Source organism: Mercenaria mercenaria, unplaced genomic scaffold, assembly GCF_021730395.1.
Source record: "Mercenaria mercenaria strain notata unplaced genomic scaffold, MADL_Memer_1 contig_4325, whole genome shotgun sequence".
In the NCBI taxonomy this organism is placed as follows: domain Eukaryota; kingdom Metazoa; phylum Mollusca; class Bivalvia; order Venerida; family Veneridae; genus Mercenaria; species Mercenaria mercenaria.
Genome location: NW_026462546.1, coordinates 6,558 through 78,646, shown reverse-complemented (window position 1 = coordinate 78,646; position 72,089 = coordinate 6,558). Strand labels below are relative to the sequence as shown.

General features: G+C 34.2%; 1 protein-coding gene across 1 annotated transcript; it reads right to left on the bottom strand.

Moving 5' to 3' along the window:
• Positions 1-30,986: 30,986 nt before the first annotated feature.
• On the bottom strand, positions 30,987-52,138 carry LOC128553788 (heat shock 70 kDa protein 12A-like; the record flags this gene model as incomplete). The annotated part of the gene is made up of 5 exons (XM_053534970.1): positions 30,987-32,053; positions 34,809-34,962; positions 35,541-35,768; positions 40,261-40,426; positions 51,990-52,138. Coding segments are annotated over 5 exons (1,758 nt in total), but the record flags the coding sequence as incomplete, so codon positions are not given.
• Positions 52,139-72,089: the final 19,951 nt, after the last annotated feature.

The window sequence follows — 72,089 nt, the reverse complement described above, 5'->3', positions numbered from 1 at the left end:
TCATGAAGATCTCATGAAATATATGGCCTCTAGAGAGGTCACAAGGTTTTTCTATTTTTAGATCTACTGACCTAGTTTTTGACCGCACGTGACCCAGTTTCGAACTTGACCTAGATATTATCAAGATGAACATTCTGACCAACTTTCATAAAGATCCCATGAAAAATGTGACCTCTAGAGTGGTCACAAGCAAAAGTTTACGGACGGACGCACGCAAGCACGGACGACGGACACCGCGCGATCACAAAAGTTCACCTTGTCACTTTGTGAAAGGTGAGCTAAAAAGTAGGTCAGTAGGTTATATTCATGTTCACTGAAAGTCAGTTTTAAGATAAGTGTGCAAAATTATACATGTCATCCAAATTTTAAGTCTGTATCTTTAACAAGAGGGTCATGATGACCCTGGATCGCTCACCTGAGTAATATGAGCTACATGTTTCAAATGTCAAACTGATGATTTTTATAATTTTTTTGGAAGATTTTCCGATGTACAATCAAGTAACCCCTGGGCGGGACCAACTTTACCCAGGGGGTCATGATTTGAACAAAGTTTGTAGAAGTCTACTAGGCAATGTTACATATCAAGTATCTAAGCCTTCTGGTTTATTTTTAGCAAATTTATGAAGATTTCCCTATGTACAATCAAGTAACCCATGGGGCTGGGTCAATTTGACCCTAAGGGGTCAAGATTTGAACAACTTTTGTAGAGGTCCACTAGGCAATGCTACATGTCAAATATCTAAGCTCTAGCCCTTCTGGTTTATTTTTAGAAAATTCTGAAGATTTTTCTATGTACAATCAAGTAACCCAATGGGACGGGGTCAATTTGACCCTGGGGGTCATGATTTGAACAAATTTTGTAGAAGTCTACTAGGCAATGCTACATGTCAAATATCTAAGATCTAGGCTTCTGGCTTATTTTTAGAAAAAATATGAAGATTTTCCTATGTACAATCAAGTAACCCCTGGGGTGGGGTCAATTTTGACCCCGGGGTCATGATTTGAACAAAGTTTATAGAGGTCCACTAGGCAATGCTACATGTGAAATATGTGGGGTCAATTTGATCCCAAAGGTCATGATTTGAACAAATTTTGTAGAAATCTACTAGGCAATTCTACATGTCAAATATCTAAGATCTAGGCCTTCTGCTTTATTTTTAGAAAATTTTTGAAGATTTTTCTATGTAAAATCAAGTGAACCTGGGGCAGGGTCAATTTTGACCCCGGGGATCATGATTTGAATAAATTTTGTAGAGGTCCACTAGGCAATGCTACACGTGAAATATCTAAGCTCTAGATCTTCTGGTTTATTTCTAGAAAATTTTTGAAAATTTTCCTATGTAAAATCAAGTGACCCCTGGGGCGGTGTCAATTTTAACCCCAGGGTCATGATTTGAACAACTTTAGTAGAGGTCCACTAGGCAATGCTACATGTCAAATGTGTAAGCTCTAGGCCTTCTGGTTTTTGAGAAGAAGATTTTTTAAGATTTTCCTATGTAAAATCAAGTGACCCCTGGGGCGGGGTCAATTTTGAACCCGGGGTCATAATTTGAATAAACTTGGTAGAGGTCCACTAGGCAATGCTTCACACCAAATATCTAAGCTCTAGGGCTTCTAGTTTTTGAGAAGAAGATTTTTAAAGTTTTTCCTTTCGGTTGCCATGGCAACCAGAGTTCTGCATGGAATTCAATTCTTTGAACAATTTTTAAGAAGACCATCCAAGGAACATCCCTGTGAAGTTTCATCAAAATTGGCCTGTTGGTTTAGGAGGAGATGTTTAAAGGAAAGTGTGGATGGACGGACGCCGGACGGTGAGCGATCACAATAGCTCACCCCGAGCACTTTGTGCTCAGGTGAGCTAAAAACAAGTGTAGGTCAGTAGGTCAAGGTTACAGTCGGGTGTTATCAGTTGGGGTCATCTGGTAAATATAATCAAACAGTCTAGGAAATATAATCTGATAATTTTTGAAGTATTTTTTCCTATATAACTCATATATCAATAGACCCCTGGGGCGGGGCCTCTTTTCACCCATGGGGCATATTTCAAACAATCTTGTTAGAGATCAACTTGGTAATGATACAAACAAAATATCAAAGGCATAGGCCTTGAACTTTCAGACAAGTAGATTAAACAAGAAATATCTTTAAAAAATGATGGTCGGCGAATTGTAATAAGGAAAGAAGTTTATGAATTTTTCATCTAACATTCATCTTTCATCTAACATTTTTCAAATTGCAAAACTAAACACCGCACTTTAACAATTTAAATGGTTCTCTTTTAATTTTACGCAAAGGTTTCGTAGGGTTGCAATTTTGTTTCGTTTATCCTTAGACAAATAATTACAGCAGTAGTTTGATGAAGATTCATGAAGCGGTTCATGAGAAGAGGTCATTAAACGTGTTTATATATTTAGCTAAATTGGTCCCTATCCCCATTTGTAACAAAATAGCAGGAGACCTTACGATATTGTTACACATCGAGTTTGATAAAAATCCATTACATTTTAGTGGTTAATGCGAAGAAAGGCATATCTACTTTTAGCTATAGTGGTCCCTAATAGGGCCCAAGTTCCTATATAAAATTTGGAAGAGGACCTTATAATGATGCTCCAGACCAAGTATGACAAAGATCCACCAAGCTGTTCATGAGACGCTGTATAAAGGCATTTAAATTTTTAGCTCTAGCAGCCCCTAAAGGGGGTTCAAATGCCCACCCTGAACAAATTTGGGGGTTGCGGGCCTAAAAAAAAAATGCAAACAAACAATTTTGATTAAAAAACAAAAAAAAACAATTAAAGGATTTTTTTTTTTTTTATTTTTAATTTTTTTTAAAAAAAGGGCCAAACTGACCCCCGAAAAAACAAATGCATTTTCGCTATTCATAAATTTCTTTGGAAAATGACTCACCCCTTTATAAAAAATTTGAAGGCAACAAAACAAAAAATTTGAAAATTATTCAAAAATTTCAGTTTCAAAAAACAAATTTTAAACCGTGCTTTACACATAAAATAAACGGGAAGGGCAGCGTCCCCTTCATTTCGTGTAAGGGAAAATTAAAAACATTATATAGCATATATAAAATAAAAACAGAATTCAACTGGTTTCAATATTTGCATACCAACAAAAAAAAAAATTTTAAAAAATAAAAAAACATTTAAAAAAAATTTATAACAATATATCAAAGCAAACAAGTACTCATTTTTAATATGCAATCTGAATAAGCCCAAAAAAGGGCCAAAAAAACCCTTTTTCTTTTTACGAACCAAAAATTGAAACCAAGGAAAAATTTTTTAAAAAAAGCACTTCTTACAAAAAAAGACCCCTTAGCAAAACCCTTTTTTCTTAATACCCCAGCCCCGAATTCAGCTCTTTTTTTAATTTGATATATGTTGAAATTTGAACGGTTTTAAAACATATTTTTTAAAATTATTTAAACTTTTTTGGAGATATATCAATATTCTTGCTAAATATACTGAGCCAAATTTAAGCAAAAAAAACTTTGAACAGCGTCTTTTAAAAAAACGCTTTGTCTACTTTTTTCCCCTCAGCGTACCCACAATCAACAGAGTGAAAAAAATTTTAAACACCCGTCCAATCAAAAGGTGTTCAAAAAAATTTTCCCTTTTTTGATCAAATTTTTATAATGCGTTATCAAAAATTTTAAATTTGCAAACTGAAGCACGTCATAGGTAACGAAAACGAATTTTGACGGCGTCCCCCCGAAAAAAAAAATTCCTAATAAACTAGGGAAAATAGGAAATCCCCGTGGCGGGGGCCCTTTTTTTTTCCACCCCAGGGAATAATTTGAATAATCTTTTTAAGGGGAAACCAAAAGGGGCAATTTTTCTTACTAAGTATCTAAAGCCTGGTTGTTGGGTTTCAGACAAAAATTTTTTTCCCCTATAAAAAGCAAATTAAAAAACCCCATTGACCCCCCCGGGCGGGGCCATATTTCATCCAAGGGGAATTTTTTAAACAATTTTTTTAAAGGGGCCAACAAATGATCTACATACAAAAATATCAAAGGCCTGGGCCCCTTTTGTTTTTTGACGAAAGATTTTCAAATTTTTCTCTATATAAGTCAAGAAAAAATGGGGACCCCCCCCCCCCCACCCCAAGGCGAGGCAATTTTATACCCTTTAGGTGAAAAATTAAACCCAATTTTGGGAAAAGAGGGCCACTAGAAAAAAAAGATGTTTAAAATACTAAAAAATAAAAAGCCCTAGTCTTGGTTTAAAAACCAAGATGATTTTCACATTTTTCCCCCATAAAAGGTTCAAATAAACCATTGCCCCCCCGGGGGGGGCCATTTTTTGGCCCTTAGGGGGGGGGGGGGGGAAATTTTTGAACAATTTTGGAAGAGCCACAAGTGAGGGCTACAAAACCAAAAACAAACCCCTGGGGCCTTTGTGGTTTGGGACAAAAAATTTTTTTAAAAATTTTTTTTTCCTTTCGGTTCCCCAGGGAAAAACCAGATTTTCAACAAATTTAAAAATTTCTTTAAAAATTTTTTTGGAAAAATCACCCCAAGGATCATCCCTTTTAATTTTCTTCAAATTACATGGTGGTTTGGGAGATGTTGTTTAAGGGAAAAGGGTGGGGACTAAACCCGGACATTTGAGAAAACACAAAGCTCCCCTCTGAGCCTTTGGCTCAAATAGCTAAAAAAAAGAAATGCATGACTTTTAACATGCAACTAAAAAACTTTTTTTTTAAAAATAACACACCAGAAAAAAATTTTAATTCAACTATTTTTCAATCCCGAGCTGCACTACATATCAACCTTTTATAAAATGAAATTGCAACTAAAGTAATTTTTCTATTTCCCTTTAAAAAAACCAAAAAGGGTTCTATCCCTGTTTTTGGGGTTTTTTGCATTCTGGATTTCTAAAATTTAATCAATATTTTTTTTATATCTACATGTACATTACAATCACCTTATTTAATAATTAAAACAAAAATTTAATTTTTAAATTAGGGGAAAAAACGACATAAAGCACATGTTTTGAATTTTTTAATCAAAAAAAGAAGAAATTTCATGTACAAAAAAAAGGTTTTCTTAAGGGGTCTGTGACCTTTGAAACATGATAAAATGCTTGAAAAAGGGGTTTATTATTTTAATGCAAAGTTTTTAGTTATACACCAATCCCAAAAAAAGAAAACGACCAATAAAAAAATACCAAATTTTTAAATCTCTAAAGGTGCCCTTTAAAAACCTTTTATTAGGGGTCTGAATTTTAAACTCAACAAATTAATTTGTTTTGGTGACTGTGGCAATTTAATTTGAATAAGTAAATTTTCTGAAAAGGGACCAACTAAACTGTGGATGAATTTTGGGCACAATAGCTTTAGCCCTGTGTTAAAAAATAAAAAAAAACAAAAGGGGAAACGGGAAAAAAATTTTTAAAGAATAAAGGAAACAAAAAGGGGGTAAAAAATCCCAAACCCAAGATTTCGGGGATTTTTTACCACACTTTGAAAGATGATGTTTAATTAAAAATTTAAACAGTTTTTAAATTTCAAGTCATTTTTTAAAAGGGAACCAAAAAAAAGTCTATAAACGAAGTTTTCCCGGAAAAAAAATTTTAACTTAAAAAAAAACCCAATTTAAAACAACTTTGTGACCTTGCCCTTTTGGGAAAAAAGGGGCCCAGTCCTTGCACATTTTTTTGTTTGTATGCTGACAATGCTTTATTGTGAACTTACAGAAGATAAACAAAAAAAACAAAGAAAAGACAGAAAAACAAAGGGTTGCAAAAAACTTTAAAAATTTAAAAAAACCCCTAAATATAACACCTTGATACCTTGCCCTTTGGGGATATAAGGGGCCCCAGCCCCTGAAACTTACTTTGTTTGTATGTTGGATTTTTTTTTAAAGCAAAGTTACAGTAAGTTTAAAAGAACAGCAACAAAGATATGAAGAAAAACAAATGTTCCCAAAAAAAATTTTTAAACCCTTTAAAAAACCCCCTTTAAGTAAAACACTTTGGGACCTTGAATTTTGGGTTTAAAAAAGGGACCCCCAGCCCCTACAAAATACTTTGTTTTTAAACGGGAAAAATTTGTTTTGTAAGTAACATAAGATAAAAAGCAATATTAAAAAAAGAAATGAGAAAACCAAACTCGTAAAACCCCGGAAATCCCCCCCCGGATGCATTCATTTTTTTCCCCACAAGGCCAAAAATTTTTAAACACTGAACAAAAAATTTAAAAACTGTTTTTTGGCAAGGTCCCCGGGCCCCCTTTGACCTAAAAAACAATAAGGGCCCACGCGGGCCCCAAGACAAACTCCCTTTTAAATTTTTCGTGATCTTTGGGCCCCAAAGCATTCTCAAGTTTTTACCCAAATACCCCATTTTAACGTTCCTTCACGTGACCTTGACCATTGCCTAATGACCTCAAAAACTATGGGGCCCAACCCTGCGGGCATAAATAAAACCCCCCCTACCCAATTTTCCCCATGATCCCTAGGAAAAAAATTGGCCCTCAAGTTATAAACCTTGGAAACCCTTTTTAAAACTGTTCGGGGTCACTCTGCCCTTTGGGCCTTTTGACCTTTTTAAACTCAAAACTTTAGGGGTCATATGCGGGGTTTATGATCAACCCCCCCTATAAACCCTTTATAAACCTACCCAAAAGCATTCTTGAGTTATCCCCAGAAAACACTGAACTTTTTCCCTGGCCAAGTGACCTTGCCCTTTTGGACCTACAAAACTCAAAACAAAAGGGCCCATCTGCGGGTTATACCAACCACAATCAATTTTCATGATCCTACCCCCCGGGGGCCCTTTCCTTGATTTAAACACCCCGGAAAGGGAAATTGGTCTACATACCGACCGACCGACATCGGGCAAAACAATAACCCTTCCTTCTTCCTCCCCAAAAAATTTTTAACCTTAAAAATAACCCTTTAAAAAAAACCCCTTTGGGTAAACTTTGCCCTTTGGGGTATGGGGGTCTCGGGCCCCTAAACATACTTTGATTGTAAAAGGGGAAAAAATTTTTATGTGAATTTTAAAAGTAAATAAAAGCAATATAACAAAGATAGACCAAAAAAAAAACGGGGGGTTTGAAAAAAAATTTTTAAACCCAAAGAAAGGTAACCCGCACCAACCCCCGGGGCGGTAAATTTTCCCCCCTATTCCCCCGAATAGGGAGCAAAAAAATGACTTTTCTTTTCCCTGTACGTCAAATTAAAGGTTTTAAATTTTATCAAACATGCAAAAACTATCTTAAGTCAAATAACACTACCAAACATTCTGAACAGTCAAGCTAAAAAAGAGGGCCAAAAACCCCCCTTTAAAATGCTCACCTTTTAAATCATTGAAAACTTGGGGAAAACGAAGGTCCCAAAAAAATATCTAAGCCCAAAAAGGACAGGAACAACAAAGGGAAGAAATTTAACCAAAAAAAAAAAAAAAAAATTTAAACAAGGTATAGATATGTTAAAAAAAAACCCTAAAAATTGGAGGTATCATCCATGTTTTACCACAGAAAACGGGTCCGTTTTTTTTCCCCCTACGGCCAATAATAAAAAGTTCCTAAAAATAACCTATTTATATAACGAAAAAGGGGGAAGTAATTAAAAAAAAAATATTGTAAGGGGACAAAAGAATCTTTTAAATAAATCTTTGACATAAATAAAATTTTTCGGGATCATACTTCTTAGTTATGGAAAATTAAAAATTTTTTAAATGTGAAAAAAAGGGAGGAAATTTTGACAAAAAAACAGTCCATATTTTTATCAACCCTGATTGTCCCCCCTCCAACTAAAAAAACAAAATGAAATTTAAAATAAGTCCTGTAAGAATTTAAAACTGCTAAAAAACCTTTTTGGGATTACAAACGGGGGAAGGAAAACCCAGAAAATAAAATAACTCTGGAACCTAAAAATTGGATCTGTTTTTGTCATGGAACCCAAAGATTTATTTTGTTTTTTAAAGTTGTATCAAATAAACCATAAAAGAATTCCTATATGGCTAAAAAACCCAAAAATACCCAAATTTTTGGCCCTTTTAAAAGGGGGCCATAACTCTGGAACCCATGAGGGAATCGGGCCCCAGTTAAAAAAAAAGGAAGAAAGATCTTGTGGTGAAACAAGTTTGTGCAATTTTTTGGTTTAAAACCCCAAAATTTCATAAAGGGAACCCGCTATTGTGCAGACGGGGCCCAAAATAGCAAATTTTTGGCCCCTTTTTCAGGGCCCATAACTCTGGACCCATTATGGGATCTGGGGGTTCAAAAAAGGGAAACCGAAAATCTTTGGGCCCCTTTTTTTGGGTGCAAGTCTGATAAAATTTTTAAACAAAATAAAGCTGCAAATTGTGCAACAAGGCCCAAAAATAGCTAATTTTTTGGCCCTTTCAGGGCCATAAATCGGGAACCCATATTGGAATCTTTCCATTTTCCAAAAAAGGAAAACCAGATCTTATGGTGATACAATTTGGTTGCCATTTGGGGTTAAAAATAAAATCAAAAATAAAGTTTGCAAATGTGCAACAAGGGGAAAAATAGCAAAATTCGGCCTTTTTCGGGGCCAAACTTTTGGAACCCAAAACGGAACCCCTGGCCAATTTTCAAAAAAGGAACCAAAAATCTTATGGTGATACAATTTTGGGGTGTGCCATTTGGAAAAAAACAAATCATAAATAAAGCTGCCTTTTTGGCAGACAAGGTCAAAAAAAGCAATTTTGGCCCTTTCGGGGCCAAAACCCTCTGGAACCCATAAGGGATCGGCCCAGTTAAAGGGAAGGGAAAACCGGATTTTTATGGTGATACTGGCCATTTCAAAAAAAGGAAAACCCCGTAAATTTTAAAGTGATAAAAGGTTTGCCGGGTTTTGGGTTAAAAAAAAAATCATAAATAAAAACCCACAATCTTGCGCCCAACAAATTTTTAACAGACAAAGGGACTGACGACGGACAAAGGGAAAGCACAAAAAGCTCCCCTTTGTCCAATGGCCAGGTGAGCTAAAAATGGACAGGTCAATCAAAAAAAAAAGGATGCAAAAAGGCTAAAGTATAAGGGAAAAATTTTTAAAAAGGGTTCCTGCCGGGAAAAGGATTTTTTCCTGTAATTTTGGGTGAAAAATCCCCCAAACTGGTTTTTCCCAAAAGTTTTTTTTAAAAATTGTTGACACACAACGCACAACAGGCATTGAGGGGGTCAAAAAAGGTCACCCTGACCATTGGTTTCAGGGGGAGCTAAAAGAAAATAATCCAGGAACATTTTTTTCCCCCTATTTTTTTAAACCCAAATGAATTTCAAAATGGAGCAAATCTTTTTTAAATTAACAATTTTTAAACCTGAAAAAAGGGGAAAACCCGGCAACTCCCTTTTTTACTGCAAAAGAAAAAACTAATTTTTTAAAACAGACAGAAAAACGTTTTCAATCAGAAAGACGGTTGTTCTAAGGATAAAATGTTTTTGTTTAACGGGAAATAGAAATTTTGTAAACTTTTAAAACCATTTAAAAAAAGTTAACAGGGGAACCTTAGAAAATTAGAAGAAACAATCAAAAAAAATTTCTCAAAAACTTTTTAAATTCCAACAAAAATACTTTCTTTTGAAATATTATTAAAAACGCCAATCTGATATGAATATTTTTTGGACAATACTTTAAATTTAAAAAACCCTTCCGGGTGAAATGTAATACATCAGACTGAAAGATTTTATGTTACTATTCCACTATAAACAATTGCCCTCAAATTTTCTTTAAAAATAAATTCTTAAAATAAAAGTGTTTTTAAATAGTGACATAAAAATATAAAAAAGGGTTTAAAGGGCATTTTAAAGCTATTTTCAAAAACAAAATGCAATTTTTTTTTGGGTTGAAGAAAAATTTTAAACTAAAACAAAAAAATAAACATAGCCCCTGTTTTTAAGGCCCGATATTAACTCCAAAGGGCTTTTAAAAATTTTGTGTAATTTTATCTATTTCTTCTCAAAACACTTTTAAATGATTAATCAACCCCAAGGACTGATAAGGTCAAAAAAAATGTGACTTTTTTTAAGATTTTCAATTGGTACCCCTCCCAAAAAGGAAAATACAAACTTTATCTTTCAATTTTTAAGACCCAAAGTTTTCTTTTCAAAAAAAATTTTAGAAAACGGGCGGATTTCCTTGTTTCAAAATGCAATAAACGTTTACTAAGTGAATTGCGTTAAATTCATGGCATTAAAGGAATCGGGAAATTAAACATACATAAAGTAACATCTGCAAAATTTATCATTTTTAACAAATTTATACATGAAAAAATCCCCACCAAAAAAACAGCCACAGCTAAAAATGGTACTATAAATGTATAAAAAATTGGGATGTCAGGGTTAGAATTCAAATTTCTTTTTTAGTGAGAAAAAAAAAATTCCAAAAACTTTAAAATTTTAAAACAAATCTAATGTTTTGATACACAAAAAAAAATTGGGACAAAAATTCATACTTAAAAACCCTTTTAAACATAAAACAACTTTTAAAAAATTCTTTTTAACTTTTCATACTTTATCAAAAAATTAAACTGGAAAGCCCTAAACCCAAATCCAGGCACTGTTTTGTTTTTACTTTATACTTACCAATGACCAAAAAGCTGGGGGGGGGGGGGGGGGGGCATATTTACCTTTCCCGACACAGCTGGAAATTTTCTTCATACATACTCAAGTATAAAAAAATGGATGTAAATTTTTAAAACTTACCCAAAAACAAAGCCTTTTGGTTAAAAACCTCATGCATACTCAACTAAAATTAGCTACAAAACATATTTCACACTTTCCACTTTCCCCCATGACCCAAAGACTGTTTTTTCCCAAAAATTTTTAAATACACACAAAAAACGACTAATTTCAAAACCCTTTATTAAATTAAAAACCCCCATACAATTTTGTAGACATACTTCAAACTTTCTTCCCCGATAAAAATCTGTAAAACATACCTCCAAATTAAACCCCAAAGATACATATGTAAAATTTTACTTCATATTTAAAAACCAAAACACATCTGTAACATTTCTTCCTTTCTTTTCTCCATGATACATTCAATTTTGTAACAAAATTTTATACCCTTTTCCCACCATACCTTTTAAAACATAAATTCATAAATTTTCCCCCATGAAACATTTTGTAGACATCCCCATACTTTTTCCACCATACATCTGTAAACAACTTCTTTCTTACTCCATGATAAAATCTGTAGACATCCCTTTTATACGTATTTTACCCCTACATCTATAGATAAAAATTTATACCTTTCTCCACCAAACTCTGTAGCCTTTCTTTATACATCAAAAAAAACAACATACTTATATACTATTTTATACTTAATTTTTACGATATAAAAAAGGTTGTACTTCAAAAAATACTCCATGAAAACAATTTTGAACGCCCCTTTTTATACTTACTTTTATGACAATGAAATTTATAATAATTTTCCATAGACTACTTTAATATATTTTTTAATATACTTACCCCAAAATACAACTGCAGTCACACTTCAACTTACTTTTCTCCACAAAAAAAAAGTAGAAAATACTTTATTCTAACCCCCTTACGCCACAAAACACAAAGAAAAACAAATAAAATTTTCAAGTTTTAACCAGGCAAGGGGGGGGCAAATTTCCCAAATTTTCCGAAATTTCCCTGGGGTTTTCCCCCAAAACTTTTACGGACAAATGAAATTTGACCAGAAATTTTTCTATATTTTTTAACCAAAAAATACGGACAAGTAAACAAAAGCTGTCAGTGGAAAAGCCCCGCCACAAATTTTCAGTAAATTTTGATAGTATAATATAACAATGATTAAAAAACCCTTTTTTTAAAATTACAAAAAAAGCATTTTCAAAACGAAAAGGGGGGCCCAAACCCCTGTCAAAAAAAGCCCTTTATAGAGGGTTTCCCCCCTCCTTTTTTACAGACTGGGGGCAAAGAGGTAAAAGGACCCTTTGAAAATATTTGGGGGGTACCTAACTTAAAAATTGTGTGAAGCCCCACACCGGGGGAGTAGGGGAAAACTCCCCTTTTTCCTTCGTTGTCCCAGCTAAAAAATAAACAAAAGGGAAAAAAGGACCCAAGGGAAGTCAAAAACACATTCGCCCCCCCTGCCAGGGGCCGCACCCTAAAAAAAAAACATCATCAAACGTGCGTATCATGGGAAAGCACCATGAATGAATACATATTTTTCAGCAAAATCGAAACAGGAAAAACAAAAAAATGATTAAAAGGGTGTGAATTTTTCCCTTTAAGTTACACAAGCAAAATTTTGTGATACGAGTTTTGGGCAAAAGACACAAACACACAAGTATGCGAGCTTTAAATTTTTCCCCCAAACCCCGCTGTAAAACGATTCATTATCACACAAAAAATTGGGGGCCAAAAAAACCAATTTTTTGGGATTTGTTTTCAAAAACCCGAATACTGATATAGGCCTTTAAAAAGGGGGAAAAAAAATTTTTTTTGTTTCCGACAATTTCCAAAACCCCGCTTTCTAAATTTTTGGCCCCCAAACCCCTTTTTGTTTTTTTTACCTTGGGAAATATTTTTTTCAACTTTTTAATTTAAAAAATTTGCTAAAGCGGAAAATTTAAAAAAATGAAAAAATTTTTTTGTATTCATTTTTTTTACACAAAAAAAGATTTCCCCCAAAAGTTTTCCCCTTTAATTTTTAAATTTTTTTTAAAATTTTTTTTTTTCCCTCCAAGGGCCCACCCAAATTTTTTTTTGCAAAATTTCCGGGAAACAAAAAATTTTTTTTTGGGCTTTGCCCAAAAACAAAAAAAATTTTAAATCCAAAATTTTTTATTAGGCCAGATTTCATACCTCTTATTTTTCCATAGATATCAACATTTCGACATCCAAGTTTTAAATTTAAAGCTGAAAATGTATGCTAATCCAGTTAATTTTCAGTATCTCATTCTGCCCCTAAATTTTAACAATCAAAACTTTTCAGACCTTTTTTTCCTGGGCCCATGTTTAATTTTTGAATCCCTGTACGTAAATTTTTGCTTAAAAATTTCGCTTTTTTTCCCCTTGCCCCCCAAAAAAATGTCAAGCAAGCACTTAAAATTTAAATTTAAATACCCAATTTTTATTTTAGTTGTTTTTTAAAATGTGAAACCAAAAAAATTTTGGTAACAGAAACCTTTTTTAAAAGGGAAAACCTTCAGCTTTCCAAATTCCCCTGAAAAATTTTTTGTGATTAATTTAAACATTTTGGGTTTTTTATACATGTTTTAAAAGAGGGGCCCAAAAATATAACAAAATTAAAAAATTTTGAGGGGAAAAATTAAAACATAATTAAAAATTTAATGAGACTGTTTTGTATTTTTTTTACTAAATTTAGTAAATTCCCAAAGTCATTGGCTAAAAAGAAAAGAATCACCCCCTGAAAACACTGAAAAAATTTTAATAAAATCTTTTTTTTTATTCAAAAAAATAAATTTTTTCCCAAAAGGGGGCATAATATAATTTTCCCTGTAAAGATCAATAGAAAAGAAAAGGGTACATGCATAGTACATACTTTACTTATGGCAGAAAAGATTCCTATTAATAATTTTTTAAAAAAAAGGAAGGTTTTCTAAATAAAAAATATATAAGTCTAAACCATTTTTTTTATAAAAACCCCCACACAAGTTTTTAAAACCTCAAAAACCCCTTTAAAACCAGGGGTCGTGAGTTTTTTAGCCCCCAGACTGTAGGGGTTTACGACCATGCCTTCCCCATACAAAAACCACTGGGGACCATATGGGTTTTTTTCCCTGAAGTGGGCACGTTGGGGTGATTCAAAAAAAAGGGTTTTTAAATTTTTTTCATCACAATAGAGGCTCACATATCCTCGGGAGCCCAAGACCGTCCCTTTTAAAGATTTCCAGCAAAAAAAGCATTTAAAATCTTTAAAAAAATTTTTAGAAAATTTAATCTTACCCTTTAATTTAAAAGTTCCTATTCCTTTCAATCGAGCAATTTTTTCAGAATAGTTTTCCAAGTTAAAAAAAAGAATCCCAACAGAAAAACAGCACTTTTCATTTTTGAAACGGCCATTTTTTGGGAAAAAAGCCCTTTTGGGCGTCACAAACCCAATTAAATTTTTCACAACACGTGACTTTTCCCTCGAGGGAAATGTAAACAAGGCCCAAAGTTAAAAAAAAGAAATTAAAACTGAAAAATTTTGTTTTCCCCTGCAAAATCCCTCATCTTCTTTCCCAAAAAAAATTTTTAAAAAGAAAAATAAAAAGTTTTTTCCAAAAGTTTTTTCACATGTGTGATGGGGAAAATCCGCGAGATAGAAGTCAAAAAAATCAACAAGGGGAACGGGTTTAAGGGAAGGGAAAGGGTCAAGGGCTTTCCGACATATCAAATAAAATGGGAAACTTACTTTTTTTTTCATCCATATGACAGGCTTATTCTGCTAGGTTTCACTGCACCATGATAATTAAGTTTTTTCCTATCTTTCCCTTGATGTCAAACCCCTTGCGGGAACGTTTGACATTTTATAATTTCAAGAACGGGGAATTTTGGGGGGTCACCCCGGTTTTAAAACCCCAGGCGTGGAACCTCCGGCCCAAACAAAAACCGCTAATGGCGCTAAACCCGATTCTTGAACAAAAGTGGGGTAAAGGGAAAATTTCCCGGTTTGCCCTGCAAGGGTAGGCAGTGACGGCCCCAAAAGCTTTAAATTTTCCCTTAGATTAGTTCAACTTTACTGTTTCCCCAAAAACGTAAAAAACCCCCATGTGTAAAAACCCCTCGAACACAGGCTGCCGGACCAAGGCTTTAATTTGGACCAAGTTTAAATTGGCTTTTTTTTGGCCCAAATTGTTTGTTTTCCTGACCATAATGCATGAGAAAATAAAAATTTTTTAGTATTAAAATTAAAATCTGATGCAAAGAATAAAAAAGTCCTTTTTTAAAAGCATTAAAAGATGCAAATTTTTTTTTGTCAAAAATTTTTACCTTCTTGTAAAGGTGTAAAATTTTTTTGTCCTTACTTTAAGTTAAACCCAATATAAGCTATAATCAACATTATTTTCCCGAAAATTTGGGTGAAAACCCTCCAAAAATTTTTGGTCATTATTACCTTTTAAAAAGAAGTTTGTGGGGCCCGAATCAGGGCAAAATAAATGGTCATTATCACTTTTATTTTAAAGAAAAAGGCCGAAACAGCCAAAATAATTTGGGCCCGAATACCCTGGTCCGAATCCCCCACGGGCCGAATCAGCCGTTTCCCAAAACCGTCATTTTCCCTTTGGGGTAGCAACTAAAAAATTCACCTGGATACCCACAACTTTTAAAAATTTGTTAAAACCCCCAAAGACTCAATTTCCACCAGCACCTAACTTTATCTTGACATTTCATTGTTAGATTTTAAAATAAAAGAAAAAATCTTTTTCTAAAAAACATAACAAATTCAACTGCGGCCTTCCTTCTCGCTTTTTCCCGGGAAACAGTAAGGTGTCGCAAAAATCTAAAATGATTCCCTTGAATTTATTTAGTCGTAGCCTTTTTTAGCTGACCTGCCATTTGTCTTTCTTGTCCCTTTTTTTTCAGTGCGCTGCTTATTTTTGTGGATGTAATTTTTGCGTGTTTTGCCAAACCATTTGTAAAAAAAAAGCTCAAAACGGGAAAAACTCGGTTTTCCCTCCCATTTTTTAGTTTCAGTGGGGCCCTTTCCTGTACCGGAAACGGGGTCGGGAAAAAGTATAAATTTTTTGTAGATCATACTTGGTAAAAAAAGGTTTTTTTGGTCCCCAAATTTTATTTTAAAAACCCTATATATACACCCCAAACCGCTGTATAGCTTATACCCAAAAGGGAAAATTTTTAAATTTGCCTATTTAACAAAAACGTGTTTTATTTTTTTCTTTTTTAAAATTAAAGTTTTTTTCCGGGCGTCAATGATAAATATTTTGACATTTGGAAATTTTTTATTGCAATTAGTGCGTATTTTCAAACAACCATATCCGTTTTTGTTGTTTTTTTCCCCAAAAGGGGGCAGTATAGGGAAAACTTTCCTTTTAAAAAACAACCCAACAGATAAAAGTTAATTTCTTTAAGTTTTAAAGCGGGGAAAGTTTTTTTTTTTTTTTGTTTTTTGTTTTGTTTGTTTTTTTTAAAGTGGGTTTTTTTTAAAGAATAAAAAATCATAATTTTTTAAAATTTTAAAAAAAAAATTTAATATAATTACATGGAAATCTGATAGCCTATGTTTTTTAAAAATCTAATTTCCCATTCCCTTTACCTTTTTCTTTAAAATTTACCAGATTTTTTGTCCTATGCCTACTTAAGATTGAAAATTAAAACATTCAGCATGGTAATGGAAAAAAGGGAAATTAACCCGTTGGGCTGCCTTTAAGGTCGTTCATTTTTCCCCGTGGGTTAGGGGCCCCAATGCTTTTTCAAATTCATGATTTTAAAATGGATGTTTTTCAATTGCGAAAAAAAAACCAAATTTTCACAAAGTTGGATGAAATTTTCCGGGTTTTTTAAGGGTTCCCCTTTTAATTTTCGGTTTCCCGTGTAATTTTTTTGTCTCAATTCTTTTTTTTACAAATTTTAGATCTAGATATGGGTGACAAAATAGAAAAAAATTTAACTGGGTTTAATTTTGGCACGGCAAAGTACAACGAAACTCGTATTTATCATGTCGGGAATTGTCGACTGCTTTAAAAAAATGCTTTAAACCCCGATACAAAACATTTAAAGCGAAAACACGACAACGAGCAACGCACACGACAGTCTAAACGCCAAATATCGCAAATTATCGCATGTCGAGTTTTTTTAGATCAAATGTTTTTTAAAATTTTGCTTTAAAAAATTAGTCATTTTTAAACAGATATTACGACAAAAATACAAAGATGTATTAAAAAAAAAATTACAAATTTTTTTGTAGAACTATTTTTAAAAACTATTTTATAAAGGGTCAAAAAACCCCACCATAAGAGTCGTAGGCCCTTTCAGCCGAACATGGGGACCATGTCAAAAAGCAAAGAAAAGGCCCCGAAAAACCCCCTTATTTTTCTAAAAAAAAATACATCAACTAAGGGTCAAGTAACCCCCTTGGTTTACAATTATTGCTACGAAATAAATAAATTCGTAAGTTTTGCTGGGCTGTACGATCTGTAAAACTGGGGGGATAGGGGCCAATTTTTTAACGCTAAATTTTCGTCGCATTTTTTCGAAAAATTTATCCAAAATTTATTTTTTTAAGAAAAAACGTTTGGGAAAACGGGTTTTAAAATGGAAAAATTTTTTTTTTAATAAGAATTGGGAAAAATTGTTTAAAAAAAAAAAAACCAAAAATTTTTTCCTCGACGGACACCCCCGGGAACTTTCCTTTCCTGAACTTTTAAACCCTTTTTGACTTAAAATATTAGCCGTAAAATAAATGAAAACGCGAAAAAAAATTAAATTTAAAAAGGGTAAATAAGCAAGTTTAAAAACCTTTTTTTGATAGAAATGACAAAATCGTAAGTTTGTGACAAGAAACAAAACAACATAAGCGTCCGTCTGGGGTTTTAAAAAAAAGGGTAAAAAAAGGGGTAATTTTCCGTCCCTTTTTCTGTACGGAAAAAAGCCCGTGTTTTTTATTCCAAATAAATTTTAAATTTCCCCAATTTTCAAAATATGTTTTTTTTAAAAAAACTTTTAAAGATTAAATCTAATACAATTTTGTAAAGAGAAAAATAAATTGTATTTTTAACAGCCGACAGTTTCGGCGTGGACCGTCTTAAAAAAGGGTCATTTTTTTTGTAAAAAATGCAAACTTAAAAATTAAAATTTTTAAAAGAACAGAGAGGCCTTTCCTTGTCAGAAAGGAAATCCCTAACTTTATAACCTGGGTGTCCCATTTTAATAAATGAAACATTGGGTTTCAAAACAAAAATGTCCCAAAGAAAAAAGGTCGAAATCCCCGGGTTTGAACCCCCGGGCCCTTTAGGGGGCCAAGGGCCTAGATCAAAGTCCGTAATTTCCTCAAAAGGAACTAATTTTTTAAACGATTTTTAAAATTTAAAAGGGGGTAAAAACGCAACTTAAAAATCTTTTCATTTAATTAAAATTACAAAATCTTTAATTTTGGAGATCGGGGCCCCCCAAATCCACCCTCATGATTTAGACCCCCCCTGCATAAATTTTTTACCCTTTATTTAGGGGCCCCACATCTTTCTATCCCTTTGGGGTAAAGGCCCTTTTCCCCTAAAAAAGACCGAAACGGGGCAAAAAACACATGGAGGGTCTAAATTTTGAACCCGTTCCCGGGGGAGAAAGTTTTTACAGACCCTCCCTTGACCCCCGCCATTTTTTTTTTCATAATGCATTGAGATATGTATATGGTTTTCATATCAAAAACATATGGGTCTCATATGGACAATATTTCATATGATTTTCATATGTTAATTGTTTCATATGAGTAGCATATGAAAACCTTCATATGAAAATCATATGAAATAGTACATATGAAAAGCATATGATCGTATTATGATATGATTATCATAAGAAATTAATATGAATTTCATATGGTAATCGTTTCATATGAGAATCATATATGGCGAAATTGGCTATGTAAAACATGCATATCTATCACCCAAAATGCATCATTCCAAAACGTTTTAGCCAGAAATCATGGATTAGAATTATAATTTATGAAATTAGTATTCAAACAATTGGGAGACCACTTTACATAGAAATATACACCCCAAAATTCCCTATACATTTTGAAACGATCAGAAAAAAAACAAAGACAAATATCAAACAGGGAATGCCACGTACCAAAAAACGCAGCCTCCCCAAAACGAAACCTACAGCATGCAGACGTGCACACCACAAACACACATGCACATACACGTGCACACCACATAGCCAACACATGAGGACAAAACGAACAAACAAAGGAACACAGTGGGGCACCGCCTTGGAACGGTCAGTGGCAAAAACACTACTGGGGAGCTTAAACCGGTTTATGGTGCGCACCCAACCTCACTCTTACCCCACCATGATCCAACGACACGGGACAGTGTAAATAAAAGTAATCCCCATCCAGATGAATCTCTAACACACGTAATGGAAACAAAAAGGCATGACATGTAAAACACAAAAATGCTCGTGTATAAATATATAAAAAGCAAACCTTTAGAACCAAAAACGTATGTACTCAATGCCTTTTTAGAAGACAGAGCAACAAGAGAAACACCCTTAAGGGCCCGACGAAATAGGCCAGAAGACAGATATCAAAACAGTTCAGTCCTGGTAGGATTTAAAAACTGCTTATCATAGAGTCCCCCCCCCCCACCCTCTCTTCCGTCAGACACAATCAAAGAGGGAAGCGTAGTGTCCAACTGTAAACGGGTTGAACACTAAACATGCGGTATGTCTCAAAACAGTTGGGTCGTAACCTCTTTTAATAAAACGTTTTATAATTTTACCAAATACATTTTGAAAATTACCATGACCCAAGATCTTACGAAGTTTGTAAACCACATCCCCATAAAAAACGGGTTTAGAAATACCTTCTCGCAGAAGTGTCTTTAAATTACTATTGAATTTTAAAACTAAATCAGAATTACGAAAGTAAAATTTAGCAAAATATTTACGCAATTTGTAATAACGGTAGCCTTGCTGAAGAAGTTTACTTGTAATATATTGATTACGTTCATTGAAATGCTTGACATGACTACACGCTCTGGCAAACCGAATTAATTGAGAAATATAAACCCCATAAGATGTAGCCTGAGGTACATCCCCATTCAAATGGGGAAAATTTACAATACTAAAATTAAAATCATCCCTCTTGTCATAAATTTTGATATGTATAATATTGTCATAAATAGAGAGATGTAAATCTAAAAATGAAGCATCAGTATCCGAATTGTTAGTTTTAATTAACTGAAGCTCCCTAGAATAAATAGTACCAACCAACTGACCAAAAAAACCGATTATCCATATTAAGAATATCATCCAGATAGCGTGATGTATTATTAAATGCAGTTATAATATCTGCCTGCGTATCTGGAGAAAGGCTCAACATAAAGTTTCTTTCATAACAATATAAAAACAAATCTGCGACAAGGGGTGCACAATTTGTTCCCATGGGAATACCAACTACTTGTCTAAAAACTACATTCTCAAACCTGATGTAAATGTTGTTCAATAAAATAGAAAGGGCTTTACAAACTTCGTCACAGGTCCACATTGTATAATGTTTAATAATATTGCTAATAAAGAAAGCTTTATCAAAATTGCAAGCGAGAAATGTAGCATTGTTTGTCATTTATTAAGTTATGTGATAAAGTGGTATACAAAGTAGAAAAATCGTATGTACTGACTGTAGATACCTTGTAATTATAAATTTTAAACTTGTCCAGGATTTCGCCAGAATTTTTAATCGACCAAAATAAGTGTTTACCAGAGTTTTCGTAAACATTATCACAGTATCTTTCCACGTGGGCTTTCACAGCTGTTAGACATGATGTTAATAGTTTTGAAATATTTGTAGTTGTACAAGAGCTTGAATTAGCGATGAAACGAGCTTTATAGGCATTTGCTTGGTATATTCATAATGTTTACCGTGTTTCGCACTATGTTGCAATTTTTAAACAACTTTTACCGTGCCGTTTTTTTTAAATATAAATTTTGTATAATTTATGGTATTTCCTCAAGCTCAAGTAGAGACAAATTTCAAAGTGATGGCCTTTATCCAAAATGTCTATGATTGTAGAGAATTCATTGTACCATCAAATTTGATAAAAGAAACATCAAACTATTGGTAAACAATTATAAAACACAAAATAAAACTGTCAATATAATTTGTTTCTAGGGTGCCTCAAGCAAACGGACTTAATGAGACAGACATAATTCTAACTCCAAACATTGAAATATTGAGGTCGTGTGGGTCTGTTTTGAATTTTGCTCACTTCATTCAAATATAACATTGGGGCAGAAGTAAAACCTACCTACATTTCTTCCACAACAGGTAGTCTAAAGAGTGAAGGCAAAATAGAGAACTTTTACCGCATGTACTTTTAAAGATGTTTAACTCTATCTCATCTGTTTCAGAGGTGAATTAACTTTGAACAGCAAGAAATTGCTTATCAAATGAAAAGTTTCCACTTTTACAATAAATCAATTATATGTCTTACTAGAAAAAAGGAAAATAAGGAAAAACAATTTTGGTCCCAGTGGGGCTTGAACATGCGCCCCCTGAAAATTTCAGTCAAAGTAGGTATATGGTAGGAATTGAATACACTTCATAAAGGAGGACTCTATTACATGTACGGATCTAAAACCTTATAGAATAGGGATAGCAACGGTTAATCGCTCGATTACTAAATTTTGAAATCGAGTACTCGGAAAAAAAGAAGAAAGACTAAAAAACGTCATTTTAACGCGGCCGTTTAAACGACACCAAAGTGTCTACCTGACATCTTTCCGATCAATTACCTAGATTAATATGCAAACACAAAGATGTGAACTGACGCACAATGGTCAATTGCGGTAGACTGTAATTATGCCGCTTACTGCAGTACCGCTTATATCATAAAGAATTAAAAGATCACACCACACCTATGTGCAAACGTTACAATTAACAGTACATCATAAAAACCACATTCCTTATAATTCAAAAGGTAAACCAATCCAATTTTATGCCGACATCTATGGCACGCCAATTGTCCAATAATTAAGTGAACCCAGGTTAATGGTCGAAAAACTAAGAATTTACGATCGATAAACCTATATTTTCGAGCGAAGACATACCAGGATAACGGCATAAACCATAGTTAACACTCGTTAATGTAGGTTCACGCTTGTAAACCCAAGTTTACGGTCGTATACAAAGGTTTGCGTTCGTAACTAATAGTTTACGGATGTGAACCTATGTTTACGAATGTGAACCTATGTTTACGAGCGTGAAGCTATCTTTACGTTCGATAAACTATGTTTCTCGAACAAACTTATGATTTTCGGTCGTAAACATAGGGCCACTTTCGTAAAGTATGTTTCACGCTCGTAAACTCAGCTTCACGCCCGTAAACATAGGTTCTTGCTCAATCGAAAAGCCTAGTTTTTCGAACGTAAACATGGGTTTAAGTGTGTAAACTAAAGTTTACACCCGTTATCTTATGTTTCCGCTCGAAAATATAGGTTAGTATTGGATAATCCTAGTTTTTAGACCAAGAACGTAATTATAGGATAATTTGCTGGCCGAAACCCATAGTTTACGGACGTGGACCTATGTGTACGAGCGAGAACCTATGTTTACGAAAGTTAACTTGGGTTTACGAGCGTGAACCATAGTCTATAAACGTGAACATAGGTTCACGTTCGATACACTAGGTTTCTCGAACAAAAGTATGACTTTCGGTCGTTATCCTATGTTCACGAGCGTGAACCTATGTTTACCAAAACCCATGTTCACGATCCTAAACCCAAGTTCACGGGCGTTAACATAGGTTCATGTTCGTGAACTATGGTTCATGATTGTGAACCCAGGTTTACGTCCTTAGATATAGGTTCACACTCGTGAATTAAGGATAACGACCGAAATTCATCGTTTAATCGAGAAACCTAGTTTTTAAAACGTAAACTTAGGTTCGAGAGCGTAAACTACGCCAACTATCTTGTGTTTTCTCTCGAAAATATAGGTTTGTATTCGAAATACCTGGTTTTACGTTCGTCGGCGGAAAAACTAGTTTTACTCCTTTTGATAGTAGACAAATGCTAAATACAGTTGATTCTCGCCTATTTCGGTTACGGAAACCACTTTTAACGAGGAATCGGCGAATACTCGAATACTCGTTATACAGCAAAAACCGTTTCAAGTCCCTGTGACATTGACCTTTTATCCAGGGACCTAAAAATCAATATGGTCCATCTACACATCAATACCAATAAATATGTAAATAATCAAGGTCCGAGGTTATTGACCTTGACCTTTGACCCAGTAACCCTTAAATTAATAGAGATCATTGAAACTTCAAGACCAATATGGCTGTTTCACGATCCCAGGTGGAATCATTCCTCAGTAATTTAGAGAAAACCATTCTAAATGTTCAGGTCCCTGTGACCTTGACCTTTGACCTAAGGACCCAAAAGCAAATACAGTTTATGTACAATAAACCTGTGAAGTTTCAAGGTCCTAGGTGAAATTCTTTACCAGTTTTTGAATGGAAACCATTTTCAATGTTTAAGTCTCAGTGACCTTGACCTTTGACCCAGTGACTCCAAAATCAAAATTAATAGAGATCATTGAAACATTAAGACCAATATGTCTGTGAAGTTTCACGATCCAAGGTGGAATAATTCCTCAGTAATTTAGAGAAGACCATTCGAAATGTTCAGGTCCTTGTGACCTTGACCTTTGACCTAAGGACCCAAAAGCAAATACAGTTTATATACAATAAACCTGTGAAGTTTCAAGGTCCTAGGTGAAATTCTTTACCAGTTTTTGAATGGAAACCATTTTCAATGTTCAAGTTTCAGTGACCTTGACCTTTGACCCAGTGACTCCAAAATCAACATGGGTCATTGGCACATCATGTCCAATAACCCTGTCAAACTTCAAGGCCATCAAAGAAACCCTTCTCCAGTTATTGAGTGGAAACCATTTTCAATGTTCAGGTGATCAGTGACTTTGCCCTTTGACCCAGTGACCCCAAAAGCAATAGGGGTCATCTACAGATCAAATGTACCTTTGAAGTCAGTTATGTTGTTGATGGTAAGATAAACACTGTGTCATCAGCAAGTAGCCGGGCCTTGAATTTAACAGAATCAGGTAAATTATTTATATATACATGTAGTAGAAAGAGAAGAGGATACGGGACAAACCCTTATGGCACACTAGATATCACAGGAACATTAAAGAGATTTTACTTCCTCAAGAACTACAACTTGAGGAGTTCTGCCTAATAAGAAGTAAAGCAGTTAAGGCATTTAGCAGATAAGAAACAAAATCTAGTTTCAATAGCGACCTTTAACTACAAGCACAGGTCATGTACGCGGCACATTGTCTCATCATGGGGAACATTTGTGTGCAGAACTATGATAATCCATCAATGCACATAAACGTTAAGCAGCAGAAACACTTTTACTTGACCTTTAATAGTGACCTTGACCTTAGACCGACAACCCTGGGTCATGTGCGCGACGCATAGTTTAATCATGGGGAACATTTCTTGTAGTATTAAAAATCCTTCAATGCATTATAAAAAATACAAATTGACACATGATAGGTCATATGGCGACTTTCCTGCTTTAATGGTAGAGGAAGACACCAGGAGCCCCTTCGTGCATTATTTCATCACGAGCGGGCACCTGGGTAGAACCACCGACCTTCCGTAAGCTAGCTGGATGGTTTCTTCACATGAAGAATTCAACGCTCCAAGTGAGGCTCGAACCCACATCGATGAGGGGCAAGTGATTTGAAATCAGCGACCTTAACCACGGAGGCCCCTTAAAAGTTATGGAGTGGAAAAATATACTTGACCTTAAACAGTGACCTTGATCTTTAACCGACAAGTAGGGGTTATGTGTTGATACGTTGTCTCATCATGGGGAACGTTTGTGTGTAGCACTAATATTGTCCATCAATGCATACAAGTCATGGAACAGAAAAAAACCCTTTAACTTCAGTAGTGACTAGACCTATGACTAAAACCCATGGGTCATGTGCACGACACAATAGTCATATCATGGTGAACATTTCTGTATAGTAATAAGTAAATCCTTCAATGCATTTAAAAGTTAAGGAGTGGAAACATATTTTTACCTGACCATAAACAGTGACTTTAACATTTAACCGACATACATAGATTATGTGTTACGACAGTTATTAAACATAACAGGACAGTGCAAAACTCACAATTTGATCTGTCGTAGCTAAATACCTGTGACTGTTAAACTATTCAACATATTGAGCAGACAATTTACTCTTGTCTTAGAGCAGACAGCCAATTTCGTAATTTTGATGAATTATTAGGCCATCAATCTCGAGCAATTTATCCGTTTTGGCTGGTTCTCGAACACGATCTAGGTTTTAAATATTAATTTGGCTTAGTTCCAAGACAACAAAACAAAACTCCAGTAATTGAGTGGACACTGTGAATTTCCGCAGTTTTGAGTTATTCATGGGCCATAACTCCACAGTGACTAAGGTTGTCCAGCTGATTTTACCCATTATATTTATTACTAAATTTGGTGAATACTGGGGTACAAACTGCTGAGGGTTAGGCACTGTCAGTTTTCATAATTGTAAGTAATTCTAAAGTTTTAACTCAAAGTGAGACTGGAACTGTCCGTCTGGTTAAGATGGCCAAGATGTTATGTCTATGAAGTTGTCTTACCAAGTTTGAATAAGAACTACTTAAGTAAGAGAAGCGGGTATGATTTTTGGCAAAATTAAGTAACTCAAAGGATATAACTCAAGAACCATTGATAGGATCCCGATGATTATCAAACTTGGCCAAGATACTATGCCCATAAACATTTTGAGCAAGTATGATGAAATGAGGAAAACACTGCTCGAGTTACAAAGTGGACACTGTCAATTTTGTAGTTATATAAAATTCACGGGTTGTACCTCAAGGGTGACTGGGACTTTTAGATAGTAATCGAACTTGGTCGAAATAGCATTAATAGTTATAATAATTCTGATGGTCATAATAATGATACTGACAAGTTTTGTTTGTTTTTGTTCGTTTTAACGTCGCATCGACAGTCATACTGGTCATATGACGACTGTCCAGCTTTGATGGTGGAGGAAGACACCAGGTGCTCTTCAATGCCTTATTTCATCACGGGTGGGCACCTTGGTCGGACTACCGACCTTACGTAAGCCAGCTGGATGTCTTCTTTACATGAAGAATTCAACGCCTCATTGATTCGAAGTCAAAGACATTAACCACTAGGTCACAGAGACCCCGATAAGTGTAACAATAACAACAATCACAGCAAAAATGGTAATAATGATAATAACAATAATGATAATAAAATCTTTACCTATTTTAGAGAAGATATTATGCATAATGGGTATTGTAACAGCATTGCATTTCACAAACTGACATACATGCCTCAATGTATCTGTAGTTTAAATGCAGGTATTGCATCATCTTCTTGTAATATTTTGAGTTATTGAGGTAAATGTCAGATTTTACGCATGAAATAACTCTCATATTATCCTGTATTTCATAACTTAAATTTCCATGTAAATTTTATTAAATTCTGTTCAATAATAAGAGAGTTGGTATTTTATAAACATCAGTAATTTATGTTTTATCCCCAAAACCACTATAACGGGCATTAAATTGTCAAATTTCAATCCGCGCCAAAGTAGTCAGAATTCCCGGCTATATTGTGATTCCCGTGGAAATGCAAATAGTCAGAGTACACGCCTTTGTCGTGAGTCCCATGAAATCCAATATTTTGCAGGACATTACCCTACAAATAGACTGGACGAGATATGCCTAGTGCTCACCACTTTCGACATTAGACGAATTTACGTCAAAATGATTTTTCTTGGTAGAAACTTATGCTCGATCGAGGTAAAAAGTTTATTTGTTAGATTTTTGTATAATTTTTGGATTACGATTTTTATTTAGTAAATGTTTGTTCATTCTACAGGATTTTGCAACATTTACTTTTCGGCATGTGATTTTGGCTAGTGTCGGTATGTCAGACTAATATATTAAGGTTTTCATCCTTTTGTAAATTATTTCGAAAGAGGAATCTTTAATGTTTCGTTTATATAAGCTGTAATATTTGTACTTAAATTTGTGTAACATGATAATTGTAAAGTACTCTTTGTCATAAATATATGTCAAACATTTCGTTGTTAATTATGAAACGCCGATACTGCATTGCACGATACTGCATTGCACTGTTGTGTATAAATTTATGTGGCAAGTCTAGTACCGTGTATGTTATATGTTATTGTAATTTGAAATTATTGTGTGCCAGTCTATAGCATGTCTAAACAGTGTCCGTTTTGTTGAATGGAAATTGGTATTATAACGTTTAATTTGCTTTGCGTTGTGTTAATTTGTAGTTGTAAATAATAGGTGCAGTTTATCATTTCCGTAGCTATATGTTTTCATCATAAACCTTTCATACATTTTCCATACTTTGATTTAAGACTTGTAAGTAATTAATATTAGAAATAATGGAAGTGATAAGTGACGTATTTTAATCATGTGACGTATGAACTTAGTACCACTCATATTTTGTATAAGTAGCACGTATTATTTATGGGAGCCTACGGAGGTATGGTGTACCCAAAGGAGCAGTTTTATGCCATTACTTATTTGTTTTGCTATGGTGATTGCCATATGTTATATATTTTAGCTTTTCCACCAGACGACTTTTACCTGGTGATGATGCCACGGCCCGGAAGTACAATACCCGAGGTTATTTTATCTTCACTCGCCTGGAAGTGACTTTCCCAGCGCAGAGCTTTCGTCCCATGAATGTGCCGTAACCCGCAAAGACGATGATTTTTTGCCATCAACTGAAACAGCTCAGGGATGCAAACACCTACCATCATAGAGAGTTAAAACGGAGTCAACGTTTTCACGGTTTAGAGGGACATAACTTGAAGATATGATGTTAAGCTTTTGTTCTACTTAAAGTTCGAAGTTAACGGAAACACCCGTGTCACGGAACTGTAATACCTGTTAAAAGAGCTCAGATCTTTTTGGTTCATTATTTCTTATAATAAGATTTGTTTTCATTTTTCCTTTATTCATTGTAAATAATCATTTTCTGTAAATAAATTTGTACATATTGAAATGGGTGTTGAATTGTTCTAATAGTTATTGTCCTCGGTACGTCCATCCTGTCACATGCATGTAACTCATTTTGTACTGGCCTACATCATGTACATTTGGCAACACCAAGAACATAGAAGAGGAAGAAAAACACCATAAACAAACAAACAATACATTTTATTTCCCCCATCACTTGGTACAATGTTATATGACATACATTTAGTATAATATATAATATTAGTCAATATCAAAAGATTTTTTTATTCATTCAACAAGCACTTAAAACACTGAATAAATTGGAGCATGGATACATAAAGAGTAGAAAATATTCACATTCATGTATTTGAAAGTAAAATAAACAACAGGTTTTGAAACAAAATTTAAAAAAAAAGAGTAAAGTGTCCTTGCATGTTTTATAGTACTGAGGTATGGTATTTCACATAGTAATACTTAAAGGTCCACAACTAACACCCGAACGAGTATTATATGAAAACCAGTGCTTGTAGCTGAGACTTCCTATTTACTGAAAATATGACCCAATTCATCAGATCTGACCAAGAGGTCATGAATATGTTCAAGAATAACCAACAAAAAAACAAAAAGGGATTGCCAATTTCAAACCGAAAGTATGGTTTCCGACTGCTTACGAACATGTCGCGCATCTTTGGATTTTTTCGGAAGAATCATCCGAAACGAGACTATAATTTTATAAATAGATGCAACATATATTATATGCCCAAAACAATAACATGATTTCTACAAACTTAGCACAGGGAATTCAACATTCTTGTAATTCACACAAACTTCATGAAAATCATTCTTATGATACAGTAATATACAGTTATACTACCAGTTTTCGGGAGTCCAATTAAAGCCCTTCCCGAATAAAAGTGTTTTCACAACACCGTCTTCAAAGCTTTTCACTTTATCTCTTTTCAGCATAGTTTTAAGAATAACTATGATCTTACACTGCAGAAACAAAATGTGATTGATATTTACCTAAATACACTGATTGTTGGACATATGGCTACATTAATTCAATAAAATTTTAGACATTAAACACATTGTCTTGGCCTAATATATGTCACTGTCAATTTGAAACTAAACATTTGTACATCTCATATTTTTCATGCAAATCGTGTATAACTACCATCATGGAAATACAGTTATTTTGTCGCGCGTCTTCAAATGGATACTCGTTTGAATTAATTTTAAAATCACGTGATCCCGAAGAATTTCCGACCGATTACGGAAAAGTTGTAAACACGAAAGTAGGACAAAATGACCACCCATGTCAGTCTAAGAAAATACAGAAACAATCATTTGTTTCTCTGTACTCGTGTTGATTTCAAGGGAATATTGCATGGCTATCATAATGTTTAGTAGTAGATTTCAAAATGTGTAGTCTTGTTCTATGATTTATGTCTATTCATTTGTCTTTATTTTGCACCTTTATCTAGGAGAAAAACCATTAAGATAAATCATTCGTTGTACGGTGCTCCTAACAATGCTGATCACCTGTTATGAAATGTATTGTCAGAAAACCTAATAAACTATTTATCAAAGCGACATAATGTTGTTCAAAGTCATAGAAACTATAACTGATATTCGATATTTTAGTCTAAAATTAGAATTAAAACGTTTAAGTCCATGTTGGAAATTTATCTTTACTCTCGTGAAATCTGTGATAAAAAGATAGAATAAGCTCGTGTCTGCGTTTTTCATGAAGTACTAATCTAATTTGAAAAAGGATAACATCGAATTGCTAGAAGCTATCATTTTCATTAAAATGTGTTATAACGATAATATAGCTGTTTTGCGGCATGACGAGACACATTTAGCGATTATTCCTTTTCAACGGCTCGTGCCCGTTTTCATTATTATTTAATGGGGCATACCCTAATACGAGGGGAGTAGATACAGAGAACCTATAATATTAGCTAAATAAACATAAAATAACAAATTAATGGAATTTCACAGAAAAACTTCCATCCACAAATGTAATTTTTGGCACGTAAACAGCAATATAGTGACGTTTTATAATAAATCGCTATCCACACTTTTATTGTACAACAACAACAAGAAATATCATCTGATATCAATTTCACATTATAAGACCGATAATCGTTGAAAGTTTTTTTTAAGAACAATAAAGCGTTCAAATATCTATCCATCAGTACCCCTGTTAGCTCGCTACCTATCCCTTTTCAACAGCCACGCCAGGATAAGCGCGTTGTAGGTTTTGCGGTGGCGCAAAAACCAAAGTGTCAGGAAAACGAGAACTGTAGACGAACGATAAGGTCCGGCGATCTGGGACTAGCGTCATTCGATGTAAAATTATAAATTCTTTGCAAGTAAATCAATTTCTGACGGTCTTCGGGTGCACCAAGTTATAGGGCATTTCTCTTCAATTTTAGTAAAGAACTGTCCGATGAATGATTTAACGTGACGCTAAGGACAACGTAAATATTCTGAATATCAGTTTCAGAGATTTTGCGTTGTCTAAAGCCATGAGAACAGTATCATGAGTATGCACTTCTTCGGGCATTTATCCATCCATTTAACATCCTAATACTGATTTATAATTTTGATTTTTCATGGGTTGTTTAATAAATAATCAATCTGATATTGCGACAACCATCGGAAGACGCGAAACTACATCGACATGGTTATGACATATAAATTATCAATAATAAATATTACCACTATCTTTGTGTCTATTAAATAATAACTTTATCATTAACTTTATACATCGAGATGGTAATGACACATAAATCATCATTAACAAATATTACCACTATCTTTGTGTCAATTAAATGATAACTTTATCATTGTCAAGTTGTTATTATAAACATCTCTTGCTTAATATATTTTTCCAGTGTCAATATTATTTTCCGGTTGAAAGCAATCTAACTAAAAGTGTGTTTCATATTCCTTTTAAGTGACAATATCATCTTCAGACATTGTCAGACTGAAAGGGATTTACCTCCACTGATGTAAAGGTTAAATGTTATTTCATATTTGTTTCTAGTGACACTGTCATCTTTAGACTGAAAAGGATTCGCGTTCATGTTCCTTTAAGGTTAAATGTTATTCCATATTAATTTCTGCTGTTAGTGTCGTCTTCACGCTGAAAGTGATATAACTAGTACACTACTTCACTGATGTTTCTTCAAGGTTGAATGTTACTTGATACATGTACTAATTTTCATTATCTATGTCATCTTGAAGCTGCGTGTTACCAAAGTAAAATTGCATCTATTCAATGTTTATTGTAACATCATACTTCTTTCCAGTGTCGTCTATAGCCTCGGCTCTGAGTTCAGTTTCCCCGAAGTATACTTTCAACTTCACATATCTGTCCAGGCTTTTAATCTTTGACTCTCCAAGGTTCACTCGCATTGTTCCAATTAAATGGCACCCTATTGCATCGATATATTTTGGATTCTCTTCAATTTCTGACCTGTAGAACGGAAAATCTATTACAGTTTGGTATTTAGATTTCACAAAAGCTTCGATTTCTTGTGTCGGTTTGTTGTATGGCACTTCGTCTCCCTTTCCAATCAGTTTTCTAAATATATCTCTGCAGACATGTCCGTTGTCTGTTTCCTCACGTTTTGATGGATCATGGTTATCTGGGTCAAAATCCTCGTTCCAGTCCAAACCGTAAGTGTACCGGCTGATCCGTTTGTTGACAACAGACTGATCCCGACCGAAAATGATCGCTCCTTTCATGATTGAAGTCACGGCTTCCTCTGGAATTATTACAGTCTGGTCTGGAAATTTTGCATGAAATGCGTCTTTCAGTAACTGGCAGTCAGAAAATCCTCCGACGCAAGTTAACGTGTCAATTTTCTCATACATTTTAGACAGTACACATTCTACAGTGTTTAAAACACCATCAATAGTTTCTGTAAAAAAACTTCGAAACAGTTTTGTCTTGATTCTCATTTTGTCTGCCTTGAATTCGACATCATCTGAAATTGCCATTTGACGGACTGACTCTGTGAGTTTCTCCTGATTATGCATTTCATGTAATGTACGAAATGACTCTGGAATCGATATATTAACCTTTGAGTCATCACTGGTATCTTTGAATGCACATTTCTTGTTTTCAAACAGACGTTGCATTGTTAAATAATCTTCCATGTTTTCGTCTCGAAATTTTGAAAATGCTGGTCCACCAGAAAGTTTGACCAGAAACTGATCATACTTCATGTTGATATTATCTCCACCCAAGGGGCCTCCGTCAGGTACAATGACCTCCTCAAATTGACAGTCGTCGTTAACCCGGTGTGCAGCAATGTCTAGAGTGCCTCCTAGAAAGGTTCAGAGCATAGAATCAATACTTTGAAGATGCTTTGTTGAAAGGAGTCAATCACTGAAGATACATCGTCAGATACAAACGTATGCCTTATTACGCTATTGTACATATCGTGTAAATCAAAACATGTTATTTGTACCTTTTCCGTAAGCACTGCCATTTTGTCCGTTGCCTCAAATTACGTGTATCAAGTAAAAAGTATTCATCACGTAAGTGCTGTTTTAATTCTGCGTTTGAAATCTTATTTCCTTCATTTAAGTTCAAGTCAAAACTATCGCGGACACTCACTGCCACAATTAAACTATACGTTAGCATATAACTTTTAGGGTCTACTTACAAAGAGAATTGTGCATTTTTGAAATAAAGATAAAATAAAATGACTTCTCCATGCGAAGCAATGCTTCCTTTAAGCATATAAACAGCTTATTCATTATGCCAGCTACTTCATTTTATAACTGTAATTAAACCCCAGGCCCATCCCTCCAAACTTGCCCTGCAACCGTCTCTAGTCCCAATCAGCAGTCCACAACCCTCCCTATAATCAGCTCTGACCCTAAACTTCAGCGCCAAACCAGCATCTCGAACCTTCTCCCCCTATCACCCGCTTTCACTTCTCCGCCAACAATTTTAAGCCCTTCATTCAATCCTCACCGACTGGTAAATGCACAGAACAAATTGTACATATACATCAGATGCAGAGAGAGAGATATATTACGCAGCAATGTTAAATGGATTAAAAATAGAGGAAATAGACGGGAGCACAATGCACTGCTGGAAAGATTTCGTGGTACAAGGAGTCGACAAGGCATGGGATCAGTGTTGTTATATTTTCTGGTCCTTTGAGATCATGGAGTCCATTCGATAGACGTGTTATACAGTTCCGCTTAAGCCGGTGCTTTGGGATCATGGAGTCCATTCAATAGATGTGTAATAGAGTTCCGCTTAAGCCGTAGCTAGGGAGCGCGACAGATGTTGCACATTTCATTACCTTTTATGAACGGACTCAATCAAACCGAGTCTGTTATGATTCTACTTGGTTGCATTCTTTGCTTCTAAAGGATCTTTTTATAAATTTTATGGTAAATTATGGTTAAAAGCTAAAGAGAAATGACTGACCAAGAACAAAAGGGAATTATGATTATGTTCTTTGGTTTAGATTAAGCTTTTAGTAGATCTAAAAAGAAATGAGCTGAATTATAAAATGAAAAAGAAATGAATAAGTTTATTGGTTCAACAGAAGCATTACTGAGCATGCAGAACGCATTTAATATTTCAAAGAAAGTATAGTTCTCCTTGTAATTAAAAACAGGAGGTTAAATTGTCCAAAACATTAAGCATAATTTAATATTCGCGGTGATTTTCCTCCATATAAAACTACTGGAATCTCTCGCATTGTCCACCGGATGATGAAATATAGAATAGCGTAGTAAGTGACCCATTGGTAGCCGACGATGCTGGAGACATTGTCCGCTAACATTAAATCGCCGTTATTGGATGTGAGCTGTCGCACATATTGAGTGTACAATATACTGACTAAAGTTTAATAGTGTACATTCAATGCATGCGTACACTCAATGCGGGAGAATGAATGCCGACCAGGCATTGTCTCCCAAAATATATCTTAAACTAACATACAATGAGGCTGTCACATCTTTAAAAAGTATCTTGATTTCAGTTACGAAGGGGAGTCAATAAATTCTGTCATTGGTTTATATATACCTAAACAATCAATCAGATAAAAACAATTTTAATGTGATCCCTCTGCATAAAAACACTTTTTGGAGTATTTTTATCCAAGAGTTAAATACTATAAAGTAGTGTCCCCTTGGTAAAGCGTTTCCAGAGCTAGAGAAATAGGAAAGAGTCAAAGGGACGTAGGTTAGGAGAATATGGGGTTCTTTTTGTTCTTGTTCTAAGAAAGACTTTGCATTTTGACTTTTGTGGGCAGACGCATTATCACAAATAACCTCTATGACTTTCGAACATTTACTTGAGCGTTTATTTCGACAGAATTACTTGACAGCTGTAAGTACTTTACTTTATTTGTTTGTAGAATGAACTTGCCTGTGATGGTTTTACCCTCTTTGCAAGAAAGTTTGACTGACCTCTAAGTGTGACCTTGACCTTTAAGCTAGTGGTCCGGGACTTGCGTATGACATATTTACTCATTATTGGACGGGAACATTTGTGCAAAATAATATTAAAATCCTCTATGGATGACAAAGTTACATGCCGAACACAAACTCGGGACTAACGAACGAACGAAGGGACGGGCGGGTATGCGTGGATGGTGGAGAGGGCATAAAAATGTAAAGTTTGGAAGATATGATAGTCATCTAAGCCTACAATAAAGATTAAGTGGAGTAGTCACCATTTTGTTCCAAATATTTTAACTAGGATAATATTTTTCAGCTTAAATAACTCGTTTTCAAAAACTGATACTTAAATGATTTATTTCAGGCTATGCACTTACATGGAGTTAACTAAACAAACACCTATAATAGGTAGCTCCTACCTGAAGTTTGTATTTTAAGGTCCATTATCTATACTGTATCTTAGAGTTTATAATTCGACAATGGATAACTTTGTGAATAAAAATTGGATTAAATCAATATTTTACAGGTGTGTTGAGTAAACATCCATTATCAAGAACATTAAATGTTGTTTTGTACAATGGTTTCTATGGATGACCATTTGTAACATAATTTATTGAATCATCAGCGTATTCGTTTAAAATGAGAAACGCTAACCTCCAAGATCAATGATAACATGGCATGATCCTGGTTTCATCGCCAGTTTGTCTTGCGTCATCTTGTCAAGAGCAGGTAACTCCTTCGTATGCACATAGACAGCCGCACACTCTGGCTCAAGAGCTATACGTAGCCTTTCTGTCGGTATATGTGCCTTCAAATAAGAAAACAGGAAACAAACAACGACATGATTTGCATTAATGTAATTTCATTCAGTCATTTATATAACTATATATCAAACTTGAAAAACTGCTCGACAAATGCATTCATGTTACATTTGGATGGTGTAACAACGTGTTTATTGCCTTCCGTATAATGAATTAATCCTACTTTATTTTGTAATGTTGGTAAAAAATAGTTTCAGTGGAATCCACGAATTAAGAACACCAAATGCAAACGGTGTCACACCCCGGGCAATAATTAAATTTCATAAAAAAAATAGTGCCTCAAGCATCATCAATTACTGAAGCAGTTGATGAGCCCACAGTGTATATCCGTCCTTGAACAAACGTTGTTAGCTTATTTGTTAAGCATACTTCAACATTAGTTTAGACATGTATCGTCTGCCAGTGAAACTAACTTCTGACTTGCAGTCTGCAAGAAACATACAACTTCCTTATATGACCTAGAGGTAGGACAAAAGATATCGGACATACTGTCTTCTGTTAAATCGTCATTGGTTTGCTTGCTACATACATAGTAAAATATAAGTTGATTTAATGAAAGACTAACGTTTAATGCCGCCTTTCGCATGAATTGTTTCGCATCTTCGCTCCAGATTGCTGGCGTCGTAAGCACATAAGATATGTCATCCTCTCTAACAGCTGGAAACCTTTCCCTGACTATTTCTATAATTTTCCTCTTCATATAGTCTATGGAATAGGAAAACACTGCTAGAGCACTAAAGTCGCGACCCTCAGTATCTTTAATTGTGCTGTGTAGGGATAAGCCACATGTATTCTGAAAAAGAAAACATTTGTGTTATGAACATCTTAGAAGCATATTTCAAACAGCAATGTAGAATTTCAGAATAAAACATCATTCAGTCGCAGTGTCTTTGTAAAATCAGCAAAACTGTTGGTTCCATGATCTTTTGAGCTTAATATATTTGTATCGAGCAATATGCACAAGTTGTGCAGCGATAATATTGCACGACTTTAAGGATGCAATATTATTTCGCGAAAGAACATGTGCATATTTATCGATATAAATCTAACGATCTTTTAATTACACACGCATCTACACTAATAATTAATTATTTTCTAAAGGATTTAAATTTGTTCTTTGGCCAAAGTAAAATTGGAAAAGTGGTCGTTACAGAACATTTAGCCGCAATGACAGTCAAAAACTGACGTAACACCCGAAAAATATAAAATTTGAATGTCAATATGGTAAGATATTAACAATGGAAATTCCATTATAACTTATGAATGAGTATGTAAATAACGGGTTATTACAAGAATGTCTTCTCAGACTGAATCTATTTAAAGAGTAGAATAAGATAATTAATTGCGAGCTCTGAAATCTGTCCGGTTCTAATAAACTTCTACATTTCTTCAAAACTCAATTTTGATTTTCATGGTAAGGTTCAGCGCTTTACAAACATGTTATTATAGGGGTTCATAATTTCTTGTTTCAAGAGATTACTGATTGAATAATTATTATTGTACGAGACAGCAGAGAGACTGCAGATAATCAAATTTCTCTCATTCTGATATCAGTTTCAGTGTAACCAATGGCATGGTTGTATAATTTACGTTAAATGTAATAAAATTACATTTAATGGTTAAGTCTTGAAATAATATAATTACAACGGAAAATGGTAGCTAAATAGATAGCTTCATCCTGCCATTATACTGAACTATGGAAGTGCATGACAATAAATTAATGTTTTGTGATTTACAAATATTTTAGTGTTTGCTAGTGTCCGCAACTTGACTTAATTAAATCAAGACCATCAGATTCCATAATTGTTGTACACAAGAAACCAGGTTGTTTATTAGATAGAATTAAATTCAACGATGTTCGCCTCTTGAAGGCACGAACTGAAATGACCGCTGTGCGAATGGTGAAAGGGGAAACTTTTGATGACTGTTTACTGTCAGTAATGTTAAGGAATGGTTAATATTTACCGGGGTTTGCAAATTGTGCAGCAGGAGAGTAGTTTGAGTGCAGGTAGTTTGTTACATGACGTGATGCTGTTTTAAACATTTGCATAAACATTAGGTATACCTGCCAATATTAATTTTCATTCGTTGGAAACAATACTGGAAAAGCATTTTTTTGCCAAAAGTTATGGGTTCGCTTAACGGTACCGTCATACAAAAGACTAAGTAATCGTACCAACAGCTTCTTTACTCGGCGCTAAGTTTTAATAAAAAAAACAAAAAAAAAACAAGACCGCTCTCAAATCGTTTTGGCGCCAGAAACAAGGTCTGGAGAATGATGTATTTAAGCCGTAGACGTTGTTTCACAAGTGATAGTAAATAAGTAAGCGTACACTAGCTATACTTTTTGTCGATTATTATAGATGTTTAGAACAATAGTGTACAGCTTTGAATTAAAAGCTACTTCACCCCTTGTGTTTGCACATTTAATGCCATCCCCTTTCACACTTATTAAATCGTTATAATATAATAGTATCAATTTTACTGTTTTCTTAATATATAATACTAAAACAAATGTATTATATGTTTAGAAGTTATATATTCCATATCTCTACAATGCAAGAGAATGTTTTGAAGATGTTTTGGAATTTTATTTACAGACGCGAAAACTGATGACAAAATAAAATGGACCTAATTTATAAATACAAGTGTGAAACTAGTCAAAAGATAAGGGCAAATGCGGAAAATAACATAACAACAAAGGCAAAAGTTGAGCACAGCTTACTTCTAGTATTCATATGGATTTGAAAGAAGTGGAAAAACATTTCCTGGCATTGAAGAGATATAACAACTAAATAAATAAAAAAAAATATTTAGAATTGTTTGGAATGTTTCATTTCAAAGTTTAATCTGCATTCCCACTGTTTTGGCTTATGAAAGCTAATTTTATCTGTCCGACAGAATGGACTCGATGTGTGTCATAACACATGACAAAAATGTACATTTGTATATGTCTGAATAACTACGCAAAGCATAAACTTGTAAGAACCGTCTTTTGTGTGTGGACAAGTCATTTATATTTATGTATAATATGTCCTTAATTTACAACGTTTAGGCATGCAATGCGAGTGTGCACATATTAAGCTGATAATATTTTAATACATTATCTGAAAATGACATTATGATGGTCCAATGTTTTTGAAGTGAGATAATTCAAGAAACATAGATTATACGGAAAAATGATTGATAAAATTTTGCAACTCAGAAATTCGTACCATGATACAAACTCTGTATGTCTACAAAAACAATCTGAAATATTTAGCCGCCTCACCAGCGCAAAAGAAAACTTAAATAATTCAAAAGGTAAACATCTTTGAATGGAACATACAGCTTCTAACTAAGAATTACGTTTATTTTTATATCAAATATTGATGAAAAGTGAGAAAGATATAAGTATTAATATATAGCTTGAATAAGAATGAAGTGGTGTGGCGTTGATTGTACAAAAACTAGGGGTAAAGCAAGTTTTAATTCGACGCTGCACACTATGGTACCAAATATGTAAAGTAACCGGTACCTAAACATATTCAGTAACAACAAGCATGGCTAGTTTTCACTAATTTATTTCAGGTCGCTTGTGAAACAAGTTCTACGCCTTAAATGTATAATTCTCCGCACCTTTTTTGTTGTGTTATCAACGCCACATTTGTCAAGTGGTGAAAGAAGAGGAGTTAGTTTGTTTTCGTTTTCGTACTAATACTCAGTGCCAAGCAAAGTACTAGTAGTTACTGGTACGACTATGTAAAGTCCTTTTTATGACAGTGCCGGGTGGGGAGCCCACGACTTCTGGCACCAAAACTGACGCTCTTCCATTAATGTTTCGAAGCGCTACATGGCTAATGGATAATGTTACAACGCATTCAAAATGATGAATTTCGTAATTCATTTGTGTAGAAAATTGTAGTTTTTAATGGAAATGTTCGTTGTACCTGGGCTGCATGAAAAGGCGAACGTTTTGTTTGAATCTTTAAAAGGCTAGCAGTATTGTCATAGCATAATATTCGTTTATAGGATTACTACGGGAGTGTTTATCTTATAGCAAATCCTCTGTTTATTTGCTCAAAACTCGATAAGGTTCTACTAGATGATGATCGGTTTCTTAATATTCATCTGCCAGCAACAGCACGACCATATTGTTTTAAAATCTCTGATTTAATCTTTCGAAATAGCCGGATGTGTTGAAATGCAAAGCAGCCTTCGTACCACGTTTAGACTGTGAACCTATTGCCGGAAAGTAAGCAAACACTAGAATATTTGTAAAATGTTATACGGTCTTACATTTCCTTAGTTCTTTATAATATCTGGATTATATTATTTCAAGGCTTTTCCATGAAATGTAACGAAAGAAATTGCATATAACATTAATTACACCATTATGCCATTTGTAACACCGTACCTGGTATCAAAATGAAAGGAAATTGAACGCCTTTAGTCTGTCTTCTGTTTTGTTTACTGATAATAATAATTATAACTTTTCCAGCTTTATTTGTTTAAAACATGTTTGACGTCTTGGGGCTTAAATAAAGCCATGTTACACTTGTGTAACAAAGCTTTGACGTTGACGTCGTTTGGAGTAGAGGAGACGTTGATTGAAATTGATTTGGTTATAGCAGGCAAAGAAAGAAGAATTGTTAATGTTTCAGCACGAAAAGCTAGCATGTGATAAAAAGGATATCACATTTGTGCTTTCACATGGATGTGATAATTATTAAATTATTAAAATAAGTTGAATAAAACTGATAAAACTTGAGTATCTTATTTAACATTTAACTCGTTTTAAAGAAGTCATTCACGTAGTATCCCCTGTGTAAATTGTCGCTGATAAAACACTAAAAATATGTATATGTGTATGATAAAAGGGCCACTAAAGCAGTATATTGATCTGCAGGGATACATTTGATTCGTGGAATTTGCCTGGTCGGATAATGTTTCGAGCAAGCGCCTCGTGGGCTCCAAGACTAGCAAAATCAATCGGAGCCGATTACAACATTGCAGATCAAGAAACTGTTATGATAACCCTACAACATTTCACTATCACCAGTCATGAAACACGACATCTGGCAAGTCATTGAATGATATAGATTTATATAGTTAACAAACAAAATTTTATTTTATAAAACTCCTGGTATGATTTAGGTAATGGATGTTTTTAACTGAGACAAATATATAGAATAAACGTGAAGCTACTTGTAAATCTATGGCATAATAAAAGAGTTGTTACTTACACTTGTTGACAAGGAATGAGGCTAAACAGAAAAAAAATCCACCAGTAAAGATGTACTAACCCTGTCGCTCGGTTTATAAAGTTTCATTTTAAATCGTCGGAAAAAGCGCCAGTCTTTATGTTTATCATCTTCAGCGAGTTCGATATATTTCTCCTCCGCTTCAAACCCAAAAGAATGGAACGACTTGTCCGGTTTCAGCAACACACACGTCGGCGTCTTGTGAGTTCTAAAAAGCAAAGCCGACAATAGAACCTTTATATCCTAGCCAGCATGACTATATCGGCTCGATATAGTATAATGTCGGAATGTCGGCTAAATGTGCCGATGTAGGGCCAACGTCGGGCCGTTGTAGTGCCGCAAAATATTGAAATTAGTAGATCGACATCAATCAGTGTAACTATTTCGTACGTCGGATTGACATAGGGCCGATATTGAATTCTCTAATATAACTATATTATTAATAAACGTTAAAAAGTAATCTAATTGTTTATATGTGCTAATTTATTAAGCAAATATGATGTTTGCCAGAATTAATCAAACTAGGTTCCAAACAAAATTTGTAGACGGTATTTATCAAAATTTTATATGCAATAAAGGGAGGTAATAATTAAGATGCATTTTTATTTTTACGTAAAAAGTCGCCATAGAAATATTTATATCTAAAAAAATTGAAAATATGTTTAAGATTCTAATTGAACAATTTTAATAGTGTTAAGAATATACAGAAAGATTACGTAACTGTATAAAACATGCAGTATATAGTTATGAAAATATCATATCATAAAAATCAAATAAGCATCGTACAAATGAGTTCTGAAGAAAATTACTCTGATAATTTATACTGTGTATATTTTCAGAAAACTTTGATAAGGGAATGCGTGTCTCACTATTTTGCGACCACGATATGATCTGCCAATATCAGGCCGATATCATTTTGATGTTAGCCAAATACCGTTTGCTAATATCAGACCAATGTTATTAGACATTTGCGAATTAATCCGCTGCCGAATCCGAATCTGACATCGGGTATATTTTATATTAATAATATTTCTCAAAACATTTAGTGGTTCAAATGATAAAAATGGTTGTTGGCTAACATTTTAACGTTGAGCTGTTTTTTTGTCGATTTTGCTAAACTGACTACAGTACTTACCAAGTAGTCGTCCGAATAAATGCGAACTTTGTTTTTTTAAGTTTATCGTTCCGTAGCTCACAAATATGATATCTATACATTTTATATAGGTATATATCTATTCTTAAAGTGTTGTTCAATGCATATGGAACTCAAGCTGTCAGAATATTTATTTCAAAATACATGGTAAATACACTTTAGTTGCCATGATAACATACATGTTGCTGATTTTGGTTAGACCCATCTACCATTATATAAATAGAAAAATTCCATTGCAATGAAAGATATTGACTTTAATACGAATTTCATTGATAATTTTGCTGTCTCTGTAGGTTTAGTTTGACGTGATGAATTCATTCATACCAAACTATTCATTTTTGAAGTAATTGATTGAAAAGAACAGATATCGTCCAATTTTGTTAGCAATATTCTGACGAAAGAATGGGTGCGATCTGTTAAATGTTTTCAGTGTGATCTGCTCATAACTTATAATGGCTGTTTACTGTACTAACATGTTTTCTTAGTATGGCTGAATCATTTTCCCATATCGCATATATGTTCTCTTAATTCCTTATCTTGTACGGTACCTAGAAGGAAAATGTATGACAAGATTTAGTACTCTTTTTCATACCTTTGTTTCTTAAAATTATATATTAAATAATAATTTATAAAATAAAATGCCTTCTGAATTCTTTCGAACTTAACGTACTTGTATGAAAATATATACTCATGAAAATCGCCAAAACTCCACATTTTCCATAGCCCAAACAAGTAAAAATTTGGAAAAGACATATTTCTGCCAAACAACTTTGAAAACTGGACAGTAGACGCAGAGTAAAAGATTTATGTCGTTCTGCTTAAGACAAAGAAGACCTCAAAATTTTACGCTCTCGCTGTATGAGGAAACCCTGCTCCGCTCCTTGGCAGTCACATTCTTTAGTGTACCAAATGATCTGAAAGAATCTGGCAGGGGCTCACCAAAGAAATATTTCCGTGTAATCATATTTAAATCAGCTTAGCAGTCTTGGAAAAGGCGATTCTCAAAAGTTCCGTTATTCTAATAGACTATATGGAAACCTTCTTTGCCCCTCGAGGCCATGTTTAACATAGCGAATGATCTGACGGCCACCCAATAAACATTTATGCACAACAGCCTAAGAAAATCTGAAAGATTCGACCATTCTATACAAGTAACTTGCGGTCAGGACTTAATGATATTTTGTTGAAGGTAAGATTTCTGTGAAATAGTGTTGAAAAAGGAGTCAGTAAGGAGAAAAATTCTTAATTTTGTTTGCTACCGCAACCGGAACTCTGCATGGATGACCCCATATTTTCATTATCGAAAAGAGCATCTACAAGAAATGTTCCTGTTATGTTTGGACAAAAAAGATGCTCATAACAATAAGTACGGGGGCTGATGACGGACGTACGACGGACATCTCATGATCATAGATACACCACGAGTACGGCATGATAGGTGAACTTAATATGCTCAGAATTATCTATGAAAGAAGTTACAAAATTAACTATAACACGTTTTCGTGTTTTGCAAAATTCTTCACTGACCCTTTTAAGAAAATTAAATCTTAATTATTTAATGACGTAAAATCCATAAGAATTACAAAAGAAACATCTCTTATTTGCCCCAGAAAACAACTAAGGTATTAGGATAATATGCAGCCCTTTGTTCAAGCTTTACAAGGAACTAACTGGATAACGTACGACATGATGCCAGAAATAGGAAGGAAGATGTCTACTGTCCGCCTTTTGTGTTTCCTCAGATAATAGGTCATAGCGTCTGAGACAGAATCTCTGTCTTGTGTGGCTTTTCTTAACACTTATAACAGAATAGTGTTAACTAAATTCCAGTGTTGTATAAAACAGTAATGACCAAACATTATGAGGCAAAGAAAAATTGTGTTCCCGCTATCTCGACCTACCCTAAATTTTTGGCCCGACTCTAAATGTTTCATGGCCTTGGAGAATTTTTTTCAACATTTTCTGTTTAACAAAAAGTTGCAAAACTGCACTTTTTATGCTTTAAACATGGTCAGTGATGTTAGAAATCAACTTACTGATGCTCAAAAGGCATAACGCCCTTATTTGTATTCATGTTTTTGACACAAAAATAATTTCCGAAAGGTCCCAACGCAATAAAAAAATCCAAAACATAAAAAATTATCGACCTACCTACCTATTCTTAGCATGTTACCGGAAACAAACAATTGTTTGTTAGGCCTGATGTAGTAACTGAATTAAATAGACCAATACTTTGCGGATATTTCCGATGCACATAAATGTTTTGAGATTATCCCTTAAAATACAGTATGAACATCGGATTACAATCTCGGATTCGGTATCGGATTAATTCGCAAATGTCTATTATGATGTTGGCCCGATACCGTCAGCCGACGTCGGACCGACATCATTGCTATTTGCAGCAGAAATTGATTCCGATATCGAGCCATTATAGACAACGACGTCTGTTGGATATCGGGCCGATATAGAATGCTGGCTGGGATGTAAATGCCTAAATAGTCATTTAGTAAAAAAGTTGTTTGTTTGCAGTTTTGTCACTGTACGCGTAGTTATGAAGAATATAAATGAAATAACAAATACTATATTAGTTAAACGCATCAAAAAGGTAATCACAAACAAAATGTAACAAGTTCATAAATATTGCAGCTTAAGTAAAAACAAGAACGAGAGAAAATTCGTGACATATGCAAATAACATACAGGCTAATCGTGAGATCAATGCCAAGACCTTGTTACTGGTTCAATAGAAGACAAAGAATGCTTGATTTTCCTAATACTACGAACACAAAGTAAATACGCAAATGCTAAGCAAGACTGCAATATATTTTCATCTTTTCCAGGACCTGCAGATTTTAATGAAGATCCATCTTTCCATGTGTTATATGTACGGGTAATTTCCAATTATACCTCATTTTACAATTTCCTATATTTATGATTTATTGTTTGTTTACTGTAAAGCCTGTCCTAGTTTTGAAACATTATGTATGTCAATAAGTTATTTATGGTCTATGGTTTTCCAGAAGGTTCTATCACAAGTACTGATAAAAAGGCTGTTAACATTATTTTGCTGTTAGTATTATTCTGGCTTTTTTTTCAGAATCTTCTAATTTTATTCTTTGTGATACAAAAAAGTGCTGAAACATTCCGTGATGCTTTGAATAGGGAGCTATTTGAGGACAGGCAGAACCTAAGTAAGATCTTATTGAAAAGCTTTCCTGTATTTCCTAATATTACCAGTTTGGACATTAATCATTTGATTGATATACCATTGTGGATTAAAACATATATAATTAAAGAGAGGATCTATATTCTTTGGATATACAAAATTCAGTTTGGATTCTGTGAGGAAATTGGAATTATTACTGATTGGATTTAAATTTCACCAGAACAGAATTTGGACTTTTCATGCGAATTAGAATTGGATTTTGCGCTAGTCAGTATTTCCAAGGTATCTCAATTGTTACTTTTTAAAATAAACGTTGTTATTGTTAATAGTTACAGTACTTTCTGTTATTTTTAGTATTTTAAGTAACAAGCAATTGTTACCCTTAGACGTAAAACAAATATTTGATAATATAGCTAGAAGTTGCGTTAATATTGGCAACATACTTCGACAAAAACGTCGATAAGACAAATAAGGTATATTAAGTCGTATTGGCACGCTAGTGTATTGTGTTGGCGTTTTGGCACTCTTCAAACGCGAACAAAATAGCAAAAATAAACAACAATACACACGACTTCACTGCAGTCTAATTGTTCAATGCACTGTCAAACAAATCATCGAAGACAATTACGTGAATAAAGGAATAAAAACTCTTCTTCTCGCATTTTCTGCCTATATCTTGTTAAGTACTTTCAATTCAATGATGTTTCAGAGATTGGAAAAAAATCAGAAACACTTATCAATGTATGTAGCTCTGGAGGTCAGTTCTATTATCATTAAATAGCCAGGTAAATTGCCTACTGACAATTCAGTTATCCTCAAACATCTAACGGGGTTTCAAAAAGCAACCAAAAAACATCATTTTTATGTTATATGCACATGAATCTGATAATGTTGCCATTCATTAGATCTGTGAGTAACTGTGACTGGGCATAAAATTTGTCTTCTCTCCAACATTTTCTAAGGTATTTCTTTGCAGAACTATTCCAGAATGATTATTAATAAATACTTAGCTGAAATCTATAAGTTATATGTAGACAGATCCTGCGTCAATAAGGAAGGAATTTTGGGAAAAGAAAATGAATTGTAAATAAGTCGAAAGTGGCTTTCTGTGCTTTTGGAGAAAACATGCTTAAGCACAAGTTAATCGATGGTTGAAAGTAGCAGACGGTAGCACAGGTATTACGTTAAATGAAAAAGTTAGAACAAGAGATTCTTAGCTACCCTAGAACTATCACTTTTAAGACTTAAATGCAAGTGCTCAGATAGGAAGTAAAAAGGGCATGTCAAAAGCATTATAAGCTAACCAATTCAATAACAATAAAACAAACAATGAAACATAGATAATGGTCGCATCAATTTAGGAGTTTCTGATCCCTTCAGCAATGAAGATGAAAACATAATAAATATTGATAAAAAAGGATTATTTCTGTGACAACAATTGGTAAGCAGAATATGGACCAGTTTATTCAAGATCTTCTATTGGACAAGTCAAAACAATCTCGAACTCATTAAAAGAATGCAAGTTCATGTACTAGAAGCAGCACTCCTTGAACAAAATGAGACTGCCGACAGGTGACAAAGTTTGAGACAAACAAGATTACAGAGGTTTGTTTGCTAGGATGCTCTTTATTGCTAATTCAAGACCTGAAATAGAGCTAGAAAAATTTATCAGCAAGCATGAATTATCTGCCATTCCGTAATTTAACTATTCCTAGAGTCCAGTTTGGTGCCGACGGTACAATGAATCATCGTTCAAACAAGTTAGCGCACACTGATGTAAATATAAGAGGCGTCAGGTACAACAGATGACCATAAGACAGTAGCTTTCGCACTTGATATGGATCATAGATGTTTGGTAGCAATATCTGACGCAATGAAAAATGTACAAAAGTTAGATAAACCACGTTGAGTAACGACTGGCAAAGATATTTCAACAAAGACAAGATTTCGGGTAAATTCATAGATTACGATGAGGCTGATATTATATTTGATAAATCTGATATGCAATGATTATAGGAGGCAGCGGCGCGTATAAGGCGGCTCCGTGTGAAAAATCATTTAACAGGTTCAACACATATTGAAAAATATCAAAAGAAAGTCCTCTTATCAATTCTTAAAACCGAGGATGAATTATCTGTGTATCTTTGTACGTTATGCCAAGACGTTCCATAAATCGCATTGCGTTGCATTCAGATTATTGTAAACGTTAACTTCCTTGCAAACCCGCAGGAAGAAGCCGACACAAAATTGATTCTTCTAGCTTTCGACTTTACAAAGCGCGCTGCAACGGTTTTTGAAAGTTTTTCTTGTGATATGGACGTATTTGTTCTCTGTATTTTCCGCTATAATCAATTTCTAAATAACGCTCACTTAGTAACAGGTACCGATTCTATGTTAATGAAGACAGCACTAGGACCACGGGCGATCAGAAGATCAAAGCTTTACCGGAATTATACGCCTTCCTTGGGACTGATAATACTAGATCAATGCCGGTATAGAAAATGTCTTTTTGGAAGGCATTTATTGGAGCTCGTTTTGACGTCCAAAAAGTTTTTAAGAATTTAAGATTTCTTGAATTAGATCAAGTAAATCTTAATATGCTTCAAGAATACGTTTGTATTCTTAACCAGCCAGGAACCACTATTGAAAGGCTTGGGTAATTAAGGTGGTGAATGTTTCATGGGATAATGATAAAGAGACATACAGATCCAGTGAAATATCGATTGAAGAAAGAGAATGATTGCTTTGTTCCAATAATTATAACACAACCACCTGCTCCAGATGCTCTTCTACCATAGTTAAATGTTTTTTTGTGGAAAGATTAGAGCGTTGTAAATGCAAGAGTTATAAGCTTGTATGTACAGAGCTCTGTTCTTGTGGCACCTTTCATGAGTAATGCTCTTAGGAAAGCATTTTTTCATAAACGTATGTTACACAACAATTGCAAAAGGTTCAAAACCTCTAAAAATTATCAAAAATACAGAAAAGCTAGCTATTACGTCACTTCTATAAAACGGAAGTCCATTAAAAACTATTTCCCTGAACGATGTACTGGTGGTCCAAAGAGTACAAATTTTTGGAAAACGATCAAACCATTTATTACAAATAAGGGCTCTTTTTGCCACAAAAACTTTGTTCTACAGGAAGAAGAAAATCTTGTCTCTGATCAAAAACGAATTTGTGACATTTTTAATCGTTTTTACATAAATGTTGCCCAAAACATAGGGGACCCTTGTGTAAAGTTTGATGAAAACCATGCCAGTATTAAAAAATAAATGAAATGAATATCCCAGATCAATTGTGTTTTAAACCAATAAATGATAGTTTTGTGCCCAAGCAGATTCATAAAATGAATGTTAAAAAAGCCACAGGCTTTGATAAGATTTCGGTTAAGATGGTTAAACTAGTTAGCCCTGCAATTTCACAATCAATTGAGAACAACATGAAAATTGCTCAGGTTGTCCCAGTGTACGAGACGAGCAGTACTCTGGATAAAAGTAACTATAGGTCAGTTAGTCTCTTGCCCATTTTATCCAAAATGTATGAGCGGACAATCTATCTATAGACCAGGCTATGGATGTAACACCACTCTTTTAAAAATCACTGAAGATTGGAAGTACTTCTTAGATAACAGTAAATATGTAGCAGCTATTCTAATGGATTTGTCGAAGGCGTTCGACTGACTCCCTCATGACTTACTGCTTCTTAAACCGAAACATTACAATTTGTCTGAGCAGGCTTTACAATTAGTTAAAAGTTATTTGTCCAACAGGAACGAATGTGTCAAAATAGGCAACAACCTAAGTAGATTTCAAGAATTAATTAAGGGTGTTCCGCAAGGCTCTATCTTAGACCCAGTATTTTACAATTTTTTCATAAACGATATTTTCAACTTTATTCACAAAAGTAGTCTGTACAATTATGCAGACGATAATACTCTTTCATATGCAAGTAACTCCAAAATTTATGAGCGGACAATCTATCAACAACTATTGTCACACTTTGACACTATTTTTAATCCATTTCTTGAGCGCTTTTAGACCAGACCATGGATGTAACACCACTCTTTTAAAAATCACTGAAGATTGGAAGTACTACTTAGATAACAATAAATATGTAGCAGCTATTCAAATGGTTTTGTCGAAGGCGTTCGACTGACTTCCTCATGACTTACTGCTTCTTAAACTGAAACATTACAATTTGTCTGAGCAGGCTTTACAATTAGTTAAAAGTTATTTGTCAAACAGGAACCAATGTGTCAAAATAGGCAACAACCTAAGTAGATTTCAAGAATTAATTAAGGGTGTTCCGTAAGGCTCTATCTTAGGCCCGGTATTTTTTAATATTTTCATAAACGATATTTTCAACTTTATTCACAAAAGTAGTCTGTACAATTATGCAGACGATAATACTCTTTCATATGCAAGTAACTTAGAAAGTGACTTTGTAAAAATGTTGGAGCAGGAAAGTCTTGTGCTTATAGTAGAGATCGCCCTGACGGCACGCATCAACACCTGTTTATCTGGCGGTGGGCAAAACAAAATGTTTTTACATCGTTTGTGTATGGGATCGGAATTTTCAATTTTTAATAACTTTTTCGTTCATATATGGATTTTAAAAATTCAAAAAGTTTTGAAATGCTTACGATTTTCATATTTTCTAATTCAAATATTTTTTGTAAGTTAAGCGTTCATGATTAATCCATTTTATATCAAAATAATATTTAAAAGTTAACAATAAATTGCCTTTTTTATATTCTTTCCATTGATCAAAAAAATATTGATATCATTTGTGTTTTAAAAAAGTTTAAGCCGTTAGAAAAACATCACTGTTAACAGAAAAACATGGACACTCGGCGTCTGCCCACCCGATCTTTGTCTTATCAGATCTAAAAATAGAATATACAACGTATTTGTATACAAACACGATCTCTCCTATTGTCTGGGTTTCAAAAAATCATATGAAAGCCAACCCTGAAAAGTTTCAGGCTATTGCTCTAGACAAAAGAAGCATTCGCTAAATCTTACTTTTAACTTTCAAGACATAGAAATTCACTGTCACGATGAAGTTAAATTACTTGGAGTCACATTTGACTTTATGTTAAGTTTTAATAATCACATTGCTAATATCTGTAGGAAAGCTTCAAGGCAATTAAATGTTATGAAGAGAATTGGCAAATAGTTTAACAGATTAGGTAGATTAACTATAACAGATAAAGTAGATTAACTATGTACCACTCATTTATCCTATCAAATTTTAACTATTGTCCATTAACTTGGCATTTCACTGGGGAAAGTAATACCAAAACAGTAGAAAAAAATTCAGGAGCGTGCACTCCGGTTCATTTATGAAGATTATCAGAGTCAATATGAGGAGCTTTTAAACAAATCTGGACTTCCAACGTTAAAATTTCGTAGAATGAGGAATATTGCTTTGGAAACATTCAAAATTCTTTATGCCCAAAATCCAAGTTATTTGCTTGATCTAGTAAAGTTCAAACTCTCGTCACGTAATTTTAGGCATAAAAATATTACATTACTTCCAAAACCTAAAACAGAACGTTATGGTAGAAAATCATTCAGATTTGGTGCTAGTAAGTTATGGAATTTTCTACCTCAAGATTTCAGCGATACGTCAAGTTTTACTCAGTTCCGCCCCCTAATCGCTAGCTGGGATGGGCCTGACTGTTCGTGCAGTTCTTGTGGTTGATAAGCAGTCATGTTGTCTTTTATGTACAGGTGTTCACATTATATGTATTTAATTAAGCTTACTTTGCTAAATTGTAAATTGCATACTGTGGCTTCCTTTGTATGCTTATTGTCATTATTTTGACATTTAACAGCACTTTTATGGACATGGATTTCCCGGTATATAAATAGTATCACTACTGTAATAATTGAGTCTAGATTATCAATACTTAAACAAATAATGTTCTGTGATAATTATGTGATATGTAACTGATACTCATGTGTAATGTGATGGTACTCTATGTGATATTGAATAGATAATACTATGATAATCAGGTCTTTCTTAATCTTAATTTTAAAAACCAGTATTTTCCTATTTAATTGATGGACTTTTAATACTCGCTGATCTCTTATTTTTTAGTTTGTTCGTATTGACGTATGTATATAATGTATGTCCTGCAAAATACTTTTAAATGTCAGCTATTTATTATGTGCTATGTTTAGTCGGTTTTAAAAGCTCACTAGAGCTTATGTTATTTGTTATATTTGCACCGACATTGTAAATAAAATTTACTTGACTTGACTTGACCAAGGATAACTTTTGTAAAACATACACTTTTTCACGATTGTTCACGTCAATACTGAGTTGATAAAAGGCTCCGAAAATATATATTAGCATCAACACTTGCATTATATAACTAATTATTTGATAGTCTTTAAAGTGAGGAGTTTGTCATTCATTTGTAGAGAAATTTCATACATTGTCTGCTTTTCATTTTCAGTTGACAGTTCAAAGTGGATCAATGGAATGACATTCCAAGATTGTATTTTTTTACTTGTTACTTTCGAAAAGAATTGGATTTTCATTTTAATACATAAGAATATACAATACAGGAGGTATAAGCAGCATGAAAATTGGACTACAATACAGGTGGGTTTAGCAAAGATAAAAAGGTAGTAAGATTTATCAAATATCATTTCTATCTTGTGACTTATTATCACATACTAACAACATCTTTATTGATTTCTTGAGACATTGTACAAAAATAGCATTTTTATAATCGGCCGCCATATTGACGTCATTTCCGATTCCAGTTGCAGTTCCAAGAAGAGATTCATGTACTATCTGGTTTTGTCTTAAAACAAGGAATACTTTGGTATATTTGGCTATATTTCTCCATTATTTCGAGCGGGGTTACAAACGACAGTGTACTATTAATAAGTAGAGTTAAATCGACTTAAATAGCTTACACTACTGTGCTGTTTCAGAAGAAATAAATCAAGTAAATGGGATTTCTTCACTTTTAAGTGAAACAATAGTTTTACTTGCTGTCCTTTCAATATTGAGCAGGTAAGCAGATTTATTTGGATGAAATGAACTGAAACAATTGCGTAGAAAACGCCAAAATAATCCGGTTATTACAAGCGTACAGGAAATGGTCCTGTCCGGATAAAGGTTCCTAACTTTTAATTAGAGTTATTGTGAAATACGATCAAACTGAAAATAAAAACTGAGTTTTTTAACATCATGTTTGTTTGTTTGTTTGCTTAAGCATGATATAATATGTTTCAGCAGTCGGGTAACCTTTCCGGTGTTCCTGTACTCTATACCAGTACTAGCTTGGTTTTTAGCAGGTAACTGACAATTTCCCCACATGAAATAGAGGTAAGACAGCCATTAAGTTTTCAACGGTGACTAGTGTCCATAGAAATATAATTGCCAGAATCAAATATCGAATACAAAATGTACAAAACTGATACCATACCGTGGCTGGTCGTTAGGTTTCCACATATAGTTAAAGATCTTTGTTTTATCATTTTCATAATCCTTGAGTAATGACAACGCAAACCCCGATGAAGTTGTTCCAAAGTCTATTGCAGCTACCAACAATTTTTTCCTCCAAGTTGCATCCATCTATAAAAAGAAACAAAATAAATTGCTTCAAATTTGTGATCTGAAAATTTAAAGCTAGGTATTACTTTAATATGAAAATCTAATAACTTTTGAGTACTTGCTTTTTTTCAAACTTTGATCCTAGTGTGTCTACGATTATATGTGCGTACGTATGTAGATATGCCTATTTGACATTCATAGATAACGGTCAGTGACAAGATTATCTTTCCCGTATTTATATAAAATACCCTATCGCTATCTGAATTGAAACTTCATATAACCAAAATAGATATTATGTTATTATCCGGAACGAAATCAAAAACGAAAGTAGAATATAAATCATAAAAAAATAACATTTTAAAGACATAAAAAACCAACTGAATAGATATAAAAATTAATGGTGAATTGTTTACCTTTTAGAAAAACGGAGATTAAAACTCAGCATGAAATGGCGATATCCATTCTATTTCAATCAACTCGTAACAATGCAATTAACAAATCGATAAATCAAGGTTAACTAATTAAAATTTAAACAAGAACGACAACTTAAAGCGTTCTGTGCTTCCAAGATTTAATTATTTAATACAATGATAACCTACCAATAAGATTTATGTAAAATCATATGTTACCTTATAATATATTTCTACATTTAATCCTACTCTTCAACGACCTGTAAACAGGTCTCGTGGCCAAATGATGATATACGTTTTTTCATAACTGTACCCGATAACACAACATGGAAGGATATTAAGTGCAGTAAAACAATGCGGTAATCGTACGGTGATTAAACCTGAATGTATTATATTTTTAAGCCTTTTCAAAATTTCACAATATGTATTGTATTTAATCAAAATTGACACAAGCTGATTATGTGTCGAACTTTTCCAGTGTATTCTTTTGCTTACAAGTGTTCTATGTCGTACAAATTGTATCCAAAAATTATTTCACTAACTTTTTTACATAACCGCACGAGTGGCGTAATAATTAGACAGACTACAGTTTAGAGCTTTTAGCCACTAGCCAATGATCTGGACGAACTTTGTCAACATGTTCATTTCCACCAAGTTTGGCTTAGAATGTATATATGACACTGAAAAATGACAAATAAGGTGAAAATAAAAGTTACATAATGGTAAAAATGCAAGAAGAATGTAAATTTTCTGCATTGTTCAAAAGCGTTGAAACGGCTTACTACCTTCTACACAATATTTTGGTTATTTATAAGAATATCTTGAAAAAAGTCTTATGTCAGTAAGTTTGTACCGCTGGTCACTTTGAAAAAATTCAGAGTACTCACATTGTATGGACTTTGAGAGATATTATTTGTAGGCTAATCCTAAAATGTGTGGATTAGTTCCTTTAATTAAGTAGTTTACATATATCGAGAGCGTTTTCCTTAGAGTCATCAAAAATCACACCAACACAGAGACTTTAAAGAAATAAAGCAATTAATAGTCATGTATGTATTCGTTTTCGTTAAATACATAAACAGTTTCTGCCATTTAAAAGACTCTGTACTCCATAAACAGCAAATAGTGAAACCTCGGTACGCGAAAATATGAGCCGATTTTTTCAAAATATTACCATATTTTGATTGATGGCAAGAAGTGAGGGTGAACGCAGGAGTCAAATAATCTATAGTGCCTTGCACACAAACCTTTCCCTACCTATTTACCTATTCAACATAACAAAACTATCTGTCAACCAAATACTCTTTTCAGTACTCATTGCTGAATTAGGCCTCAGCAGTTTTGACACTAGGACGTAGTCGATATTTGCAGTTTCTTCAGCAAACTTATTATGTTAAGGTATACTGAATGTTTATCGTTTTACAAATGTCTATTAAAAGCACCGTAACACGAAATCCTCATTTGCAGGAAATCGGGGCATTCAGTTAAAAACATACCTTGGTTTAAATATATTTGCCAATTCTCATCTAAGGCTGCTACCTAAATGTTATCAGCTAGTCTGATTCCCAATGTACTTCATTTAAAAATAAAAGGCCTTTGTGATGTGCTTAAGAAGGAAATATCTGAAGACTGTCTATATTGAATGAAATCATATTTAGTCTTATACATAAACTTACGTTTCACTCACGAGGAACATAATTCATTACACAGAAAGGCTATTTTAAGCACATCAGTAGGCTAATTTCTTTCTAAGTTCTTTCTTACTTCTGACTATAACATGAACTGTTTTAAAGTTTAACGCCTAAAAATATGGCAGAGATAAAAAAGTGTGATTGATTCTGTTCGCTTAACGACCATTTTATCTATAAACATTAGCTCTCTTAGAAAATACAAGATACAGAAAATTCTCAAATTAGAAATATGATTAAAAAGGCGAGTGGTTGGATTGATACCATATTATAGTACGTACTTAATACATTGTTAATAAAGTCAATATCTACTATCTACTGCTACCTGTTGTATCATTAGTGTGTCCTGAAATTGAGCAATTACACATATTTTAGAAACATTTTACAATTTTACAGAGGAATTTCACTATTAAACAAATCGCCCTTGACTTCCACGTACTTCTACAGTTGAGAAATCCAAGAGGTGAACGCTGCAGAGTAGTCTCCCCTTCGCATGGTCCTAAATATCTGAAAAATACCACCCCAAGTGCTTTATTCGATACATATTTGCGCCCAGCCAACATTTTTTTCAGCCTTGGAAAGAGGACTAAGATCTGGTGAATAGCGGGATGATTGATTTGTACCACTTTTCATATCTCAGAATGTTTTGAACGATGACACTGTTGTGAGCTGCAGCTTTGTCATTGATTACCTGGAGACCTTGAAGACCTGTCCTAGGGTGCACTATATTGTATTTTCATTTAACAGTTTTCAGTACTTTGTCTCTATAAAACTTTCCAGTGAATGACTTTCATGATGGCGTATGAATTCGTACAACAGACGCCATTGACTTAAAGAAGATGGAATGCAAAACCTTTTTGACACGTTTAGTTCTTTTAGCAACAACTGATCTACGGTCACCTTTTCGCAGCCATTGTCAGTTGTCAATGCGAGGATTTGGCTCATAAAAGTTATCCAGATCTCGTCTCTTGTTAGCAGCACAAACATTTCTTAAACCCAGGTGCTCGAAAAGAATCTCGTGTGTTTTTCCCGTCGACATGGCAAGGAAAAGCATCTCGTATCTGGCGTCTTCATCAATTAGACTTCCTACAATAGCAATGTTCTTTGACGTCACTGCTATTTTGGGCCTGCCAGGATGAGCCCGGCCGGCCGGCCTGTCTTTAAAGAGGACTGTTTGACCAATATTTAATTTTTCATACCCACCTGTAACTTGATTTTTTTCTGATACCACAGACACTGAGTATCTGCCTTGTAGGTATTTCTAAAAAAAAACGTACTTTAATGTATGCTCTAAATTTTGTTTTTTTTTTTCGCTTTTCATAGCTGCATGTATTTTGCTTAGTGTTTATGAGTACACCTAAAACAAAACTAAATGTCTCCCAAATGGTACGATAGTTTTCAATAAAAATTTGCAGGATTATAAATGAACAAGGATAAAATTCCAACAGGGAAAGCCACGTTCCAAAAACACAGCCTCCCCAAACCTTAACCTAGCATGCGAACGTGCACACGACCTACACACACACTCACACAAAGCAATCACACTAGAGCAAAACGAACAAATAAAGAAACACAGTGGGACACTGCATTGGAAAGGGCAGCGGGAAGCTTAAACCTGTTTATCACACTTACCACGGAGTCATTCATGTATCATACAAGTAAAACACGAGTTTCTTGTTTGTCAAACTCTATTACGGAAGCTTGCGAGTGTAATTATTCCGGCCGAAGGCGGTATTTGTTTCATCTTTACATCCTGTTTATATATAGGGTGAACGTCATTTAATAGCTGATCAAAACAGTACAATAAACAAAAAAGTCATTTTGATTGGTGGATGAAAAATTCCACAGGTTTCCAAATGGAATACATAACATTTTCTTATGGGATATGCAGGTGCTCTGAGCTGTACTGTTAGAAATAGCTTGTAAAACGTCATCAACCCGAATCCTCTGCGGCAGAGTTCAACTCTGCCACTCGAATACAGAGTAAACGATTTATAGTCAACTCGTCCCCATTTTGGTCATTTATTATCCCTTTACTATTTCAAAAATGGTTATTTTGCCCGCCCCACCCCCCTCCAGCTCATACTACCCTTCACTTTTCGGTCCCTCCTTTATATTCTTATCAAAGTTTCCTAGATTATGATTAGTATAATTATGATGTAAAATATATGTTCTGTAAAATATGTTCTACATAAAAACACGAAAATTTTACTTCAAAAAATACGTTTTGTTTTGCTCTATAAACACTCGGTCGTCTGTTTACTAGCACCATTATGTATAAAGTCTTTGCTTTGTCTTATTTTAGAAAGTACACTACTTTTTAATGTTTTGGAAAGTACACTAAATTCCTTTGCTTCCTAAAATCACAATACTTTCCACGCCTAAAATGGTTGAATACGATAATAACAGACCTTTTGATAATTGTTAGCCAGCCCTGAATACAAACCCTTCGAACATGGGTACTTTTCTAATGACACCACAAACATAAGCTATGACTCGTTTTGTAACGAATCCACAACTTTCTGGTGAGAATATTTAATTAGACAGGGAGAGATCAGAATACATTCCAATGTCAAAAAATAAGGTAACAGTCAAGGGGTATTCGACCCCGTCAGGCAGTAACATGCTTTTCATTGAAGATATTCAGATATATCCACCCGTAGCCGTTAAACATTGTCATCTGTACTTGCCGCATCTTATATATTATCCTACCCTCATATAAGATATAGCACAATATCGGCCTGCCTAATAAACTCTGCGGGAACTTTTCAAATCACTTATTTTATCAAAATTTTGCATTTAAATCATCACCATTGTATTGGAAATGTCTCAACTTAGAAAATGAGTGGTCAAATCAAAGGTTTTTATCATGAAACAAAAAAGTTATTGCTATTTTTCACTTTTACAGCACTTCAGCCGGAAATTTTGAAAACAATTTTTTTTTCGAATTTTTCATTGAAACTGTTACCATTGTGTTGGAAATGTTCTAACTAAGAAAATAATTGTTGAAATCAAAAGTTTTTATCCAGAAACAAAAATGTTATTGCATTTTTTCAATTTTCCACAAACTGAATTACACTAGCAAACGTCATATTATATGACGTCAAGTATGCACGCTGTTGCTCTTTCCAACGACTTTTTCCCAATTTTCTGAACAGGTAGGATAAATAGAATATTAGATTACTGTCTGAAAAATAATCAATTTATTAGGCTCGTCTACGAAAAAATATAAGGCTCGACAGAGCCTCGCCTAATATATTTTCTTCAACTCGCCTAATAAATTTAAATTTATCAGACAGTAACCTAATATTCTCTATTTTTCAACACACATTGTGTTTTCATTGGACCAACATCATATAAACATCACATGAGAGCAATATTTTTATTCATTTATGATATAGATATAATGTAGGTCAACAACATTTGTATGGCAACGCGAGACTATTCTATCAAAATGCATACCCGTGTATCAGGTACTACGACAAATTTCTCTTATTGCATAATTCATCTATAGAACTCAAAGTCCAGTCCTCCCCGGAAGTATTACATATTTTTAAAAGGACATATACGTTGACTTTGAGAGACAGTTAGTAGTGTAAAGAAATTTTAAAATTTTGAATTCTTGCTTCCCTTAGTTTGCTACATATACATATACACATATTAAAAGTGTATAACTGACTGTTTTAGAATTTCTCATGAAGTCTTCTTTATTTTTAATTAAACAAATAAAATGACTTGAACAGAAATATTCCTATTAAATCATATTACAAATCTAGTATTTAAAAATTCAGCAGACACACTGATCAAAATATCGTTCCATGACATCTGAATTCTGTACATAGATGTTTTTTCTTGCTGTCAAATTTGCGCATGTCGTTCACCGTTAGTGCCGCAATGACCATGGAAGCGGAGCTACAGTGGTGCTATTATTTCGCGATTAGCAGCCTTACATATGACCTTTAATTGTGTCAGTGTTAAGTTAAACCCAACAAAAACAATAATAAAATTGAACACAGTATTTAAGGCTACATGCTAGATATTACAGATGACATATTGTTTTATGAGATTTACATTGCGATTTTACTCTACGTTTTGACATTACTTATTATGGATTGTATCATTTATATGTATTCGTTTTGTTTTTGTGTTTCTTATAAATGCTTTATATATAGCTGTTAAATTTCACTTAATGTTAAGGACATTAAACTTGTGTATAAATAAAATGCTATGCCAAAGTCAAAAGACTTCTGCCAACTATCAAACCTTTGTTATCACAAAAACAGGTTAACAAATCCAACAGTCAAATTATTCTCAAAGACGCTGACTCCGATTCCCTTATATCTAACCAGAACACCGTAGTTAATCAAATGAATGCCTTTTATGTTAATATAGCTAAACTAGAAAATGCATTTGTAGAAAACCGCATGTCTCCCCAAATGCATATTCGTATAGGCAAGAAGTCAAATGGGGACAGCAGCAAAAGTCAAGGAGACACAGATTGATGGCTGTAATATGGACCATCTACTTGGCATGTCCATTTATCCCACTAAGTTTCAACATTCTGAGAATTGTGATTCTCATGTTATGAACTGGAAATGGATTAACATATTCAGGCCCCTTTGACCTTGTCCTTTAATCGAGTGACCCCAAAATCAGTAGGGATCATTCATTTTGCATGTCAAATCATCCTGTTAAGTTTCAACATTCTGGGTCAAATGGTTCTCAAGTTATTGATTGAAAAGCGTTTTCTACGTTAATTCCCCTGTGACCTTGACCTATGATGGAGTGACCTCCAATAAATTAGGAATCATTTACTCGGTAAGTCTTATCATCCTATGAAATTTGAAGGTTCTAGGTTAAATGGTTCTCAAGTTATTGACTAGAAATGGATTTCCATGTTTTTTTCCGCCTGACCTTTGATAGTGTGACCGCAAAATCAATAGGGGCCATCTACTCTTTAAGTCCAACCACCCTTTGAAGCTGCAGCATTCTGGGCCAAGTGGTTCTCATGTTATTGATCGGAAATGGTTTTCCATGATCAGGCCCCTGTGACCTTGACCTTTATTAGAGTGACCCCACAATTAATTGGGTCATCTACTCTGCACGACCAATCATCCTATGAAGTTTCAACATTCTGGATCAAGTGGTTCTCAAGTTATTGATTGGAAATGGTTTTCCATCTTCAGGAGCCTGTGACCTTGACCTTTATTAGAGTGACCCCAAAATCAAAAGAGGTCAGCTACTATGCATTTCAAATCATTCTATGAAGTTTCAATATTCTTAGTCAAGTGGTTCTCAATTTATTGATCGGATCAGAAATGGTATTAGGCCCAGGTGACCTTGACCTTTGACGGAGTGACCCAAAAAACAATAGGTGTCGTCTACTCCATTTGCATATGAGCAAGCAATGATGTAAAATCTTTTAACTTAAATGACAACGAAATCACATGTAAGACGAGTTCAAACTACTAGGTGTTACACTAGACTCCCTACTTAACTTCGAAATCCAGGTCACCAACATATGTCGCAAAGCCGCAAAACAGTTAAATGTCATACAACGATTAAGTAAATTCCTAAATATTCAAACAAAGTTGGTCATTTTTAAATCCTTCATCTGGTCCAACTTCAACTACAGTCCACTCGTGTGGCACTTCTGTAGTAAATCAAATAGCGAAAAGCTTGAACAATTATAGTATCGTGGTTTAAGAATTGTTTATAATGACTATGAATCATCTTTAAAATGAAACCATACTAAACAAAGTAAAACTAACTACTCTTCATCTAAGCTGCCCTTGTAACTTATAAAATGATAAACAACATCACACCAAAATATATAAGACCCATATAATTTCAGATACGAAAACACATTAGACATACCGACAGTAAAGACAGCCAGGCATGGCAAGAACTCTTTTAGGTTTGAGGCCGTTCGGGTGTGGAACAGCCTGCCTAATGAAACAAGGACTGCACAGGGATACAAAGACTTTGTCAAGCCTGATCCACAGCTGGACAGGTCCCAACTGTAGGTACTCCCTGTGCACATAGCTGCTGTTATTATTATCCCCCGCCGATGAAATCGAGAGGGAGGTATTAAAATGGCGTTGTCCGTGCGTGCGTGCGTCCACAGTCACTTCTCAGTACCTAGCAGGTAGAACTTCATGAAACTTGAAATAAACATGAACCAATAAACTGCAATGATGCCCGGTTAGTTCTTTTTTTTTTTTTTTGGATTGGTCAATTTCCCTTAGAGTTATTGCCCTTGATTTAATAAAAATGCCTAAAAATGTCCGTTCGCAGCCATTTCTCAGTAACTAGCAGGTGGAATTTCATGAAGCTTGAAATAGACATGAACCAACATACTGCAATGATGCCCGTCAAGTTTTGTACCCTCACCCGGTCACCCCCGCTGCCCCCTTCTCCCCACGCCCCAAAAAAGCATTTATTTTCTGTTTAAATGATTTTGACTAATGAAATTATTTTCTTCTTAGTAACAGCCTTTATAATTTTTGGCCATTCCTCACCACAAACACTTTCGACGGGGCATACCAATTCATCGAATTTTCTTGTTTTCTTTGCTGCTTGACGTTTTATGTTGCTTTATTTATTTGTGTGTTTTTTGGTTGTGATTTCAGCTAACCTTTTTATTTGTCAGTTATTATTTTCTTTTTTTCTGTGCTTTCGTGCTTTTATGTTTTCTACCCAGTTTTGTTCTTAACTTCCCTTTATAATCAACTCTTTTCACTCATGATCATACTGCTTGTTACTTGGTACTATTTCATTTTCATAGATAGATTTTTTTCTCTCTCGCCTGGTTGAGTTTCAGCGCGTGTGGTCTGGTCGTATAGCTGGCGAAACCAGGCGAAATCAAATCTAAACCGTTTTTATTTTATTTATTTATTTGCCCTTTTTTTGTGATACTATGGTACATGACAGATACGGATGTGGCACTGTGTTTGACCCTCTCAAGTCTTTTCTTTCCATTCTACACCTTTCTTTCGGTAGGTTAGGACATAAGTAATTTTACTTGGGGAACTAGGATCATTTGTCACATTACCCGATTGTCAACTGCTAAATTTTCGTTTATATCTTTTACTTGTTTTCACTCCTATCTTTTTTTTTGCATACATGTATCATGTGTATGCTTATTCCCTTTTATTTGCTTAACGGGAGAGTGACCATGTCAGTAATGTATCTACTGAAACAGGGTTACTTCCCATACCTTTTATGCCTTATTTTAACTGTGTGCTTTTCCTTTACAGCTATTTTAGTTGTTATTATTTTACCATTGTTGGTCGGGAAATAGCTATTAAGCTAATGTTTTTGTTATGTAACATCGGACGTTAAATAAAGTTTCTTGTATCTTGTACTATCTCTTCCGAAAAATACATAAATTTACCGCTTCTGTTGGGAATAATTCAAGAAATCCGAACTTTTCCTCATTTTTATTTCAGACTTCAGCATATTTTCAGCTTTTCGTTATTTTCAGATTTAGGCATATTTTCAGCTTTTCGTTTACAGATGCGGGTGTAGCACTGTGATTGACCCTCTCAGGCCCTGTTTCCATTCTACATCTTTCTTTCGGTAGGTTGGGACATTATTACTTTACTTTGGGAAGTAGGTTTTTGTGTCACGCTTATCACGTTACCCGGCTGTCAACTACTAACTCGTATTTATGTGTATTTACTTGTTTTTACTTGCATTTATGCTTATTTCCTCTTATAAGCGTAATGGGGGAGTAACCATGTCAGGAATATTATATATACTGTAACAGGGTTACTTCCCATACATTTTTATGCTTTGCTTTAATCGTGTGATTTTCCTTCACAGCCATTTTAGTTGTTATCATTTTACCATTGTCGGGAAATTGGTTTCCCTATTGATATTACTTTGAGCAATAGATTATATAGGAAATTTATTTTTAATGATTAATTTGAAATATGTCTTTTCGTGTGTGAATATTTTACCAGGTATGACAGAAAGCTTCAATTTCTTCTCTTTAATTTAATGTGAAAATATTTATTCTAACTGAACATCTTCTTGCTTCCAATTTTGTTTTAAAAGTATCACCGTCGCTTATATTGAACATATAATGAAAAACAGTAAACTTTTCAATTTCTTTTACTTTAGAGGTAAATAAATCATATTTTCAAAAGCATGACAATTTATTTTCACATATGTAGGTATTCCTGACTTTATAAACAATACAATAATATAATTTTAAGTGCAATAGGGTAAAGGCTTCTTGCTTCCATTTTACTTCAAAGTGTATCAAGAAATAAAAAACTTGTGGATTTCTTAAAATTCTGATGTAACTTAAACCGTGTTAATTTACGGAACTGCATATACCAACAACTGACATACGATTCAATATAGTCTTTTGAAATAATAACGTTCATAATTGTCTAATTAGTCATTAAAAAAAATAGAAAAAAAAAATGAAAAGAACAGAATAGAACAGAGCTTTGATTTTCCACCAAACTGTTTATGAGAACAATACGAATCAACATAAATTACATAATTTCCGACTGAAAGCTAAATATCTTTGGAATATTGAAACATTCGACGACAGGAGAAAAACTACTTCAAAGAATAATTTTCTAATGAAATAGTGTAATTTGCAAGTTAGGGGCTCATTGAAAGCTGGTGAGGGGGAGGGGGGGGGGGGGGAGTTTCGGGGAGAGGAAATGTGTACATTTATTTAAACAAAAGACACAGCATGGTTTCCACGATGTGCAAAGAAAGGGTGAAATTAACAGACGCTCAATATCATGTCTATTTTAGAAATGAAATCCAAGCTTGAAAAAAAAAGAAATTGGCATGCTTTCCATGAGTTTGCACGGTAGTATTATCTCTTTAGTACGACCTACATTTTTTGTCACGGTTTTGTTCGTGAAAAGCATGAGAAACAGCCACCTTTACAGCTTAAGGCTTTAGTTTACACGACAGATTTGATTTCATGATTGAATCGTATAGTATGTACAAACACATATCTGAATGGCATATTTGATTTATGTATAATCAAGTAACTTAGACACTATAAAGAAGTAGACAGGATGAATCAGAGCTAATTGTTTAAAAAAATGAGTTAGGATCTCTATGATACACATACACCAATGCTGATCAGAAAAAATCAGAAACTTGATTCATAATTCAATAGATTCTTTCTTTCTTTGTTTTCTATGGAAAACCATGGACCAAGACCAGTTAACAAAACATGTGTGTGAGTGTTTTAGTAACATGTATGTTTTTTTAAGTTTGTTAAATTGCTCGGGTTTTTCTTTGCCATTCCCTGTCAAATACAGTATTGCTTAGTTTATTACTTTATTTTATCAAGTTTTAAAGAGTAAACTTCTAGGCATGAAAGTTAAACAAAACTATACGACTATACCCCCAGCAGAGCTATTGTAAAAGTGTCTTCTTACGGTTGTAAGCGGGCACTTTATAAATAGAAGTGTCCTGTATTAAGGCACTCTATCAGTTAACTACCTGCACGTGAAAATCGTGAAGAAAGTCAGAAATTGTGCCTGATGTAAGAATGTCCCTTTCAAAGGTGAATCAATAATTTAGAATTGCAATGCAAATAAAGCTTTTTAAACAACATAAGAACGAATTATTAATTTTAACATATAAACAGAACGGCAATGATAGCTTTAGACCGCACTGCAATACCTGACAAATTAAAAATTAAGTGGGCCGCGCCATGTGAAAACTTCGGTGTTCCGTTAAGGCAAGCGACTGCTCCCTACGAAGGCGAAGGTACGAGTGTACGATGACGAAGCGCGACAGTACGACGACGATAACACGACAGTCCGATGTTGGAGCGCGACAGTATGATGGTGACAGTCCATCGTACTGTCGCGCTCTGCCATCGCATCTTTGTTTTTCACCATTGTACTGTTGCCGTCCTGTCAATCATGCGCAGAACTTATTTGTACGACGTATAACCACCCGAGTGTATAGTGTTAAAACACGGTTTGATATATATTACTTCGATTCTAATGAGCCCTTTATCTAAAACAATAGATATAAGATGTATAGTAACGCTCTTATTTGGTGGCAACAAAAACTTTGACGTCACCGCACGTAAACGTGATGTCATTCTAGCGTAAACTTGTTTTAACAGAGACTAGCATATTAGAAATACTAATAAATCTTGTGTAACGTAAATTTATAAGAACACAACCGAACTTTATTTGAAGGAACGCAGATTACCAAAGGATTAGCGAAAATAAATGACTGTTTTTTAGACCTAATCAAATATTATTTATATTAGGCCCTAAATATTTTTAATTTCTCACGAGAAAAGTAAACAATTTGTTATTTCTTTATAAATAACACTCTGCCTGGTGATATTCGTTTGAGTATTGTGTTCAAGTTAGATACACAATGATTTAGCAAGGTAATCAATATTAACACGGAGCAGGCATTTATCGATCCTTAAGGTTCATGTAAAGTCTTTTCAAACAGTTCTCGGTGATTTTTTGTTTTAGTTTTTTTTCAACATATAGGCCTTCGTCTATCATAAAGAATACACCAAAATGTTCATAATAAGTAGAAGAAACTTTCAAGACAGGTTATTCCATTTTGAACAACACATTTTGTCTTATAGCACATGTGCCTTGACTGTTCATGTTCTATTTTGTAGAAGATATCAAGCTTCTTTTTCAAAAGTATTTTGTCATTACTTTTATTATCACTGTGTGTCTAACATATTTGTCCAGGTACTCCGGGTGTTGAAAGTGTTACAAACCATGTACGTTTAAAAAAATGCAAAACTTGCAAAATGAAAGTGAAAGTTGAGCTGTCAAATTGACAATAAACTGCAGTATTTCAACAAATATAAAAGTAAACTATTTTTCATTTCCCGGAGTACCTAGGTAAGTATGTAAGAGACACAACAAAAACAAACCTAGAGAAAAAATATGTTTGAAAAAGAAGATATTTTCTACAAAATAGAATATGGACAACTGAAGTACATGTTTTGTAAGACAAAATACATATTACCAAACAAGGTGGCCTTTATAGAAAGTATACTTCTTCTGAACAACTCCGTATATGTATGTTAGAATATTATGAGTCTGTCCGATATAATTTCCAAAATGAAAATTTGCCTAAGGGGTGGTTTCAAACACTTTACATGAACCTTAAAGAGCATTATGTCCTCAGTTGAGCTTAGTAACCATTCTTTTTGTGAGCCTACATAGCTCACTTTACCTCTTGTGGCCTTTTTCCGTTTAACAGGCTGTTTTTAAAACATTAAGGCGAGTGTATTGCTAACAGATATTAAAGACCCCTTTTACGAAGTCCAAGATTAAAATCACAATAAACCTCTATTAAACTGTTGAAACGTAATATTTATAAACAGATAAAATATATCATACCTACATTACAAAATGACACATCCAGTAACGGAGGTCCGATGCCTCAATGTAAACAGTCAAGGATGGTACTAAGACGTCTAGGATTTCGTCCTGTTCGTTCATTTCCTCGTCAAAAAAGCGTCTGTCATTTCTAAGAACTTGTATATCATGTAGTGATGTATACCAATGTACAAAGACATGTACAGCCACCCGTTTGAAATTTGAATGCACGAAAATTTCGGGTTATACCACTAGTACTAATCCACCGGCAATTTTTGACAGTGACGTTATTTTGTCAACAAACTATAAATAACTACGGTATATCCCCAAACGGATGTATACTTATAATAGACAGAAATATGTCCTTATCATATCAGAAATTCTAAGTAAGGTATGGCCCACTGGATGTGACGGCTACTTGTCACACAAGCGATGTAGGTTCGAAACCCAATGGTAGGCGAGGTAGATCTGTATTTGTAGCAAAAAATATATTGTTTGAAAGATACTTTCCTTGATTTGGAAAAATGTTGTTTTTATGTTTTTTCTTGTTAGTTTTTTTAATTATCAATCATTTATTTTGTTTTGAAGTATACCAAATGCTAATGCAACATATGCCTGTCTCACCGTCAGGTCATTGTGTTTTAGAATAGATATTGCTTTCCATGTTTCTCGTTATTCTCCAAAAGCCCGTTACAGTTAAAAACGGACGTTTTCTAGACAGTTTATTCAGTATGGACAAAATTCGTGAAGCACCAGAAAATCAAGATAACAATTTAGTTGAATAAGAAAACACCTAGCGGGAAAAAAAGATCCGCCGACCGGATTTGAACTCGATACCTTCGGTTACTACGACAGCGTACGGTTACTACGACAGCGTACGGTTACTACGACAGCCTACGGTTACTACGACAGCGTACGGTTACTACGACAGCCTACGGTTACTACGACAGCCTACGGTTACTACGACAGCGTACGGTTACTACGACAGCGTACGGTTACTACGACAGCCTACGGTTACTACGACAGCGTACGGTTACTACGACAGCGTACGGTTACTACGACAGCGTACGGTTACTACGACAGCCTACGGTTACTACGACAGCCTAGTTATCCACTGGGCTATGTATCCATGCAGGCTATAGGTAAAGAAACATAATGCTTATCCAGTACAATCTAGTACAATATAAGGTAAACATTGGAAAGTAAACACAATATGACGTCACTGTCAGGTATCCCTGGTCGGATAGTAGATACAGTATATTTTAGAAAGGCACACGATAATAATTTAATGTTTATCTTTCGAAAAAAATAATTCTATTCATTTATTCATTCATTAATATATTCTGTACAATTACCGTCGTATAAGTCAGATACAGTTACTCGTTTTTCTTCAAAAGTGTCCTCTTACAGACGTAAGAAGCCGTTTCGCTAGGACGAACACCAATTTTATCCTCGGCTTCGCCTCGGACAATATTGGTGTTCGTCCTAGCGAAACGGCTTCTTACGTCTGTAAGAGGACACTTTTGAAGAAAAACGAGTAACTGTATCTATTACTTACCGTTATATGGACAAGAACAATCAGTCAAAATGGGAATACATGTATCTTCACACAAGTTTCGTTTTTCTCGAGGAAGACTATTATGTATACATGTGTTTGTGGGAAAGCTCGTTTATGAAATAATTCAAAGTTTCAAAAGAAAAGAAATTTATTTAAATGTTTTCATTTTCTTTTACACGACAACACGAACTTCGCAATGTAATAGGCTAACATAATGTTTTACAGAAATGTTTTATATCTTTACATGAGTAATACTTCTATATGAATCTATAAAACCACATGATTAATATAAAAAACTGGCTACATGTTTAGTTGCTTTCTATGGAGTAACATGCGAGCTTAATTTCCGTGTATTACCTACAGCAAAATATTAGGTCAATGGAAAATCCATGACAAAGAATTCTTGACTTAGGTCATGAATTACACGGCTTTAGCTAATGTAAGGGAGGCAATCCAGTTTGAAGGGAATTGCTTTAACACAGTCAATAATTAAGGGAGAGAATTCTTACAAATTCTCGTTAAAAGCTGACCATGTTTGAAACAAAGTAAGATAGTTCAATGAAGCAGATGATTTATATTTCATTTGAGGTTGTAGAATATTTTGGCAATCCCCTCCCCCCTCTCCCTCGCCCCCCCAAAAAAACAACTTAATTATTCTTGAAATACTTTTTGACTGTACTATTGGAATAGTGCTATTGGATCTATAACATCTATCGAGAATAATAATCGGGATAAAGAACTCTCACTTAAGATAAACGGCGTGAAGAACTATCCTTTATTATATTTGGCGGGAATCGGATTTATATCAAAAACTGGCTACATGTTTTGCTGCTTTCTATGGAGTAACATGCGAGCTTAATTTCCGTGTATTACCTTAAGCAAAATATTAGATCAATGCAAAATTCATCACAAAGAATTATTGACTTAGGTCATGAATAACACGACTTTAGCTAATGTAAGGGAGGTAATCCAATTTGAAGGGAATTGCTTTAACACAGTCAATAATTAAGGGAGAGAATTCTTGCAAATTCTCGTTAAAAGCTGACCATGTATCGTCTTAATCTCACCCGACATGACCTCTGAAATTAATTTTGCCAATCAAAAAACTTACCAAAAGATGTTTGTGAGTTTTAACAAAAATACTGAAATATCAGCAAATACCGCGATTTTTCGAAAATAGTTATTTTTTGCTTATGTCGTTCTTAACGCATATAAATTTCAAACGGACAAACGGCGGATAACAGTAAGAGAAAATTGAAAAATTGTAAAAATTTGATCTTAAAAAGCGATTAATTTAATTTAAAATTTGAGTTTTCGTTAAAAATATTAGTCTTTAAAGATATTACACGTGCTTTATAAGTGTTTCTGGAATTCATATATGAGCCACACCATGAGAAAACCAACATAGTGCATTTGCGACTAGCATGGATCAAGACCAGCCTGCGCATCCGCGTAGTCTGGTCAGGATCCGTCATATTCGCTTTCAAAGCCAGTTGCAAATAGAGAAACAGCAGTAAGCGAACAGCATGGATCCTGACCAGATCTGGATCCATGCTTGTCGCAAAGCCACCGTATTGGTTTTCTCATGGCGCGGCTTAATTATCCTTTTTTCCCCTGGAAAATTAACAGCAGGTCATTATTTTAAGAAACACGACATTTAGACTTCTGTTAATAAAAAGGTAATAACAGGAAAATGGAGAATGCTGGTAAAATATTTATAAGTGCCTCTGTATAAATACATCATACAGAATATCAAAGAGAAAAAAAAACAATTGATTACGGTTTATATTTTTGGTTTTGCATTTCTAAACAAGAAAGAAAAAAGGTCACAAGGATGGTCAATAGAATAATTATAACGTACAGCTCTCTTTGAAGAACATATTGCTCAGTGTGATGTTGAAAATATTTTGAGCTGGCTTAATGACTGATAACAAAACAATATGTGACAGATGTAAAATATGAGACTGAATCGACCTATCGGCTACTTCGCGTTTGTCTCTTTATATGAGCCGTGCCATGAGAAAACCAACATAGTGGGTTTGCGACCATCATGGATCCAGACCAGCCTGCGCATCCGTGCAGTCTGGTCAGGATCCATGCTGTTCGCTAACGGTTTCACTAATTACAATAGGCTTTAAAAGCAAACAACATGGATCCTGACTAGACTGCGCGGATGCGCCTTCTGGTCTGGATCCATGCTGGTCGCAAACCCACTATGTTGGTTTTCTCATGGCGCGGCTCATTTGTGCCCTTTGTTGTGTTCTGTATGTATTTTGGATTTAAGATATCTCTTAAGAGTGTTTTTATAGGTTTTACAATAACGACATAAGATGAGAGGCATGTCGTCTTTGTAAGACGAAAAGGCGTATCATTTCATGAAACAGATAGAGTAAATGAAACAGTTATCGTTTTGTTTATTTTTTCAATTGATCTGTATGTATTTGTGCATTATTATCGTATTAGAAACATGTTACATCCCTTGACGTCCTTTTGAGTGCTACATGATATTTCAACTGAAATGTTTCCACTAAAAATTGATTCAGAGAGATCAATTTGTAGAAGGGTTGCATCATTCATATATAAATTACTTATCGTTTCTCGTATTTCCCTTATTTCGACAAGCACAATGATTTTATCACAAAGTAATTGATTTCTCCCTATGAAGGATAAAAGCAGCGATATTATTATACTTGTTTGCACGATTCATTTATTAAATCCAAACGAAGCTGATTTAGTATCATTTATCAACTTGTTCGTGAAAAATAAATGAAATATCAGCAAAATGTACGAATTATGTTTTAACTCAGAATGCATCAATATGAATTTCTTATTTGTATGGTTTCGAAGACAGTGTACAAAACTTCCTTTTACATTCGATTAAAAGATATTAAAGCAGTAAGTTACCTTACAAAAGAACTAAATAACTCTGAAACAAATTATGATTTGAACCCAAATACTGATTTCGTTCCAATCCTGCTTCAGCAGGCTTTACTGAACATACGATATTCTTACTGGATATCCACTGGTTAGGACTCTGAAAAATCAAAGCGATGAAAGCACAGAAAGGGTTGGTTTGCAATATACCACTCCGCTGTAACAGTTCAATTCACTTCCATGAAACATTATAACATTCAAACCATTCGCATCTATATCACATTATATGCTAGAAATTCTGTTCTCACTGAAACGATCAAGTTCCGACTGCCAAATGCACCCTTTATCGGCTTACTTAAAAGTTACTATAATGTTCAATACCAATGAGAAATACGGGAGGTCGCTTGTCTCGGGTAGATTATTGTTGGAATCTCAAGGGAGGAATTTAAAGTGGTCGCTTAAGTCGGGAAGTCGCTTAACTCAGGTGGTCGCAAGGGAAGGCCGACCGTAATATAAAATATAAATGACTGCTACCGGAACTGAATTTGCCTTAAATACGATCCCAAAATAACAGCAAGAAATTATAACAGTGTAATTGTCCATCGTATGGTAAGCACATATGACCAAAAAAAAAATCATCTAAAAAAAAAGAATGCTCATTATTGTTTATGTTAATGAAGAATCCGAAAGTAACGTTTGCAGTTATTTCTTTAATGTAACAAGTGAAAAAAATACAGGTGCATTTCAATTTCTAATACCATGTTAAACTGTCTAGTTCAGTCAGGCATATTAGACTTATTAAGAATGGAAAAATTAGTATCTGTATTTTAAACACTGTATTTTACTTAAGAAAATGATCATCGATAATTAGTTGTTGCATTTTAAAGCTTTGTTGAACGCAATCGGAATTTTGATAAATTGAATCTTTGTATTGAGGTTCCAACACCTGTACCAAACGCATGTACATAAAGAATTGACTAGTATCAGCGAGTATTCATCATCGTTCTTGTGCAAGGAGATAAAAATAAACGTTCGAAAAACTAGAGTATGTTATCATACTAAATAATTCAAAATATAGACGACCCGTTGAACTTATGAATCGACTTATAAAAATGTACTATCTAACTATAGTATATTAATCATGGTGAATAATTACTCTTGTTTCAAACGGATCAATAATACGTATGCCAAATTTGTTTAACACTCGATGCACAGAAGCATTAGCCTTTGGGCTATAAGTATTTAAGACTAATAAGAAATATGTATTACATGTGTATGAGCAGGAATATAAAATCAAATACGATGGTTAAGGTTTATAGCATAAAATCTGTAATTAATTCTGTAACTGTTCATGCCCTTGTCCCAAATTTCAAACAGAAATCACTTCTGATTTGTAATGCTATATTCTTAATAACGTTGTGAAAGAACTGTTAAACGCACATTCATAAAAAAAAGTTTCACAATCTATTTTCCTTTTATGAATTATTCTTTGAAAAGAAGGCGTAGGAGGATTGCACCACGCAAAATACAAATTACAGATTCTCGTATTTCAACAAACAAAATCACTTCATTAAAAAGAGATTGCTGTTTCACAAAGAATAATGAGAGAAATCATACTTTTGTATCAGTTTCCAGGATTGTCTCACAAATCTCATCTTTGGTCCTTCAGGATGATGCAGACATTTCAACTTTAATTAAAAGAATATATGGCACAGTAACTTATCCTACTATATCTAATGGTTAGGTTATATTTCCGGAAAAAAACTGCCACCACTTATTCACTTTCGGAGATAGATATTTAATAAACCCCTTCCATCTAAAATTATCAGTAAATGACAAGATTTTTAAAAAGAACTTTATTGGATTGTGAACAAACGTGTGGTTATTCTACGCAATATATTGAATATTTATCTTCTTAATTAGAAACAATTAAATTGAAAAAAAAAGAAGATATTTTACGAAATCTGGAAGAACTGCACGCGCCACTTGTAAGTGCAACTATTTTATGCATTTTACAACTAACTACTAGTTTTGTTAAAAATTGGTATTCTTGCTTGAACTTCCGGTATCCCGTGGAGTCAA